Genomic DNA, 70,910 nt, shown 5'->3' on the forward strand with positions numbered 1-70,910 from the left:
TGTTTTTGCAGGTGCTCACTGATTCTTCCAGGTGGTAGATTTCCCGTGCTAGTTAATCTTCATTAATCTTTGTTTGTTAAATTCCCTGTTTCTGTAGCTTTCTTTCTTCTACGTCCTGTAATTTTCTCTATTTCCATGAATGAAGTTCTTGCACTTTCTAAGCAACAAAAAAAGGAATGAAAAAATAAAACCCACAGAAGCATCACTTTCGGCGAACTGCAGCCACATGGATTCTCAAAATCATCAATTTGTAAATCTTCAATTGACACACATCAAACTTCATAAATTCATAAGTATTTATGTCGTGCGAAATTGCCAGTAAACTGCAACCGTTATGTTGAAGCATACGAATTCCCCATGTGAGTAGTTCATGGTAGTTAGCATATGCTTTCGCAGTACTTAAGAACAGAATTGGACCTTCTGAATGCTAAGCTTTCGACAAGAAATACAGATAACTTGGGGAAACAGGGTTCTGAACTAATCACCTGTTTCCCCACTCCCTAACGATGGAAACTGAAAATGAAAATCATCATTTTTCCATTTCCACGAGACATACGTATGCTCAAAAAGCACGAGAAATAAACCAAGAAACTCAAATGTAGCATATGAATTCACCACATAGGTTTCATCTGCTTGAATAAAGAGGTTGCAACCAGAGTCTCCTCTCACATCAAATTAATCTGGACCGATAAATCATTGATACAAGGATCCACAAACTATAGCTAACAGAGACAACTGAATCACAACACAATAATTCCATCGAAGAAAAGTTCTCACAATGCTTTAAGAAAAAAAATTACATAAATGGAAGAAAAGCTACAATCTGGCAGGTATGAAGCCATGTGGGATATCGGCATTTACAACCGAAGACGGAAGGAAAGATAACCACTCTAGCCTCTGTGCAACAAGAAAATCACAAAGAATACCCGAAAGAAATTCAAAAAACAATTTTACAACAATACCATTGATTCTAAGAAATACAACTACACTACTAGAACTCCTTAGTAGGCTTCCAACAGGATGTAGCATAGATAATCCTCCCCTTCCAACCCTGCAGCATCCAGTTGCTATCCTCATCCACAACAAAATCCTTATTATGAGCCCTCCCTACATAACCCCTCACATCCTCCATAATCTCCCGGTCAAGCGGAAGCTGCCGAAACCCTGCCCTCACATTCCTAGCTTGCCACTGCTTGTATGTTTCGGGCCTATCAACCCTCTTGGTACCCTCACACGCTATCACGTTCATCGCATCCCTCCCAAGCAACTCCTTCTCATACATCATCCGATATTGATCATCGCGCGGCACAGTGGCGTCGAACATATCAAACAGTGCAGAGAAGTGGAAGAGCGCCTCCTTGAAACGCGTGACAAAAAAGGGAGCATTATGTGTCCCGTTTAGAACACCGTGCACAAATAAATCTGGATTAAGCCTCTTGATTAGGTTTAGAACCTTGTCTCGCGGACTGCTCACCACTACCGTGTCATCAGGAACATTTCTTAACCGGAACAAGCAATTCACAACAAGAACTTCATCTTTGTCAACCTTTAGATCCTCAAGTTGGATGGTTTCCAATTTCTTTGCTATGGCGTGGTACTCAAATGGGACTCCAAATCTCGTGCAATACTTTTCCAACCGACGACCTGTCTCCTCAACCCTTTCCGCCGGACGGAAACCCGGTTGGGGAAGTTCTATTCCGGTGATGCGAAGCTTAGGGGGCCCTCCAGGTCTGACAGATAGACGCTGGATAAGGCAGGGCCACTGGAAGCCGTATAGTATACCAAAATCGATTATATGAAGCCTCGTTGCTTTCTCCGATAATTTCCCAATAGATTTATTCGCAAAGTAATTTGAAAGCAACTTGAAAGGGCAAGCTTTAATATATACTTGGTAGCCTTTCAAGACATCAGCCGCAGATATTCCTGCAGAAGGAAAAGCTGTGTATAATGCGGTCCCAGCACCAGCCAAACGTGTCTCAAGAGCATTTGCAAAGAAATGGGCCAATCTTTCGACACCATCACCGTGAGGAGAAGAGTGTTGCCTAATCCGGTGAAGCAGTTCATTAGCAGTTCTGGAATTGTTGCTGGAAACAGCTTGTGCACATTGAGTTAGGAGAGTCCTCAAATCCACCATTTCCTTTTGGTCGCTTTGTTTCTTACCGCGTGGCCTTCCTCCATGCGATCTTTTCGACGTGCCATTTTTCAAGGCACCATCCTCAGGGCATAACGGGGAGTCATGATGCTTGAAGGGACATTCTGCAGAGTCGTGCAAATGAGGATTCAAAGCAGGACAAAGCAACACCTTATCAAACATTTCCAATTCCGCATCAGACTCGTCCGAATAACTTGCCAACTGCTTGTTACTACGCTCACCTTCCGCATCACCACTATCCTCTCGGTCATGATTCTTCTTTCCCCTCGATCCAGTTGGTGAATGGTCCCTCTCATTTAGCTCCGCATCAGCATTACTATCTTTATATTCCAAACTTCGGCTAAACTTCAGATCTCTGCTTCCGAATTGGGAGAAAATTTGGCTCTCAGTAACAAGAGAAACCCCAACATGAGGTGGACTAACAAGAGAATCCACTAATGGCCTAAATACAGCATCTGAAAAGTTGTTTGATGAGCCAAATGAGTGCAAAAATGAATCAAAGTCGTGATCAACATGAGAAGACGGGGTAAAAGAGGATTGGAATTTGTATTGATCACGAAACCAATTGGACTCAATGAAGTTGTTGGCAGCAGCCAAACTGTTACTACTGTAACTTCCGGAAGATCTAGTGAAGCTGTCAATTGGGCTATCGGCATTTCGATCAAAAGGGCGTTGATTTTCAAGAGAAGGGGGGTATTCTTGGCCGAGGACATCATAGAATGGTTTCTCAGCAGCTTGGAGAGCCAAGCAATCCTGTTTCATGCAAGGCTTATGCTCCAAATCCTCCTCTTCCATAAGCATCTGGCTTATGTACTTGAGGACGGCATCATCTGGAGTATCCAAACCCGCGCTCGGGCCCGAAGACTGATCCGTATCACTAGGGTTCCAACCGTTGGACAGGTTACCATACTCTTGGGGATCTGAAATCGGATAACTCGATTTGAATCCATTCGCAAGAGCTTGTTTTGGAAAGCATGGAATCAACTTGCGGTCCAATTTGCACCCGTTCATTGGACCCAAATATTCATGCCCTTGGACAAGGAAATCCATAAATTTTTAACTAAAATGAATTTTCAAGAAACAGAAGAGCTCCCCTTTGTTCCCAGGTAGATAAATGGTGGTGGGTCAAACTCAAAATCGATTAGCAACAAATGGGCAAAGAGTTAATTAGCGCTTAGGGTTTTGGCAAACCGGTTACTTGTGTTTCCACACAGTAATAATAAGAACCTAATTGACAAAATCAAAAACTGTAGACAAAATGGGTAACGGCAAAATCAGTACGATTAGCTTGCTAGAAAACTGGGAAAAAATCAAATACCAACAAATGAACAAAAGGGTTAAAAGCGTTTAGGGTTTACGCAAACTGGGTACTGTCGAATCCATGGGATAAGCTTCTAGGAACTAAAAAATTAAAACATAGAAAGTGAAAGACAAACTGGGTTCTGGTCAAATCACTAGAATAATCTCCTAGGAACTGGAAAATTAACCGATGAAGGAATTTAGAGGAACTGGGTAGTGGTGAAATGAGTGGAATTGTACAAAACTAGTAGGGATTGAACTGAGACAAGAAATTAACGAAGAGGGAGGAGGAACAAAGTGGCAGAGTACCTTGACAGAGAAGCCGAAATCATAAGGATAGGTATGAAATCCAGTGGACTTCCGGCTTTGTTATATAAGGTGTGAACAGGAGCCTTGTTTTCACATTTGTTTATATGGGTGTGAAACCCTTCCTGGAAGCTACCTCAGTTGAAGATTCTTCATCATCTATCCGTGGCCATCAGAAACCCACCGGCTACTGCAACGACCGGTCAGTTTCACCCACTCCTGCCGGTGGTCCGTCGCAGACAGGTCTTGAGCTAAAGCTCGTGTTACAAAAATGAGAACATCTTTTTAACGATGGAGCTATAAATAGTTGTTTATGGAGCCTATCGTAGCACTTTTGAACGGTTCATATGTTAATATTAAAACTTTTTAGGAACACTTTTGGACGATCATGATTAGTTGTTGCTGTAAAGAACTTGTTAAATAAATTTCTCTCTGCAAAAATATAGGAGTATGTTAATATTGAGATTTTAGAACTAATCAGAGTATTTAATTTTTGAATGCCTTTTTATGTGAGAAATATAAAAACTTATAAGGGACTGAACTTAAAAAACAAGCTCAGAAGGGATAAAATAAGCAAAAATATAGGTTATTTTTTTACTTTTTCAATTCACCTAGTCAAGATGGATGAATAATTTTAAAAAGTTGATTCTAAAATTAGCAAAAGTTCAAAAAATATAAATAATTCAAATTCATTTGGGTGTATATATGTTAGATTCGACGATTATGAGAATTCAAGATAGAAGATGAGTAGATTTCCGTCAAATTCTTAAATGTGTCAAATTAGACAGATAATTTTAACAATGTTCCTAAGTCCACAAAGTACTGGGTGTTAAGTGCAACAAATTGAACATGACACGGCAAAATAAAGAAATAAAATAAGTTCACCTAAGAGCAAATTATTATGGACTGGAAGTTTTATTTGATTACCTTAAAGTTTAATACTTTTTTTCTAAGGAAAAGGCCCACGTTCTAATCCTATGCCCATTAAAATACAGAAATAAATACTCCATCCCAGATTCAAAGAACCTGGTCCATGTTCTTGTGCAAGCGAAAATATTTTGGGGTGAGGGTTTGTAGTCTTTTTTTTTTTTGTTTGGGCGGGGTAATTGAATTTGGGTGATTTTACTGTTTCACCCTAAGATGAATCATGTTACGGTAAATTTGGATGTAAAATTTGGATTTTGATTAGGACATTGTTGGAAATTACTTTTGTGAGAGGGCTTAAAAAAAAAAAAGACACCAACTTTTGCACTCCGTTTATATATTACTAGAATATATTAGAATAGACGTATAATCCATTCAATTCCATTTCAACTGCTAGGCCTTGTGGGGCCTTTGCTCGTTGCTAGCACGTCTAACTATTATAACAGCGATAGCACACTGTACTTTTATTATTCATCAGTGTATTTTTATCGTGTTTAAAAAAAATAAAAAATAGTGGAGTAAGGTCATCCACAGTGGTATAATCAAAAAAGGAGAATTAAAAGTTGACACATCAGCTTTTAATTATTCACTTAAGAGGTTGCAATGTTAAGCTTCACTATAGTCATTTCTAGTCCATAATCAAAATATGGGGTCCACTACAATTTCATTCTCTCTCCCCCCTGTTTCCCGTCATTCACTTCCCTCAATTTACGTTTTTTATGAGTTAAAATATATCGATTCCCTCTCTTAATTTTGAAAAAAAAATCAGTGACTTTCTTCTCTCCTATTATGATTTTTTCCTTTTTTTTTTCGGGGGTGAGTGGTAGAAACAGGAAAGAAAAGTGAAACACCTTAATCCGGTGACGATGGATTGAATTGTAGATGATCGAGAGATATGAGTTTCACTTTTGGAGGAAAAGAAAGAGAAATAGTTTGTTGGCGAAGTGAAAAAGATATAGAGTAGCGAAAAAGCTTGGCTACATAAAATTTTTATTCTTTAATTTTATTTTTTTAACCAAAAAAAAAAAGAGTGAGTTAAGAAGGGAAGAAGAAAATACTAGTTAAAACACGTATGTATACAAATTTTGGAACTAGTTAACTTATGTGATGTAGGATCCACAAATTTTGATTTTTGAAAAACGTTAGTTTTGATTATCCAAAGCCCAAAATTTGATTATTTCTAAGGATGTTGCTAAGTTTGATTATACCATTGTGAGTAATTTTTTGCACCAACATTATTAACTTTAAAAACAATTGACATTTGATTATACCACTGTGGATGGCCTAATTATTACTCCAAGATTTCTTTACGAATTTAAGTATTACTCCAGGTATAGTCTGCACCTTTTTAAAGTTGTAAAGTACACAAGAAATTCAAATGCCTTTTGAAAAACAAAACAGAAGAAACTCAATAAAAAATGTGTATTCACACTTCTTTATCATACTTACATCACTATTCCACAGTGCTAGCTTGCTAGGTACTCCAGTTTTCCTTGGGCAAATTTCAATCATACTTGAGGGGTGTTTCACGTCATGAAAAATTTATAATTTTTTATTTACAGTTGAAAAATTATTAGGTGTTTTAGATAGTGAATAAATTATTGATAGGTTTGTGAGTAAAGTTACTGTAGTATCAACCGTTTTTGTTTGACAATTTTTTTATTAGTGAAAACGAGGTGATAAAATGCGAACACGAGCGTGAAGGTCAAAGGCAGGAGAAATGAGGTCCGGCCGCTGGTATGATGAAGGGTCGTTTTTGACCGGGCTAACCGGGAGCCACCGGTGGAGTTGAAAACCAAACCAAAACAAAACAAAAGGTCCACACCAAAAAGGCAAAAACGTAACGCCCAACTAGAAAAAAGAAAAAACCTTTATCTGCTTGACCGGTCACCTCTCTTTCATTGGTTTGAATTTTGACACTTTAAGTGGTAGATCTTTTTTTTAATGAAAATTATGGTGGCCGCAGAATTCTTGTTGCGGGGAATTATTTTAACAACAAAATACCGTCCTTATATACCAATAATACAATTTTAAGAGGATATTTTTTCATTAATTTGACAAACAAAACCTAAGAGCATCTCTAATGAGAGATGTCAAATCCTACGTGGACATGTTAACGGTAAAATTTGACACCAAAATTCAATCCAATCCAACAGCGTTCTTTGATGCCAATTCTTACGTGGATTTGAAGGCAAGCTTTCTCATGCCAACTTTGACAACCTCCTTCCTCCATGCCAAATTTCAAAAAAATGACTATTTGTATTTTGACATAAGGGTTGGAGAGGGATAATTTGTTGTCAAATAAATAGAATTTGACATAAGAGTTGGAAATGAGGTTTTGACGTCAAATTGAAAATGCCAAAATGCCACATCAGCCTTCAAAAAAAATTGACATCTCCAATTTGATGTCAAGGGTTGGAGATGCTCTAAGATGCAATAGAAATAAGGAGATAATTGGGAGGTGTGCGGAAACCGGGGACCGGCTTGCAGCCATTAGTCCGCCCCTTTAGACGATTGGTGTAGAATTTATTTATTTTGAAAGGACAACGTTGGACATTTTGGACATTTATTAAGGGAGTAGTAACTTGCAACAACAGCCAAAATTAAACAAATGGAAATCTACGCACAAAATACTCCTACCAACTAAGCTCGATGTTTTTTAGCATTTTTTCCTTGGCGTATAATTAAGATGTTGACAAGCTGTATAAGCAATGCACACGACAACTAATGACTTGGGGACACGAGGATTAATTTGGTTTGGTACTAGCACTATAAATTTTAAACTTCTTGTTTTATTTAATGTACTTACTGTATTTAATAGTATCGTTTTAGAACCTTAGAAACTTCATGGTGTCTCTCCGTTCGCTGTGAACGATGATCGAGATAGAATGGCGGCATGGCGCCAATGATCAGCTTTAGTTCTGCTGGGATAATTAAAAAAAATGAAGTTGATTTTAAAGGGTGAGTCTTGAACGGATGAAACAGACACGATGCATATTGTAGTAATTGAAAATACTAATAATGATTACATTAATTCCTCATTGGAAAAATGATGACACACAATTGCATAAAACAATAGGATAACCAAACTGAGAGGATTCTCTATCTCCAGATCACAACCTTATGGAGTATTTAGTGTTGTTCATGATGAGAGTCTTGATATGAATTTTACTCTGATGCAGGGGGCGGCTCTAGAAATGTACTCTCCCGTCTCAATTTATTTGTTCAATTTTAAAATGGTAAAATTCTCTTTTTGCTTTTACTTTTTTGAAAAAAAAAGTAACTTTTCATAAAAGTTGAAGGGCAAATATTGGAAAGTAGACTATTTTTAGGTGTAGTTATTATGCTCCCTAAATAAGTTGGATTCCCAATACTCCTTCCATTCCATATTGAGAGTCCAATATTACGAAAAGTAGTGCCATTTTTTAAATCAAAAAATCAACTACTTTCGTGTATAATTTTTTGAATTTTTTCGCACCAAATTAAAGTACTAATTGAGATCTTTAATACGGTGTGAAAAAATTCAACAAATTATACAAGGAAGATGATTTTTTGATTGATTTGAAAAATGGCAAGAGAGGAAGTGTTAGACAAACAAACTGGGACGGAGGGAGTAGTTCAGTGGTGACAAAAATAATATTAAAATAATTTTATATACGTACATATAAAGATAGAACTTAATTATGATTGAGGGCCCAGTTTTTTTGCTTTGTTTAGTGTCCCCAATGGCATAACCAAAATTAAAAGTCTAAAATTAGCAATGTTGGTCAAAAATATAACTCATAGTAAAACTTAGCAAACTCTGAACCAATAACCAAATTTTGATATTTGAATAACTAAAATTATCGACATTTTTTTCTTTGAAAGATCCAAATTTGACGAGGATCACACCCTTTCACGATGCAATAAAGTTATGGGTACATATGAAATGTACGCACTATGTACATATGAGTTTTGTGGGACCCACCTAAGATCCAAAAAAGATGATTTGAACTGTCCATTATTTCTAAAATATATTGTTTATGGAGCGTCTTGTAAAAAAATCAGCTCAACCCAATATCGATAAGAATTTTTTTTAAATTTGTGAGGACGAAAATACTCATATATACATGGTATGTACATTTCTATGTACACATAGCAGCACTCTTCGCGGTGTGTGGATTATAGGTAAGAAAAACAGGATTAAATTGACAATCATCGACAGCATGATTACAATCAAATTTGTCTCTGTAACTAGGTCCGGCCTCATGCAAAGCACGAGAATCATGCCCGTTGAAGAGGAGATTTGTCTCTGATAAAAGAGAAAAGCAATGCAATCACGATTCCTGTGGTCCTGTGGATGGAATAGAATATTCTTTGGTACTCTTCTTTTTTTTTTTTTTTGTCGATGATAGGCATATTCTTTGTACTTTGGATGAAGTTCACATTATCCTTTCCTTTTCAACAGTCTGCGAGTAAAGGTAACCTATCGAAGTCTCCCACGTCAAAATGCAGGTGGGGTTGAATTGCAATTATTTTGCACATTTCAATTTATGGAGTACTTGTCAACCGCACAAGTTCAACGTATTTCAAGGGTCATTTCAAGCGGTTCAACCACTAAAACAAACGTAAACAAGTTGAGAATAAATTCTCTCCGCCGGGGTTGAAAAACCCTAGTTTTCCTCCAAACCAATAATATGCTGCCACTTCATCAAATTGTGCCAGGAAATGGAAGAAGCACGGCTTGATGGTTTAGTCCTCCAACTTTAAACCTTTATCAGTACTACTCCTCCTACTAGTACTACTCTTGCAAGCTAAAACCAAAACCAAGGAAAAAGTTTTCTTTTCTTTTGTTTTTTAACAAGAACCGATCAAAAAGTTTAAGTATTTAACCTAGGAGATCTGTTAACCTACAACCTGATAACCCTTTTTTTTCAGTGAACAGAGGTGTTCGTGTTAGTTTACGTGCTCCTCTATTATTTCTCTCCCAAGTCAATCAAAAACAGGTCATCCACGTCAGAACTACAGGATTTAAAAAAAAATTATTCATGTTATATACTATATTGATACGATGTATATAAAGCAGATACTTGATTATGAAAATCCTAGAGACAACTATTAATTATGACCCTTAAGATAAAATGAGCAGAAAAATAAGATCTTCGTATCGGTTCAAATAGATTGAACATTGGAGCAATTAAAATTTTTAGACTATTTATATATTTAAAAATATAGTTAAAAATTAAGTATTCCAATTTTCAATCCGTTTGAACCGATGCAAAAATCTTATTTTTTGATCATTTTTTCCTAAAAGGTCATAATTGTTTTTTGTCTATAGGGCTCTCATAAGTCATAATAAAGTATCTGCTCTAGCTTAATTTATGAGTATTTTCGTTTGACCAAAATAAATAAATAAATAAATAGCAGATACTTTAGTTATGAGAGCCTAAAGATAAAAATTAATTATGACATTACAGAATAAAATGATTAAAAAAATAAGTATCTTCTCACCAACTCAAATTAATATATGCGGGGTGGTTCCGGGGACAACTAATTAGACATCTAAAAAAATTTCTCATAGTTTCCGATCAAATTTTAATGATCCGAACCGCTCAATGTGATCAGAACGTGATTTTAAGGGTATCAGCAAAAAAAAGACCGGAAATGACTTGATCTGAGCAATTTTTAGCTTAGATTTGATCAACGGTTCAATTCAAAATTGCTCAAAACAAGCAATTTTCGGTCATATTTTTTACTAATTTCTCGCGTGTACTCCTAAAATCACATTTTGCACACATTGAACAGTTTGGATCATAATTTTTTTTATTCTGAACTATTAGATTAAAATTTTGGGTGTTTTTTTATGTGTTTAATTAGTTGTCTCTAATTTCGGAATGGATGACCTGTCTTTGATCAGTCTAAAAAGAGAAATAGTCAAAGCAAGTATAAACTGACCCGAATATTTCTGACTGTTGGAAAAATAGGTTATGAGCCTATAGGTTATTACTCAAACTTTTTGATCGGTTCTTGTAAAAAATAAAAAATTAAACTTTTTGATTGATAAGTTTTTGGCTTGCAGGAGTAGTACTAGTAGGAGGGAGGAGTACTGTGACTGTAGGTTTTAACCCAAGTTAGAGGACCGAACCACCAAGCACATGAGTCTTCCATTTTCTGGTACAATTTGATGATGTGGCAGCATTTTATTGGTTTGGAGGAAAACTGGGGTTTTCCAACCCTGGCGGAGAGAATTTATTCTCAAACAAGTTTACCCTGTTTTCTTCTTCTTCTTCTTCTTTTTTTAATTCTTTTATGCAGGAAACGCAACTTATATTGATAAAATGAGGTATAAATTGCATGGTCCATAGGCTTAAAACACAACAGATAATACAAAAAAGGACCCGAAAAGTCCAAAGAAGAAAAGGAAGAAAAGGAAAAAGCAACAAAATAAAAAGCCATAAAATTTAACAGCTGCGCGCGATGTCGGAAACCCACCGATCCGCTCGTAGAGGTGAATGGAGGAAGCTGGAAGAATCACATCGTATGCATCCCGCTCTGTACAATATTGTCCGCTTTGAACACCAAATACCGTCAAACTTCCCGGTGAGGTCACCCATGACCCATCTATAGATTACTTCAAGGCAAGTTACGTTTAATGGTGAAGTTCTAATGGGCTCCTAAGCTCTCACGGCTTTAAAAGGCCTTGTACAAAGTAGGATTACAATCTACTCCCTCCGTCCCTTTTTAAGTGTCCTGCTTCGTAACTTTAACTTATTAAAAAGACATAATCATTACACCTTTCACATCAACTTTTTCCTCCACTTTTCTTACTTACCCATCATCATTACACTTTTACTCACTAACTTTTCAAAATAAAATCTACTTTTAGAGACAAAATAGACAATACACCAACTTTTACCCCCCGAACTTTACAAAATGGACACTTATTAAGGGACAGCCCAAAATGGTATACTGGACACAAAAAAGGGACGGAGGGAGTATTATTTATAGCACATAACTTATACTTCACCAAGCGTGGGACCAGCCCCGATTGACCTATCTAGTCACCAATCAGACAGCCTCGCAGATGGCCCAATCGCCCTCAGACCGGTCGACCACTACCTAGAACTCACAGTGCCGGGGTGTCACACTTCTCACTAAAAGTCCCCATGCAATATACTAATATATAGAAAGATTTGGCCGAGAAATCTTCTCTCCTCCACTACTTTCAGACCCGAACATGGGGTAGCAGTTGAAATGGAATTGAACAGATTAATCTATTTTTTACTACTAATGGGCAACAAAATGGACCAGGTTCGTTTAACCTGGGATGGACCCATTATTGTCTTTGGTCGCTGGTAGCTGGTAAGAGTATTTCTTTCTTTATTGGGCATAGGATTAGAATGTGGATCTTTTGTAGGCCTTTTTGGGTGAGCTCCTCTCCCGGCCATGAAATGATCTGGACCGTCCTTGCCCGTTTGTTGGGCTCACTTTGATTATCCAAACCGTTCACATTTCATAGCTCGTTGGGAACAAAAAGGATGCCAAAAATCAGGTTGCATGATCAGTACCGTTTGAAATGATTTCGGTACGTATTTGTCTTAGAACATAACAAGATTACAACACTGAATCGGGATTCATTTAACCCGTTCATCGGGAGACAAATGCATTCCGGAATCATATAAAATGGTATCCGATTAATCTGATTTTTGGTGTGACAAGTGTTCACGACGAGCTATAAAATATAAACGGTCTAGATCATCAAAGTGAGCCTGAGAAGAACCCACAAACAGAAAAACTCGACGGTCCAATTCATGTTCATGGACTGAGAGGATCCTCCTTCGATCAAAATAATTTACTTTTAAAATTATTCGAGAAAATAATAATGTAAAAAAAATCATTTTGATCAAATGTAAATACATATATAACAATAATTCTATAACCACACCCACTTTACACACCCAAATACACACCCTCACACTTGTGTGTATAGGTGTGTATTTGGGTGTGTGTTTGTGTGTGATTGTAGAAGGGCTCCATATATAATCGTAACATCATAGATATGGCCCCGTTCCGCTAAGGTTATTAGTATTTTTAAGTACTTATTTTCTGTTTTACGAGATATATTATTCTCTCATGCACAATACATCACCCAGTACTATACCAATCATTTTTTAAAAGATGAATATGTTCTGAAATCATATTATTCGAAAATCCCAATCAGTATAAATTTTTACGCGATGCCAAAAAATATAAAATTTCGATCATTGAAATGAGCTCGAAAAACTGGTCACGAAGAAATTAGTACATCGTTGGACCCATTCCCGCATTTACTTCCGTAGAGTACGTCCCAAGGATTTAGTTGAATATCTCGATGAATAAAATATGGAAATCTCTTGTCATTCCAAATTAACAAATGGTCTTTTATATTATATCTACCTAAAGCAGTACTAACGAGGTTGCATTTGGACACCACAAAAACTTGCTCTACAAGGAGCCATGTGAGACGCATCTTCGTGGAATCATCGTATCTGCATTATGTTTATTTGACGAGTCTTAAATTAAAGAAGCTAATGGCATCCTAAGGGAAAAAAAGAAACAAAAAGTCTGGTACAGTATCTCTCTGAATATATATATTAGCTTTACTGCCTTCGCTACGGAGTAGGGTTTTTTTATTTTTTTCCCAAGTGTAGGAGTATATGTATGTAAGGAGAGATTATTCGGTGCCCCCGTGTTCCTACTCCACCACACAATCACATACTTGGTCTTGGCCCTAGATAATTGTATGGTGGTGGAGGGCATGAGGCATCATGTGGTAGTGACCAGAGAATTGGATAAATTTTTCATACGTAAGTCTGTGGTGTAGCTTTTCCTTTATTATTGTACTTAGGTATCGTTCAAATTTTGTTGTGTTTGTTAGTCTTGCGTCAAAGTTTGGTGGATTATTAATTCGTCTCGTCGAATCGAAAAAGTAAAAAAAATATGATTTTTACCCAAATATTTTTGGAAATATCCAACTTTTCGGACTTCATCTTGGATATTTTCAAAAATATTTGGGGAGTGATTTTCACACTGCCCTTTTTGATATCCACATTCCTTTTTAGTGTTGAAAGTGTATTTTTTATTTTTTATTTGCTAAAAGACAAAAAAAATTTGTAGATATAAAAAGGGGAGTGAGAATATTATTTTCCAACTACTTGGGTAAAAGTAAAAAAAAATTACTTTTTCGATTCCTCTTATCGACAATCACAAAAGTTTGGCGTAAAACTAATAAATGCAAATTTTTTGAATAAGGACAAAACACCTGAAAAACTAAAAGAGAAACAAGAAGGAATTCTACATTTAGGGTTAGTTCCAGAACACATTCTTAAAAAATAAGTACTTATTTCACATTTTCAAACTAAAAAATAATGTAAATGAAAAATAATTTTTCGAATTTTTTTTTTGCATCGTTCAAAAGATCTTTCAAACAAGATTCATATTGCATATTTTTAGATTTCAGTAAGCCCATTATTTTTTAACTTAAAATTACCTTCTTAAAAAATAATTATTTAGTTTGCATTCTGGAATACACCTAATCCTAAAAACTTTTAGTTAGAGAAACTAATAAGTTGTCGATCTTGTACCAGCAATATATTCATACCGTTGTCCCTACTAAAATGCTACGCATCTGTTCCGTTGTGCATCTCAATAGCGTTTTGGGCCCAACCGATCACAAATCCAATCAAACTCCTCTTGCATACACATCCATCTACCACTTCCAGATCCGATCACACCCTTCTCACATACATACACGTGGGCCCCACCATGTAGGTCCATATGTGGGATCCACGTGTGTGTAAGAAGGATGTGATCAAATCTGTACACGTGGTCGGTGAATGTGTACGAAGCATTACTGTTCCCATAAATACTCACGGGAGTATATACTAAAAGGGTCATTTTCTCTTCGTTGTGAAGCTACTAGGATTGAAGTACAAAACAAAAAAGGACACCACATTTTGAACTGGTTTAAGTGAATTAACTAGAAGTAAAACAAATTAAAAACTTCAACACCCAAGAAATTGGTACGTAGAGAAAGTGAAATCGCCATCGTCGTCAGACATTTCTTTGTCTTACATCTGTTTATTTTTTGTATTTCAATTGGTCAAATCTTGATAAATAAATATAAGAATTGCTTTAATTCTCCTTCAATAGAATATTCCACTACTAATTTATTTCCCGTTTGAAAGTATCCATTTTTCCATCTTCCCTCAAATTTTTCTTCCCAGAAGAATAGAATACGGTAAGAAGAAAGCTCTTGATCTCTCATCATTCAACTGCCTTCACCCCTTGCTTTACAAATTACAATCACTCCTATACATAATACATGAAAGCATTTACATTCTCCAGTTTTCCTTTTTTAAGATGCTTAAACTAAGGATTTTGACCTGAGGGGATTTCGACCACCAAATGTGTTGAGACATAGCTCTACATCAGTGGCCTGAAGGATAAAAACATTCAGACAGAATCAGCAACAATGAAGTGCTAAGAATAAGTAACATTGAGTGCAAAACCTTACTGCCCTTTTTTTGTGAGGACGAACCTGCCTTCCATTGAATTGTGAAAGGTGAAAACACAGATCGGAAATGGAAAATATATAGGGCTTGTTCACTTGGACGAGTTTTAATTTATCCGAGTCTCAGTAGAGACCTAATCAACAACAGAAAAGGGGATACTCTAGCCATCAAATTCCTCCCCAATCCCGCCTTCTACTTAAAACTCGGAGACAAAAACTCTCTTCATCTCGAGTCTTGGCAGTAGTACTCAATCCATGAGGCGTGTCCCCATGGCGTGTCGGACACGTATCTAGCCGTGTCCCCGTGTCAAACACGGCGATACCTCGACCTCTAGAGGTGTCGGTGCAACATAGCAAGAAACTAACAATATTGAAGAGAACACGTACAAGTTGCCTGTCAGTAACTAATGGCCACAAAATAAAAAACAACTTAGAGACTAACTGGTGACAAGAACAAAACTTTAGGCTGATAGTAATATGTTCCCGAAAGATTGACAAGCAAGAAGAAACATAAAAAACCAGCTCTAACAAAATCAATCAAATATCAAATAAAGTTTCCCACTGTCCAACAGAAAAACATGTAAAATCTAAGAGCTCGCAGATTTATTTATTTTTGGGTAAATTGAGCAAGCAGATTTAAAAGTACAAAAGAAAATCGCTAAAAAAGGGCGTTCTTCCAAAAAGAAACCAGCTCCTCTTGAAGTTGTATTCAATCCGTCTGGGTTATTTCCAATGAAACAGTATACCAAACTAAACCTCAGTGCCTCAATTTCTACACAAACTAAGAATATAGCTCCACGTGCAGCAGGAAAAAAAACACGGAAGTCCTATATTTTCTTCACCTAATCATCTTAAGATAGAATGCTAGCAGACATAACTCTTTGCGCTAGCAACATCTGGAAATCCATCCATATGATAGTCAAAGTACAATGCTCAACCAAGCAACATTTGACAAACCATATACACAAAGCAGATGGACCAAAAGAGATGATTGAAGGTTTCCAGATAGATTGCCAAGTTAGAACCACCAAAAATTAGTGTACCTTGTACTATCACTTTCTTGGGAACCAATTAACCAAGTTAGCCTATCAACAAGAAAGATAAAACAAACACAAGACAATGCAATGCAATTATAGCAACAAAGTAGATCAAATGTCGAAATAATGGACAGAAAATCAGAGAGATAATTGATTGCAGAAGAAGTGGTACCACTGTCGAGGTCACAAATTCCTAAATTGCCAGAGAACAATATTTACCCATTCTAAGCAGTCAATAACGCTAAATTTCATTTATTGAGCAGGTTTCCAACAGGAGATGGCATTTAAGATTCGCCCCTTCCATCCCTGCAGCATCCAGTTGATGTCCTCGTCCACCAAAAAATCCTCATGGTAACCCAACTTGACTTTAGCCCTCACATCCTTAACTATCTCATGGTCCAGTGGGAGTTGCTTGAGCCCAGCCTTTGTATTCCGAATTGACCACTGCCTAAATGTCTCTGGCCTTATTATCCTTTCAGTACCCTCACAAGAGACAACACTCATTGCACCCCTCCCAATGACATCTCTTTCAAATAGCATCCTACCCTGATCATCACGCGGTAAAATAGCATCAAACATATCAAATGCTGAATATGATTGGAAAAGAACCTCTCGAAAACGTGTGACGAAAAAGGGGGCACTGTATGACCCATTAACAATGCCATGGATGAACAAAGCCGGATAAATCCTCTTGATTAATTTCAGAACTGCATCCCTTGGGCTGTCCCCATCTACTGTCTCATCAGACACGTACCTCAAGCGGTTCACACAATTGACAACAAGCACCTCATCTCTCTGAAGCTTGAGATCATCAAGTCTAATAGTATCCCATTTCTTTGCCACACCATTGAACTCAAATGGGACATTAAATCTCTCACAATAATAGGCCAAACGACGTCCAGTCTCCTCAACCCTTTCTGCAGGCCGAAAACCAGGCAGGGGAAAGTCTATTCCAGTAAGACGAACAGTAGGAGGCCCACCGGGTCTCAGAGAGAGATGCTGAAAAAGGCCCGGCCATTGAAAGCCATGTTCGATTCCAAAATCAATTATGTGAAGCCGTGTTGCTTTCTCAGTAAGTTTCCAAATCATCTTGTTTGCGAAGAAATTCAACATCTTTCCGAAAGGGCTTGCTTTAACAAATGCCACGTAAGCTGTTAGGGATTCAGCAGCTGTTGGCCTCTTGGTCAAAAGCGATGAATCCAATGCTCTCCCGGTGCCAGCGAGGCGCGCCTCAAGGGCATCTGCTAAGTAATGGGCTGTTCTTTCAGTACCATTGCCATTAGGAGAAGAGTGTTGGCGGATCTGCTTCAGCAGTTCATTAGCAGTTGTGCTATCAATTCTCGCCACAGCTTGTGCACATTGAGTTAAGAGAGTCATCAGATCAACCACTTCCCTTCTCTTGCCTTGTTTCTTACATCGTGCCTTTCCTCCTCTTGGTCCTTTTGACTGCACATTCTTCTGCAACTTCCCACCCAATCCATTGCGTGAGGCTTCATAAACGATACTGGCTGAAGACTCCTCCTTGTGCAGATGAGGATTCAATGCAGGACAAAGCAACACCTCATACATCCCGGATTGCTCATTGGAGTCTCTATCATAACTGGCCAACTGCTTGTTACTCCGGCCCACTTCCCAATAATCACCATCCTCATCGTAGTGGTTTTTCGTTCCCCTCAATCGAGACACTAAGTGTTCCCCAGAATTCTTCTCAGCCTCGGCCAGTGTCTTTTCATTTTGCTCTAAGATGTAAATCTCATGTTCTTCCTTTGAGAATATGAGTGTAAACTGGGAGTTGGCTTGGCTCACCTTAGACGGATCTAAAACCTGAAACGAACTAACAAGAGAGTCCACTGTCCCATGAAAAACACTAGAAGAACCAAACGATATCCAATCAGACTGAATAACGTAGTCCGAGTCGCGATCAACACGAGAAAATCCAAGCTTATTTCGATCACCAATCGAGTTGGAATCAACAATTTTGTCAACAGACACACAACTATCAAAACTTAGACTACTGCTGGGCCTAGTGAAATCATCATCCGGGCTCTCGGCGTCCTCACATATAATCTGTGGGTTATGAAGGACATCGTAAAAGGATTTCTCGGCAGCTTGGAGAGCCAAGCTGTCCTGAATCAAACCGGGCCGGTTTTCCCAGTCATCATCTTCATCTTCCATAAGCATCTCGGTTATGTAATTGAGTACAGCTTCGTTTACATTGTTCTCGTCCGACAGCTTGCCGGTAGATGGAGCTAAATTAGTCTGACGAGGAAGATTTGGAATTAGGTCACTGAATTCGAGTCCATTTAATAAGTTGTGATCAGATGGAGAAGGAACCAATATTTGGTCAAAGCCGAACAAATTAACTGACCTAGAATATTGGCATCCTTCCACAGGTTCATCCATTGACTCAAATTATACAAAAATTAGCAAAAGAAGAGAATAATGCAGGGTTCCAAAGTCAGAGATGCATCCCTTTCGATTGGCAACAACATCAGGAGAATCAGTAGACTCTTCTAGAGTAGACAAACACAGCTAAATCCAGACAAATAGGCATTGATTCGATATACACATATGCATCATAATATGGAAAAAGCTTTAGTAGAACCTGGATTTTCGGCTTCGGTTTGGTGGTAAGTAATTTCTGGAGGTGGGATTTTGTTCTCTGTGTTATCTTTCTGTTCTTGGGTCAACAAGGTACAAAGAGAAGGGGGACAGACGAGCCAAAGAGAGGGAAATCAAACGTATATAAATTAGGGTAAACTATAGTTAACCCCCTCTAACTAAGCCTCGCATGCACTTTTCCCCCTATAACTTTTTTTTTGGCACTCAACCCCCTCTAACTAACTGAAATTCAAACGGTTATAACTTCAAACAGTCATAACTTCTTTGTCCGAAATCGAAAACATGCAAATTATATATCGATTTCGAGGTCTTGAAGTCAGCTTTATAATGACACCAAAATCACATCACGATTCAAAGCACACAGAAAGTTATGATCAATACGGTCTTTCTGTCTACCAGCCCTTACTCTTTTGATTATAACTTTCTGTGTGCTTTGAATCGTGATGTGATTTTGGTGTCATTAGAAAGCTGACTTTAAGACCTCGAAATCGATATATAATTTGCATGTTTTCGATTTTGGACGAAGAAGTTATGACCATTTGAAATTATGACTGTTTGAATTTCAGTTAGTTAGAGGGGGTTGAGTGCCAAAAAAAAAAGTTAGAGGGAGCAAAGTGCACGCAAAGCTTAGCTAGAGGGGATTAACTATAGTTTACCCTATAAATTACGGAATTAATTTTGCAACCCTTTTTTTTTTTGTTAACGGCACTTTTTGCAAGTGTAATTTTATACCAAAATTAAAGATGGACTTCAACGAGCAATCATGTGCAAGTAAACTTTGATTAATATTTCATATCTCTGTCAATCCTTGTTTGAACATTTCAAGAAAGTTATGTACTACATATTTTAAGTTTCTAACCACTTCATGAAAAACAAAAAAACAAAATTTGTTTTGTCCTTCTTTTCTTTGCCTTAATAGTTTTTAGTACAATTAGTTTTACTTGAGAGTAGGGGCTACAAATTAACCGAGCTGTTTGCAAAGCTCAATTTGTTAGGGCTCGGTTAAACCCGTTTAGTAATAGAGCCGAGCTCGAGTTTTGGACTCATCTAGTAAAACGATGAGTTTAACACTTGAAAGGTTGGTTCGGCTAAAAAAAATAGGCTCAACTACTTTATAGATGCTCAATTAGCAAATGAATCAAACTTGGCTCATTTACACTCGAGCCGAGCTCGAACTCGAATTTTTTGCTCGTTTAGTAAATGAGTCGAGCTCGAATATAACCAAGTTTGGCTCGGCTTGACTCATTTGCAGCCTTACGTGAGATAGATGAAGGGGACGGAAGAGAACATGGAAAATATAGAAATTGATTTTGACACTTTACTCTTAGCCATTGACACTTTATTTTTTATCTTTTTCCTATTTAAAATTATCAAATTACCCTTTAAAATGGACAAAAATAAAAGGTAATTTGATAATTTTACATAAGATAAAGACAAAAAGTAAAGTGCTTTTGGCTAGATGTGGAGAGCCAAAATCACTTTTAAAAAAAATAGAAACATAGCAATTACTTCTAGAGTCGCTATACCTAAAAAGTTGGTGGATAGTGACTTTATTTTATTGTGGATATCCAAACAGTACCTAGTACATTGCACATTGCACATGCTCGAAAAGTAAGAGCAACATTCTGATTTTAAAAACAAATAACTTGAATTAAGAAACCCCCTTGTCCCTTTGAATCCGATGCCCCTACAAATGGAAATAGAATAAATTTGCAGTTAATTCTTTACCATAAATTAAATGTCTCAGAATTTCTATGATGATTTGGTGGTGGATTTTTTCTGGTGTTCTTGCGCATGATATCTGAAATTACAATCGGAAGATAAAATAAAAATATATATAAAATTTGGAAGATCTAAAATTGCTGGAAAATGGAATTGAAGACTAGCCAACATGGGAAGAAAATCAGAATGCAGTCAATTTTGCCTTGATGTTAATGTGAGAGAAGCGAGAAATGCTACGGTCCAATAAAGACATCCTTGAATTTGAAGCCATGGGAACAAGATAACCCTTCAATATTTTATACATCACTGAGTGCATGCAGGAGCAGATTTATCATTCACTGGAGTGCAAAGGCCATTTGTAATACTGTAAGCGATGTTTGACGTCCGTCTTGTGCATTCCTCCCTTAGAAGCACGGACACAGATGTGGGATACGGACACGACATGGCATGGCACGGCACAGACACATATCCACTAATACAATCCTTCTGGGTAAAAGCTTAAGGTCATGTGCAAGAAATTTACAGGGAACATGCTCATTTCGGTTTTTTCAAAAAAAAATGAGCTACTTCTCAGAAGCCAACAAAACAAAATATAATTGCTTCTAACATCTTGAAATTCCACCATCTTAGTATCTTGGACTTTTAAGTATCTTGGACTTTTATCAGTCCCCCTTGACCAAAACACGCAAAAAAATGTTTCTAGCATCTTGAATTTCAACAATCATTGGATCTTGAACTTTGTTGAACTTCATGTAGTCCTAAGGTATTTAAAATAGCATCTTGAACTTCCACCATACTTCTTGCATCAGCCCAAAATACATTCCGCAATCGACCCTTTTCATTCACATCCATGGCATAGTACAAGTTAGGAGTTAAAAGCTTGCATTTTGCCAAAGTAATTGTGCATGGCAGTTGCATCTCCTACCTTAAGCTTCAGCCGCCGAAATTTTGGAAGATGATTCCTACAATCCTGTTCTGAGAATCCCAACTTCTCATACTCCCCTCCCTCAACCAATAATGAAGTAAACTTCTTGTTGATCCTAATTCCAGCCATATCATTAATATCAAGCCTCCTGTTCACAAATGAATTCGATACCCTATTGGACTTGTAAAACCGGGATTTGCTCGGACTCATCTCGTGATTATGATCGAGTACCAAGGAATTCAACTTCCAACTTCCATTGGAGCAACAAACTGCATTAGGTCTTGCTTCGCATTCTGTCTTTGTTTGTGGTCACAGCCTCACAGGGTTACTAGTTTCTCTTTGGCTTTCCAGCATGACTACAAGCTAATGTTAGACACTTAAAATTTCCTGTTAGCACCTCTCTTTACATTCCTTTTGATCACTGAAAAACCAATTTTCCTGGCATATCTTGAGTAGTAACCATACATCTCATCAAGGGAAATAAATTCCATTCCCACTTTAGGAACCTCAACTTTGTTTTCTTCATTAGGGTCAACTTTGTTGGCTTCATTGGGGTCCTCAACCTTATCTTCTTCAATACCCGTTTTCTGTAATTCAACATCGATTTCATCTGAATCTAAATCCCCACTTGAATAATCAAATGACATCTCTTTCCATGCCCCTACACTAAAACATTCCAAATAGTTTAGTCTCAGCAATTATAATGGCTTTTTAGGGCCGGCTTTTTATACTACCTATAATTATAATGGATGTTGATGTTTACCCTCTTGGAGTAGTTCTTTGGTCTTTAAGCGTTATTCTTTTTTATCCCAGAGGGCCGAGGCATTCTGACTTCATTTGCATGTCTTGCTGTCTGTTAAGGGCTAGGAGGATTTTTTTAAGCACCAGTGTCGGGTTATGAAACCCTCATACAAAGTTGTTCTCTACTTGAGGAACTGATTTGCAATGCTTTGTTTTCTATCTTTCAGAACCAGCTTGAGGAAAACATTTGGGGAACTGTTTTTGAAAAGCGAAACACTCAGTTCGCATCAAATTCACTTCTTTGCGGAACTTGTTTTCGAGAATTTGATGACGCCTTTTTTATCACCTAAACAATGAGGTATAGTCTGAAACATTTCTAGCAAAGTAAGTTTCAAAAGATGTCAACCAACCAAGTTATTGAAAAGTAACAAGTGAGTCTGAAAAGTGCATCCAACATAGCCTTGCCCCCTGTATGGATTTCGTTGCCAGTGAGTCTGTCTGTTTTAACTTTTATATCCCAGGTATTAGTTTTTCTAGCAAGGGTCTCAGGTTCTGACGCACTCAGAAAATTTGCTCACTGTGGTTGTATTTTGAGAATCAGATTGCTGAACTTCTCGGATCCTTTTCTTGGAGATATATACACGTTCATTCGTTTTCATGCCCTACTTATTTTGAAGGGAATATTTTTTTTAGTGTTCTAAAAACTGATTTATTGTCAGAAGTCAATAGTTTTCGAAAATCATCAAAGGTGGTTCTTAAACTGCAGGCAAAGCATATCTGTTGTTCCAAAAGGAAAAGGAAAAACTGCATGCGAATAGAGTGTTTTGAGTCTTTTGACCCATCTGGGTTAGAGACTTAGAGTGCAACCTTTTGTTTTTCACAGTTCAACTCATTTTAGTAGACGTAACGAGGGGAAATGTTGGTTTTGAGCTTGATCTATGTTGATATATTACACTTGTGTTTTTGCTGTTGGTTTTTTCTTTCTAAGCGTGTCGTGCTGAAATCTCTGCAATGTTGTGTTTCTTTTGCTGTTTTTGAACGATTTTCTTTCTGTTTTGGGGGGTTTGAGCTTGATCTACGCTTATTAAACTTTCTCATACTAAGATAAGAAATTCCCTCCAGTATAACGTGAGATGCATATTTTATTTTATTTTTTTGATAATCAAAACAGTGCCCATCAGGGCTTACAAAGAAGAAAATCCCTAGCTAGAACAGAGGAAATAAAACCAGTACGTTGGGGAAGCCACCCACGAGGCCACGAGACTGGTAACAAACCTCTCATCGCTTTTGTTGCCACGACATGAGCCAGCTGATTTGCCTTCCGTCTTGCCCAGGCAAAAGTCACCCCCAACTCCTCTCTAAACTGTCTAATATCCCAAACGATGGTCGCAATATCCCACGGTGGAACTAATTCAGAGACACTGAATTTTATAGCAAGCTAGTTATCCGATTCAATCAGATGCATTTTCATATCCACAAAATTGTACCCAGAATTTTCTTATCGATTACATGGAGCACAGTTGTAAAAATAGAAACAACATGCATTTATCTTTTCCATTTCTAAAGATATAACAAAACACCTCGTATAAATGTAACCATGTAGCCATTGAATCTTCAGTACTTGAGTTTACGCATTCCTGCGAAGAATTTAGAGAAAAAGCCCGATTTCTTTTGCTTCTGCACGAGGAAGAATTTTCAAGTTTTAGTCACCTAGTGCCAAAAAATATACTGTAAATGAAATATATATACATTCAATATAATTAGTAGTAATAATCAAAAGTAGAAGAAAACTTATTTGTACTTAATTTGTCTCAATTCTTTCGCACCTGAAAGCTCTGCATAATCATTTTCATTTGAGCTGCTGTGGGTTCACTTGCTCCCTTCTTCTTCTTTGCCTTTAGTCCTTGCTTACATTGGGAAACTAGAGACCGGAGAAAGCTTGGAATCTCCGTTTTGCAGTTGCCCAAACAGGTTGGGGTCCTCTCCTGCTTTGAGTTGCCTTGTAGAGGAATGATCTATGAAACCATAATACAAATTTAAAACTAAACGATATATGCTTAATCTAAAGTGTCAAAATGTATTTACTTATTGTTGGATATTTTAATATTTTAAAATTAAATTTTTGTACGTCTTTTGTTGCTAGGCTCTTATCTTAACATTTAGTTGGATATCCACTTGTAAAATCATATCTAATCTTGAGATCACATCGTTTAATTGGGTGTTTGAATATCCAGAAGCAAATTTAGAAGAATCAAGGAGTGTATCTAGCAAATCCAAAAAAATCAGGAGCATATCTATCTTAGTGGATTTAGTCATTAATGGAAGAGATATAACTTGATTTCTTTCTTGGTGAAATTACACGAGCATCCCCTCATCTATTTGGTTTGGACACGGACACCCCCTAACTTTTAAAAACGCCCATACGTACCCCCTTATCTACTGAAAATGAAAAAAAACCCTCACCACCATTAACGGAATGAACGAAATGTCAAATATACCCTTGGTGAAATTACACGGACACCCCCTCATCTATCTGGTTTGGACACGGACACCCCCTAACCTTTAAAAACACCCATACACACCCCCTCATCTACTGAAAAGGAAAAAAAAACCTCAATGCCGTTAATGGAAGAACGAAATGTCAAATATTCCCTTTGTTATAAAATGGAGCAACAAGCATACGCCACACTTCACTCGATCATAAATTTTTCTCCACCCTACTCGATTATGGTGCCTCTGTCTCTCTTTCTCTCCCTCTTCAATTTGCATTGTAGATCATGGCTAACCCTAGATCGTGAAGAAAACCTAAGTTTCGAAGAACATCGGATCGTGTAAACTGTAGAAAAGCTGTAGATCGTGGCAAACCCTAGATCGTGGCAAACCCTACTTTGGAAGATATGTTTTATATGTAAAAAAATCCTAGATTTGCTTATTAAATGGCACAAATGTAGATGTATATTTTCATATTATATGATATATGAATACATTAGGGTTTTTGTTTGGGAATAGTAGGGTTTTTTGAAAGGTGTTGTACTGTGGTGACTTCGATAACCTTTAAAAATTGGAGCTTTTGTTGTTTTGCATTTGCTTGTCATTCATTTTGTCTTTGAAGTCCTCAAGGGGGCTTTTTCTCCACAACGGCAGTATGAATCAACCCAATTTTGGGTTGGTTGGAGTTATAGCTCTAACTGCAGCTATTAAATCTGTTGTTGGTGTGGCTATGGTAGCTACTATAGCTATTGTTGCCACTTGCCACCTTCCATGGCTGAGAGAGAGAGAGAGAGAGAGAGAGAGAGAGAGAGAGGGGGGGAGGGAGGGAGGGAATCTCTGATATAGAGTGAGAGAGGGAATCTCTGATGTAAAGTGAGAATGAGGAATGAGGTATGAAAAGCAACTGGGTATATGTTGTCGTTAAAGGGCATTTTTGTCTAAAATTTGGCAAAAGTATTGACATGTGCCTTGCAACAAACGATACTCAAACGGAAGGGTGCTCCTTGGGTAACGGTAGAAGATGAGGGGGTGTGTATGGGCGTTTTTAAAGGTTAAGGGATATCCGTGTTTAAACTGAATAGATGAGGGGGTATTCGTGTAATTTCACCTTCTTTCTTTTCTCATTTATGCCCTTATATGCATGTACTGATGCCTATATGCGGCATGCTTGAGTGGCTGTGTAAGAAAGAAGCATCCTAGCCAAAAAAGGTCTCGAGAGAGAACTCCTCTCTAACACTTGGTCTATTTCTCATACTCTTTTCTTTCATCTTTGTCCTCTAAATAAAACTACATACTCTGTGAGTTTTAATATGAACGTGAGAGTCTTGGGCAAAGTGTAAATGTGTTCTTTTATGGAGTTTCGGGTTCTCCTACTTGTGCAGAGTAGGTCCGAACCATACGATAAATTATCGGGCTATTTTATCTTGGAGGGACAAGTCAGAGATTTTCTACTGCATCGGTTTTGTAACCGTAGAGGGCTTGAATCTCCTTAAAGCAAGCAAGATTTACGTGACCGGTGACTCAGCCTGTTAACTTGCCCATTGTAATTTTATTTTTGGTGTAAATTGTTGTAATTTCGCCAACAATTATATTATTTATCACATTTATCAAACACGTACCATGCAAAATTAGAGTTTGATAAAATATCTTTGGAAACTATGCTGAAGCAACTTGGGAATGCAAAGATGATATTTTGTTGAAAGATAAATTTGTAATTTTCCAAGAGTATAAGTGATGGAAAAATCTGGAATTCTATCCTCTTGAAGGGTCGGTCAAATAGAGATAAGTCCAAGGTGATGTTTTTAGCTCGCAGAGGAGCTTTGGAAGATGAAAAGTCTCAGTGAAGAAATTTCTGGGGACATCTTACAGCAAGTAGTATAAATTGAGGTGTTGATGGTGCAACTAGATAAGCCACAAAAAAACCATTCCAAAATTCCCAATAAACAGTTTTATATATGCAGAAGCAGCAGCATCACTGCAAATCTAAAGAAATCATTGTAATCCCAAAGCTTGCTATTGAATAAAATCTTTGCAATTCCAAATTTTCTACTTAGCATCAAGGTCTATTCTCATTTATATTTTTCGTCATATTTTTTGCGGCTTTTTTTTAAGAATGGTCCCCAAAGTATTTTCGGATTTTCAATTTCGTCCCCAGTGTACAAAACGTGTCTATTGCATCCCCAACGTATTCAATCTGCGTTTGAATGGTCCACATAGCACACGCCGTTTAGACTTGCCGTCTAAACCAGGGGTATTATAGTCAAAACACCCATCCTCCCACGTTCCACCCACTTTCCCCTACTTTTTCCCTACTTTCCCATTTTCTCCACTCTCACTCGCCTCTCCACTCTCACTCCTGATGTACGAAAAACCCTAGAAAGGATGGGTCCTCAAAAATCAACTCTCTGATCTTAGAATATTGTTCATCTCGAAACAGTAAGAAGAAGAATCTTGTACGATCTTCAGTGCTGTGAAGATTCGGTGGTGGTAAAACCCTACAAGAACAGGCAATGTGCATTGAAGTCAAAAAAAATTCACTTTCGACACTTTTTTCTTCCTTTTGGTATATAATAATATGTATGGGTTGTTACTTTCTTGGACCCACTGAATTATATATTCTGTGTATGAGTTGTCCCTTTCTAGGGACCCATTATATTATATATTCTGTAAAGATATGCATTGTTGATTAGTTTTTTTGTTTTCTTTTGGTTGTATCTTTATGATTTTGATTAATTTTTTAACACATGGTTGGTAGATATTTATTGTTTTTCCTCCCTTTGACCTTTTGCATGCAGGCCCTATGTTGTCTTTTATGTTCTTAGAAATACACCATGGTGGGGTATTTACTGCTGGGCCAAATAGAGCATATGTTAGGGGTAAAATAGATGTCATAGATGGAATTGACTCTGACCTGCTGTCTCTCATTGAATTGGAAGGTATTTCCCAGCATTTAGGGTATGGACCACATGTTACTTTCCATTATAGGGTTCCTGGGCTTAACTTAGATATTGGGCTGGTACATATGAAAAGCGATGCTGATGTTGTTGCTTTAGTAACATCCTTGCCTCCTACTAGAATTGCAGAACTGTATGTGGAGCACATAGGTGGGGTGAAGTTTTTGGAGAGCCAAACAGGATCATGTAAAGCAGATGACTTGGTGATTAACATTGATGATTTGTTTGTTGATGAGGCAGTGATACTTGGTGAGGAAGTGGTACATGAAGAAGAATTATACTCTGATGAGTCAACAGAAGATGAGATGTATAGTGATGGGTCATATTCTATGTCTAATGATGAGACATTTGTGGATGATGAGGTAGAATTTAGGGGAATAGGTGAGAGTAGTCAGAAGAATGTACCAGAGGATAATGTAGAGGGTGAAGAGATTGTTCTTAGTGATGCTTACTATGACACAGAAGATGGAAGTGCATACAGCTCCTCAGATGATGACAATAACACTAAAAAAATAAAGGAGCATCAATTCAAGAAATTTAGAATTGAGCACGATAATGAAAACCTCAAATTTGAAGTGGGCATGAAATTTTCTTCAGCTGCAGATTTCAAAGTTGCCGTGAAACAACATGCTATTAAGAATCAACGAAATGTGAAGTTTGTGAAGAATGATAAGACGAGAGTGAGGGCAAGATGTCAAACAGGATGTCCATGGGAAATGTATGCACACAAGGTGCTAGCTGAAGAGTCTTTCCAACTTAGAACATACAGACCCAAGCATAAATGTCTTACAAGCTATACCAATAGGAATGTCAACTCTTCCATGATAGCGAAGAGGTATATGGATGACCTCAGAATCAACCCTTCAATGCCTATCAAAGCCTTCAAAGAGAGGGTGAGGAAGGAAATGAAAGTTGATGTATCCAAGTCCCAATTGTATAGAGCAAAGAGGAAAGCAGCCATGCTCATTTATGGGGATGACATTGAACAATATGGACGGCTATGGGACTACTGTGAAGAACTAAGGAGATCAAACTCAGGTTCAACTATAGTAATGGATGCCCCATTAGATGAAGAGACTGGCCAACCAAGATTCAACAGGTTGTACATTTGTTTTGCTGCATGCAAGAGTGGATTCATACATGGGTGCAGAAAACTAATTGGGGTTGATGGATGCCATTTGAAAGGCCTTTATGTTGGCCAATTGCTGACAGCTATTGGGGTTGACCCAAATGATGCTATGTACCCAATAGCATATGCTGTAGTTGAAAAGGAAAACAAAGACACATGGATGTGGTTTTTTGAACTCTTGAGGATTGATCTAGGAATTACACCCAGTAATGAGCCTGAGTTCACATTTATCAATGATAGGCAAAAGGTAATAAGATTTTTATGCTTTATATTTATTAACCATTCCACTAACAATTTTTTTTGTCACTTTTTTGTTTGTCTTTATTTAAATTTTTTTCGCGTCTGTTAGTTTTTTTTAGTTTTACCCAAACATTTTGGGAAATAATAACTTTTTAGCAAAAAAAAAGTCAACTTTTTGATTATTATTTTTACTTAAAAGTGGTTATTTGCCAAAAAGTGGTCATAACTTTTAGAAAAAGTTTAATGGAACAACATACTGCTTTACATGTATTTGTTGTACATGTATTATTAACGATTGCCTGACTTCACACTTACCAATGAATGGTAGGGGCTACTTCCTGCATTGGTTGAAACATTTCAAAGTGCAGAGCACAGGCATTGTTGCAAACATTTGCTCAATAACTTCATGAAGATTTTCAAAGGCCCGTCACTTGAAGAAAAATTCTGGAAGTGTGTCAAAGCAACTCATGTTGCTCAATTTCAATATGCAATGGAGGTCATGAATAAAGAGAATCCTGATACATGCAAGTGGTTGAAGGCTGAACCTGCAAGGTACTGGTCTAGATCTCACTTTAAGGATATTGTCAAATGTGATATGGTATGCAACAATATGTGTGAAGCTTTTAATAAAGCTATACTTGATGCACGAGACAAGTCAATCACTGAGATGTTGGAATGGATTAGGTCATATCTAGTTAATAGGAGGGTTATTAGAAGGGAATGGATTAGGAGACTAACAGACCCTATGTTAACTAATATTTACAACAAGTTGGAGAAATTTATGGATGAATCAAATGAAAGTATTGCTGACTGGTGTGGTGAGCTCAATTTTCAAGTAAGGTGTCCATATGGCCAATACACAGTAGACTTGGGAGCCATGACTTGTTCTTGTAGGAAGTGGGATCTGTGTGGGATCCCTTGTCCTCATGCTATTGCAGCCATTGAAAACAGGCAACAACAACCAGAGGAGTTTGTCAAAATGGAGTGGGTAGGGTTGGCAATGGATCAAACAATGGAGTGGGCAGGGGTTCAAGTAGTGGAGTGGGCAGGGGTGGTAGGGGTTCACACAATGGTAAGGGTAGGGCTTCAAAGATTGGAAAGGGCAGGGGTGGCAGGGGATCAACCACTGGAATAGGCAGGGCTTCAAACCTTGGAGTGGGCAGGGGTGGCAGGGGTTCAAGCATTGGAGTGGGCAGAGCTACAAACACTAGATTAGGCAGGCTAGCAAGCACCGGAGAAGGTCAAGGTGCTACCCAACCTCAATTTGAAGGCACAAGGGTTCACACAAGGGGAGGAGGCACTGCAATGTTAGGCATTGGTGGGAGGGTTCAATGGAGAGGAAATGAGGTAACACTATTATTTTTATGTGCATAACAGTTGAAAGTTGATAAGTAGTTATAGCAATAATAGTTACTCATACATAATTACATACCACCTCTAATGCAGGCTAATGTACCTTCAAACTATGCACAAGCTACACAGTCTTCACAAATTGCTGGTGGCTCAACCATTACTAAGTCTACGACAAGAGCTGTCTTCAAAGGCCAGAAATTTGGAAATCTTTCTTCTCTTTAGTATGATGGAAACTGTAATGAACTAAGTTAACTTGCACCTTCTATGTTTGCTATTGTTAGGAAACTTTAAATGTGTTGGCCATTGTTTTGGGACTATGTTGGCCAGTATTTCAGGTGGTAGTTGGCCATTATTTTGGATATGTCTGGCCCATTATTTTGGGATATGTGTTGGCCATTATTTTGGTATGTCTTGGCCATTGAACTGGGTATATGTATTGGCCATTGTTTTGGGACTGTGTTGGCAAGTATTTCAGGTGGTAGTTGGCCATTATTTTGGATATTTGTGGGCCATTATTTTGGATATTTGTGGGCCATTATTTTGATATGTATTGGCCGTTAAACTGGGTATATGTATTGGCCATTATTTTGGGTATGTGCTGGCCATTGTTTTCAATTGTCTTGGCTGAACCTTTATGCTATGATTGTGTATTTGTGCAATTTGTGTCTGGGCTGTGTTGGAAAGTTATGTCAACCTTTATTTGGATGCTTATTTTCATAGCCAAAGGCTCTGTTTTTTTTTTTTTTTAAAGTTGGCTAGTGCAATATAGTCACCCTAAAGTTAGTCCATTTCCATTCAAAAAGGTTAAAGTAAAATGGGTTTGTTCAGAACTTGCATCAGAGGTGCTCATCTTCTTTTTTTTGTTCTTTTCGTTGTTTGGTGAGCAATGCTCTGTTTTTGGTTGTGAATATACAGGAGAGAGGAGACAGATTTTCCCTCCAATTCTCTAGGTGCCTAAAATGGTGAGATGGGAGGGAGAAAGTGAGAGAATGGGTGTTTTGACTTTAATGCCCCTGGTTTAGACGGTAAGTCTTAACAGTGTGTGCCATGGGGACCATTTAAACACGGGTTGAATACTTTGGGGATGCAATAGACACGTTTTGTACAATGGGGACGAAATTGACAATCCGGAAATACTTTGGGGACCATTCTTAAAAAAAAGCCTATTTTTTGCTCTCTCTCATCCACTCACACTTCATATTTTTTGCTCTCTCTCATCCACTCGATCACACTTTTGCTGCTCCAACATATTTCTCTAACACTCGGCTGATATTAGAGTTTGCCAAATGGTAGATAATGTTATCACTCAAAAAATATCAATAAACTGCGTATTTTACCTAAGTATATATACGAAAGTATGCTTTGTTCTGTTTTTCCTTAATGCTGAGAAAACCAGTGCTATATATATGCATGTGCACGGACTGATAACAATCGCACAGACTGATAAGTGAGAACAATGAAATTTTTTTTGTTCGTTTTTGTTTTTGTAGAACCTTACGATGCGCGCAAAACCCTTAATAATATGAAATTCCTTACTAACATGACTATTTTTGCCATACTAACTAATATGCATGCAGTTCAAGATGGGGCATGCTCTCTTACATGTTACTTTGAGACCCTGTTTTCCCTTGTTTGTTTCGAATGTACTTTCTTTTCTTCAGTAACTAAATGGGGAAAAAGGATGTTAGTCTAGTGAAAAAATAATTGCTCACGAGGAATTTGATAAGATTTTCACGCGTGGGTTGCCAAGATACACATGCATAACTCTCTTTTCGTTCTATCTATCGGTTAGGCCAGCTAGGAACTAGTTATAAACTCATGGATGATAGCGGAATGACATGGTTTGGTGTTTGGTGTTTTGTGTGTATGTGCGCGTGCGCGCGTGCGGGATTCATGCGCATTTGAGAAAGTAAGAAACTAAAATGTTGTCGATGAAATTCAAGAAGCCCTACAAGGATGGAACACATACGTGTACAAATAACAGAATTTGGGAGCTCTTACAAGAATGTAAAAAAGAGTTTGGAAGCTCTTAATGAAATTATGTCGATGATTAGTCTTTCTTTTTTTCTTTTTTCTTTCTTTCAATTCTTAAGTTGATTAATTAGTTTATGAATTCAACATTTTTTGGTGAAATGATGTCGATGGTTATATCCACTTTGGGACGGTGGGAGTATTATATTTTTAGTGAGATTATTTTTATGGGCTTTTTAATGGGTTTAATGATCATATAAAGGTAAAATTGGGTTTTGAGTTTGAGTTTTTGCTACAGTAATTCCGACCAAGGAGATCCAATTTCCACAGGGCTTTGGTGGATCAACCATATCAAAAGCAAAAAGTCTACGCCCACATCTCTCTTTTACCGCTTGCTCCACCACACTCAATCTCACTGTCCAAAAATTGGACGGTCCGGATTTAAACGAACTCTTCCGGGGAAGAGAAAATTCGGACCATTGATTGCCGAGACGAATGGTAAGACTGAGAGAGCGGTGAAACCGTATGGTTGGCGTAGCACCACTATATGAAAAGCCCTAGTAGACATTGCATGCTTGCTTAATTTACTTACAAACGACATCAAGACCAACTCCAAACAGACAAAAGCAGAACAGAATTACAAAAGAAAACAAAAATTACCAGTAATTTACTACTTGACAGCAAAATGCTGTTGGAAAAAGAATCAAAAAAATATTGTGGGAAAATATGATGAAGAAAAGGAGCAGAAAATATCATCTTGCCACAAACTAGCCAACTTGGGTAATTTGTTCTCAAACTTCCCTAAAAAAATTAACATGAGTTTCTAAAGAGTACAGATAATATGCAAATCCGATAGCATGTCAACCTATTAAAAGGAAGGAAAAAACACCAATGCACACCCCATAACACTGAAAAATATAGGGCCTATGTTGGAAGAATGTTGAAAATGTTATGCCGCTCAGCGGTATATGTAATGCCTCTTAGTCGTAAATATTGTTACGCCTCTCAATCGTTAAGGGTGGATACGGTATGCATTGTTACGCCTATTGGTAAAATGTTATGCTAATATTACGCCTCTCACCGGATAAATGTTATGGGTGCTTATCATACGCAAATATGGGTATCATATATAATTAGGAACTAGTACAAGGACTATGAAACCAAAATAATAACCATTTACTCAATGACGGACGCTAGATTTCAATGTTAGGTGGACAAACATTAATAGTTTTTTTGGAAATATAGTAAAGGTGATATTAATTTTTGACGTTACATATAAAAAAAAATAGTATCAAAATATTTATCATAGATATTTTTGAAAACCCAAAAAACTGATAAAGATAGTTCTATATATTTGAAGTTATTGGTAAATTCTTTATGGATGGATACAACCTTAGAGGACATTTATTGAAGTATCCAAAAAGATCTTAGATGTGTGGATGTTAATTTTTTTTTTCAAAACGATGAACTTATATTATAACTTTGATTAATGATTTTAAAAACTTTTTAAAACTTGTGTAGGGCGGTCCCGCTCTTGTCTCATCCATCCCTCGGTCTATCTCTTTTTCTTTTTTTTTGAAAGGCTAAAACATTAAAAGTACCTCGGTCTATCATTGAACATACCTAGAATAAATTAGCCTTAGCTTGAGTATGACTCAAATTGCACGAAGTTTATTACTTCACCATATATACCCTCCCTGACTTGGTAAAATTTTGAATAAAATTCTTACAACTACTGTGATGACAAATCTTAGTATTCGATTGATGGTTGCTTCAGCTTTTACAAATATACATCTCATATAGTTTTTCTTTCATTTTGATTAAATCAACAGAAGGACTACAAAGGGTACGTACCTGCTTCAAAGGGTGTTGGTTATTGGACGGACTTGATTTTGGCTTGGGATGTAATAATAAGGGTTTGGATGACCCTGATCGACCGGACTCCCGAAGGCGCCTCGAATAATCAAGAAGGTCAGCTCTCCTATTAGTACCGTTGGGGTGGCGATGGTTGCTTGATGAAAACCTTCTCCTCTTCGGCGTCTCCACATACACAGCCACTAACACTACCCTCTCTCTGAATATTGTTACCTGGAGGAATTCAGGTGAAAATAAATTAACATTCGTGTAAGTTCAAATCAATCAATTGGAGATCAAACAGATTGGGACATAATTAGGAAATGTAACTTGCCATTTTGGGTGGCATTTTGAGAGAGAGAGAGAGAGAGAGAGAGAGAGAGAGAGAGTGGGTTAATTAGTTTATAGTAAGGGTTATGCAGGCCAACATAGGAATGCCGTACCCATATGGGTAACGTAAGTTTCAATACTATATAGGCCAAGGGAAGCCTACTATGAAATAAAAAACGAATAGCAGGTATACAAAAGGAAAAGGGACATAAATATGGTCATTTTTACGTCCTTGTATTGACCAATTTGTACGTTGCTGCTGTTAATCAATGTGCGCCATATTCCACCAGCTGTTTTTTTCATTTATTATTCCGTTTATTGGCTTAATCAAAGCCGAGGCTTTGTCCTGTATGGACCGGCCAATCTATTTAATATCTATCCATCCATTCTAATATATAAATGGAGAACACAAACTACAAGTTTGTTATCACCCCAAAATTGAAGCTGTATGGACTTTTGCTAATACCAAAAAGGCCCTATTCAAAAACATTTTTTTACACTGCGTTCTTCTACTTTGAGCAAAAACTGTCGGGGGTGGAAGAGTAAAATCCCAAACATAACCGCTGCAACTGTTCCTTTTCTTCATCTTCACCGGTATTTTTTTTTTTTAAAATTTTTTTTGGTAGTTAATTACTTTCACAAAGAAACAAAGTTTGAGAGAGGCCTGAATTCTGCAAACCTACCAGGCTGGAGAGAAAGAAATAGGCGAATTCTCTGTATGCTCTCACGACCCCAACTTCCTGTGAGTGCAGTTTTTATTTTATTTTTTGAATTGGGTTTCTGTAAGTGCATGTTAATTAATTATAGAAATCTTTTGCTTTCCCTCTCATTTGAAGCTGATGCAACCGCATGCCTCTTTCGTGCACTTTTCTATGCCACATTTGGTTGTTCAAACAAAAGTTCAGGTGCATGTTTATAATTTTTGTACTAGAGGTCGGGCATACGCGATGTGTGTTTAGGTCGAATTTTGATGGTGTTTTAATAAAGACAGGAAAAAGTAAAATAAAGAAGGCAAAATCTAAATTCCACATCAATTGTAGAGAAACACCGTCGATTTGACTTGCACACAAGAATTGGATTTGCACACGCATCGCGTGTCCAACTCTAATCCAGCATTAAAGTCGAAGCATGCAAGTGGGAGACTAAGGGTACAATAGTTATGTGTCTTTTTTTTTTTAATGAACGATAAACTCAGATATATAACAAGCATATTCGAACATTGGCATTCAAGAAATGGCCATGGCTCAAAATTCACTTTTTAGCAAGTTCTAATCGTCTGTATTTCAAGGCATGATGCAATATAATCAAGATCAATTTAAAATCAATCATCCATTGTTACTATTGATTGGTAACGTCTAAAGGATAGGAGAGGCAGTGGATGAGTCTGATAAGAGGGTGAAAGAATAATGCAGAGACAACCAAAGAGAGATCTAGAGAGAGAGAGAGATTTGATCTAATAGTTGAGCACATCCCCTCTCTTTAATATGTTGTTGGCATGAAAAAGAATCATGTTCAACTTGGCATGTGAGCAACTTGGTTAGCATTGCAATTGGATTTGTTTATTTCCTTGTAGACAAAGTCCGACAGAGGAAAACATGCCCGGTCCAAGGTGAAATTCAATCATACAAGTAGCTCAAGATCGTTTATATCACAAGCTTCTATGATTGTATGTGTTGGCTTAAAATTGTAAACTTACTACCTTTTTTCCTTACTTTTTATTATTGAATTCATACTAACTGGAAAATTTGATGGACTTACATATAAAAGAGAAGGGTAAAAAACAGAACATTGCGGAGAAGTTAGAGATGACCCATAAACGTCATCGACATGGGGGACATGAGTTGTGCTATCCACACAGACAAAGGTTGCACAGATCCTACACAGATCTCGTTGTGAAACCCTTTACGGGTCCCACACAAACAATCCAAACTGTTCATTAAATTTAAAACATGTTTTCGAATGACATCTTTTAAACGGTGCAAAAAAAATTGAAAAATCATTTTTCATTTTCATTATATTTGAGTTTGAAATTAGTACTTTTTAAAAAAAAAAAAAAAAAGATTTTGAGAGAAAGCGGAACGGGGTCTTAGACACTTAAATTTCCTGTTAGCTCCTCTCTTTACATTCCTTTTGATCACTGACAAACCAATTTTCCTGGCATATCTTGAGTAGTAACCATACATCTCATCAAGGGAAATAAATTCCATTCCCACTTTAGGAACCTCAACTTTGTTTTCTTCATTAGGGTCAACTTTGTTGGCTTCATTGGGGTCCTCAACCTTATCTTCTTCAATACCCGTTTTCTGTAACTCAACATCGATTTCATCTGAATCCAAATCCCCACTTGAATAATCAAAGGACATCTCTTTCCACGCCCCTACACTAAAACATTCCAAATGGTTTTCTCAGCAATTATAATGGTTTTTTAGGGCCAGCTTTTTATACTACCTATAATTGATATGCTTAGACCTTGTTTGTTTGGGGGACTCAAATTCCCTGGGCACGGTCTCTAATAAACTCTCTATCTATCCCTCTCAACTCATTACTCTTAAAAACCTCCCTCAAAACTCCCAAACGAACAAGGCCTTAATAGAATCTCACATCAGCATTCAAAAATTAGAGTTATCGGAATTGTAAAATGACCACTTATGTATTTATAGAGCACACAACCCATATCTCAGCTTTGTATAAGAAGTTGTCCATGGATCTATTACGTTGGTCCACAATTATCAGCTAATCACACCACAGACTTAGTTGTGTGCCATCCGAAAATGTAAGTGCAAAGAAGATAATCAACTAATTATTGAGCCAACCTAGACTGATTCCGCATTCATCTGTCAAAATCTAACTGCTTTGGTTTTTGACTCTAATGAACCATGTTATCGTGGGTTAAGCCACTAGAGAAGATTGTGAAAAATGGGCAAAGATAGAATCAGTTGCAAGAGAAAGACCACATAAAACTGATCGTTGAAGTATAAACCAAGGACACTCCAACCTTTAAAAAAAATCTTCATGTTCCTACAACAGTTTTCCGAAAAGTGGAAGCATAAAAATACACATCCAAAGACCCAATTGAAGAAACCATCGATTTTTTTCTTTCAAAATTTCAAATGTACCTGCACAGAAATGGCTCGATCCGGAAAAATAGAGCGATCTGGTGATGAAGGTGTTTCCTTGTGCAAAATGAGAAGACTGGCCGGTGCAAACCGGCAACAGTGAGAAATGGGCGGAGAGTGATGAAATGTCTAGATGTTGGTTTAATTTTTTCAGCCAAAAAGCAAAACGGAAAACAGTGTTTGGCAAGAGAAAAAGGAGAAAAAATTAGGAGAATCAAAGAAAAGGTAAAAGAAATGGAAAAGGAGAAATTAGAAAGTGCCCACACTAATAAGAGAGTTGGATGCCACGTACGCTTCATGGACAAATTCATAGTTTCGGCTTTCCGTACCGTGTTACCCCTCCAGAAAAGTAGTCGATAGTGCTAAACTTCATTTATTGAGCAGGTTTCCAACAGGAGATAGCAGTTATGATTCGGCCCTTCCATCCCTGCAGCATCCAGTTGATGTCCTCATCCACCACAAAATCCTCGTGGTAACCCAACTTGACTTTAGCACTCACATCCTTGACTATCTCATGGTCCAGTGGGAGTTGCTTGAGCCCAGCCTTTGTATTCCGAATTGACCACTGCCTATATGTCTCTGGCCTTACAATCCTTTCAGTACCCTCACAAGAGACTACACTCATTGCATTCCTCCCAATGACATCTCTTTCATATAGCATCCTCCCCTGATCTTCACGCGGTAAAATAGCATCGAACATATCAAACCCTGAATATGTTTGGAAGAGCAACTCCCGGAAACGCGTGACAAAAAATGGGCCATTGTATGACCCATTAATAATGCCATGGATGAACAAAGCTGGATAAATCCCCTTGATTAATTTCAGAACGGCATCCCTTGGACTGTCCCCAACTACTGTCTCATCAGACACGTACCTCAAGCGGTTCACACAATTGACAACAAGCACCTCATCTCTCTGAATCTTGAGATCACCAAGTCTAATAGTATCCCATTTCTTTGCCACACCATTGAACTCAAATGGGACATTAAATCTCTCACAATAATAGGCCAAACGACGTCCGGTCTCCTCAACCCTCTCTGCAGGCCGAAAACCAGGTAGGGGAAAGTCTATTCCAGTAAGACGAACACTAGGAGGCCCACCGGGTCTCAGGGAGAGATGCTGAAAAAGGCCGGGCCATTGAAAGCCATGTTTGATTCCAAAATCAATTATGTGTAGCCGCGTTGCTTTCTCCGTAAGTTTCCAAATCATCTTGTTTGCGAAGAAATCCATCATCTTTCTGAAAGGGATTGCTTTAACAAATGCCACGTAAGCTGCTAGGGATTCAGCAGCTGTTAGCCTCTTGCTCAAATGCGATGCATCCAATGCTCTCCCGGTGCCAGCGAGGCGCGCCTCAAGGGCATCTGCTAAGTAATGGGCCGTTCTTTCAGTACCATTTCCATTAGGAGAAGAGTGTTGGCGGATCTGCGTCAGCAATTCATTAGCAGTTGTGCTATCGATTCTCGCCACAGCTTGTGCACACCGAGTTAAGAGAGTCATCAGATCAACCACTTCCCTTCTCTTGCCTTGTTTCTTACATCGTGCCTTTCCTCCACTTGGTCCTTTTGACTGCACATTCTTCTGCAATTTCCCACCCAATCCATTGCGTGAGGCTTCATAAACAATACTGGCTGAAGACTCCTCCTTGTGCAGATGAGGATTCATTGCAGGACAAAGCAACACCTCATACATCCCGGATTGCTCGTCGGAGTCTCTATCATAACTGGCCAACTGCTTGTTACTCCGGCCCACTTCCCAATAACTACCATCCTCATCGTAGTGGTTTTTCGTTCCACTCAATCGACACATTAAGTGTTCCCCAAAATTCTTCTCAACCTCAGCCAGTGCCTTTTCATTTTGCTCTAAGATGTAATTCTCATGTTCTTCCTTTGGGTATATGAGTGTAAACTGGGAGTTGGCTTGGCTCACCATGGACGGATCTAAAACCTGAAACGAACTAACAAGAGAGTCCACTGTCCCATGAAAAACACTCGAAGAACCAAACGATATCGTATCAGACTGAATAACGTAGTCCAAGTCGCGACCAACACGAGAAAATCCAAGCTTATTTCGATCACCAATCGAGTTGGAATCAATAATCTTGTCAGCAGACACACAACTATCAAAAGTAAGACTACTCCTAGTCCAAGTGAAATCATCAACCGGGCTCTTGGCATCCTCACATATACTCGGTGGGTTATGAAGGACATCGTACAAGGATTTCTCGGTAGCTTGGAGAGCCAAGCTGTCCTGAATCAAACCGGGCTGGTTTTCCCAGTCATCATCGTCATCTTCCATAAGCATCTCGGTTATGTAATTGAGTACAGCTTCGCTTACATTGTTCTCGTCCGACCCCTTGCAGGGAGATGGAGCTAAATTAGTCTGATGGGGAAGATTTGGAATTAGGTATTCGAGTCCATTTACTAGGTTGTGATCAGATGAAGAAGGAACCAATATTTGGTCAAAGCCGAACAAATTAACTGACCTAGAATATGGGCATCCTTCCACAAGTTCATCCATTTAACTCCAGTTACACAAAAATTAGCAAAAGAACAGGAATTATGCAGGGTTCCAAAGTAAGAGATTCATCCCTTTCAATTGGCAAGAACAACAGGAGAATCAGTAGACTCTTCTAGAGTACACAAAACACAGCTAAATTCAGACAAATACGCATGATTCGATATATACGTATGCATCAAAACGGAACAAGCTTAGTAGAACCTGGATGTTTTGTATGTAGGATTATCGGACAAATTTGTTCTTTGTGCTTTCTTTCTCTTCTTGGGTCAGCAAGGTAAAAAAGAGAAGGGAAAAAACAGACGAGCCAAAGAGGAGTATATATTCAGGAGATTTTAAATTCTCGGTCTTGGCGTGTGGTGCCCAACGAGTTATTCAGTGCATGACTGACCAGGATATGCAGTGGATAACACACACCAGGATGCCCAAGGGGCAAGAGTGAGTGCCAGATTGAGGAAGTAATCTCCTTGGTTTGATGCGGATCAAAAAAAAAAAAAAAACCTCCTCGGTTTGATATTTAAGTGGAGTCGTGGGGGATTGCGATTGATGTGCTGTAGCTAATTTTTCTTGAGATTTGAAAAGATTTGGATTGTGTAATCGAGTTCACTATTCTTCGGTTACCAAATAAAACCGGAGTGGATAAAAAGTTAGGGTACCATGCTGCAATACCCCATAACCATCTATAATTTTCGCTAAACAGGAAAAGAAAGCACTAGCCATGTGTCCCACTTGGAGAACCATAAAAAGGAGAGAAAAAATATTTATTTATTTTATCAAGGAGAGAAAAGTAATTTGAATTAAAAAGTCCTCCACTAACGAAGATAGAGGTAGACAAGCAAAAGCTTAAAATCATGTGCAAGTAAACTTTAAATGGTTAATATTTCATAATTTAGTCATTCCTTATTTGAACATTTCAAGAATGTTATGTACTTAGACTACCATTTCATAAAAAAATTAATTCTTTTGTCCTTTCTTTTGCCTTTGTGTTTTTTAGTACAAAAATAATTAAAAAGGGTATCCCAAAACCATTTTTTAATGCAATTACTTTTAAAGTTGCTCTACTAAATTGGTGGGTGGTGATTGTTAGGGATGTAGACAATCTTCAGCAGTGTTTTAGCCCAGCGGTATGGGGGCAGAGCCCTCACGGCACAAAGTGACGTAGTTAACTGCAACGAAAACAATATTTCAAGGATTTAGGGTGTAATTTTCACATAGAACCTGACCTATTCTACTATGCAGTTTATATGTAATTAGGTTAACGTGTTGCAAAAAGACTTACTCTTGATTTGATTTCATAGCGGACTGGTGTGGCTCCCGTGGTTTTTTTCTCGCGTTGAAGTTTTTCACGTATATCTTGTGTTTTTTTCTTTTCTTATTCGTTACACACTATTTCTGTTTGCTTGCGATTTTCTGTGATCCTAGTTTCCAATATTCATAGGGCGTTGTGAGTTGAACAAGGAGTTCAATTCCTAACAAATTGGTGGTCCCTTTTATTGGAATCCGATCTCTTTTGTCCCCGAAACCCATATGCCTCTGTACCGGAAAGTTTTTCGGCTGTTGAATTTGTGTGATTTTTTATATTTTAAATCCAATGGCCGAAAACCCCCTTGACACATAGAGGTTTTCAGTATAAAGGATCCTCCATCCTTTTTATTTTGGATATCTAATGAGTACCTAATGCGTTGCAAACATAAAAGAAAAATTCTGATTTTAAAAACAAATACTAGTAACTTGAATTAAGAAACCACTTGACCCTTTTTATCCAATGCCCATTCAAAGGGGACCAGAATAAATTTGCAGTTAAGTTTTGACCTTATGTCTCAGAATTTCTATTGATGATTTGGTGGTGGGAAAGAAGTGCATATCACTTGCTAAAATAAAAGAGCAGAAGTTAATAATTGTTGAAGCCATGGGAACAAGATAGAATTCACAGAAGAAATTGCCTGACTTTGCAGAAAAAAATCACCAGACATTCCAACTTATGACTCACCAGACTCACAGCCTACTTTATTTATCCAAAGAGCAAAACCAAAGAAACATCTTCTCCTCTTTCTGTTTCCCTTTTTCTTTCAATCCTACTATTCTCATACGGTTGCCAACCCTTCAATATTTCGTAGGGTAATTATTCAGTACTCTAGGTGGATACTCCCTTCCCCCACATAAGATGTGGCGCTTGGGACCCCACATATTATGTGAGGGGAGGGAGTGTACACTGGAAATATTCCGTATTGAATAATTTTCCTATTTCATACATCACCGAGTGTATACAGGAGCAGATTTGCCATTCACGGTAGTGCAAAGGCCATTTGGAATTCTGGAAGCGATGTCGACGTTCGTCTTGTGCATTCCTCTCTTAGAAGCACAGATACGGAACATGGACATTGGGACATGTATCCACAAATACAATCCTTCTGGGAAAATTAAATATAATAAAATATTGGACAAGTATTTAGGCAAACACGTGTTCAGAGAGTATTGTGTCGTGTCCGTCACCAAAACGTGTCGGACACGGATACATGAGGCCACTAGCACGTCCGTGCTTCTTAGATTCCTCCCGCTACAATTATTGGAGAAACAAGCTGAAACTCAATACATTTACCGGAGAAAGAAAAAAAAAAGTTGAAACTCAGTAAAACATGTCAAACTCATTTATTGTGTGGATTCCAAAAAATATGTAGTGGATAAGGACGTTGGGACACCATGCGCCGCGACGGTGCCCCAAATCATATACTTTTCACCAAAGAGGAAAAGAAAACTCTAGCCACCTGTCCCACTTAGAGAACAATCAAAAGGAGAGAAAAATAATTATTCTTGATCATGGAGAGAAAAATAATTTGAAAATTAAAAAGTAGGAGTATTAAAGATGGAGAGAGACAAGCAAAAGCTTAAGGTCATGTGCAAGAAATCTACAGGGAACATATTCATTTCAGTTTTTCAAAAAAATTAGCTACTTAGAAGCCAACAAAACAAAAAATAATGGCTTCTAACATCTTGAACTACCACCATCTTAGTATCTTGGACTTTTATCTGTCCCCCAAGAGGAATGGTATCCACCTTAACCCAAACACACAAAAAAGATTTCTAGCATCTTGAACTTTAACAATCATTGCATCTTGGACTTTGTTGAACTTCACGTAGTCCCACAGTTTTTATAATAGCATCTTGAAGTTCCACCATACTTCTTGCATCGGCCCAAAATACATTTTGCAATCAACCCTTTTCATTCACATCCATGGCATAGTAAAAGCTAAGAGTTATAAGCTGCATTTTGCCAAAGTAATTGTGCACGGCAGTTGCATCTCCTTCCTTACGCTTCAACCGCCGAAATTCAGGAAGATGATACCTACAATCCTGTTCTGAGAATCCCAACTTCTCATACCCCTCCTCAACCAATAATGAAGTAAACTTTTTGTTGATCCTAATTCCAGCCACATCATTAATTTCAAGACTCCTTTTCACAAATGTATTCAATACCCTATTGGAGTTGTAAAACCGGCATTTGCTCGGATTCATCTCGTGATTATGGTTGAGTACCAAGGAATTCAACTTCCAACTTCTATTGGAGCAACAAACTGCATTAGGTCCTGCTTTGCATTCTGACTTTGTTTGTGGTCACAGCTTCACGGGGTTGCTAGTTTCTCTTCGGCTTTCCAGCATGACTACAAGCTAATGTTAGACACGTAAATTTCCTGTTAGCTCCCCTCTTTACATTCCTTTTGATCACTGAAAAACCATTTTTCCTGGCATATCTTGAGTAGTAACCATGCATCTCATCAAGGGAAAAAAATTCCATTCCCATTTTAGAAACCTCAACTTTGTCTTCTTCATTAGGGGCAACTTTGTCGGCTTCGTTGGGGTCCTCAACCTTATCCTCTTCAATACCCGTTTTCTGTAATTCGACATCGATTTTATCTGAATCCAAATCCCCACTTGAATATTCAAATGACATCTCTCTTCCACACCCCTACACAAACATTCCACATAGTTTAGTCTCGCAATTATAATGGCCTTCTACTACCTATAATTGATACGCTTAATAGAATCTCACATCAGCATTCAAAAATTAGAGTTCTTGGAATTGTGAAACAACCACTTATGTATTATAGTACATATCCCATATCTCAGCTTTGTATTACGTTGGTCTATAATTATCAGCTAATCACACCACAGACTCAGTTGTGTGGCATCCGAAAATGTAAGTACAAAGATAATCCACTAATTATCTTCGTTCCCCTTGATCGACACATTAAGTGTTCCCCCAAATTCTTCTCAGCCTCGGCCAGTACCCATGGAGTCTTTTCATTTCGCTCTAAGATGTAATTCTCATGTTTTTCCGATGGGAAGACGATTGTAAACCGCGAGCTGGCTTGCTCCACCTTTGATGGATCTAAAACCTGAAACGAACTAACAAGAGAGTCCACTGTACCATGAAAAACACTCGAAGAACCAAACGCTGTCGTATCAGACTGAACTAGACCTGGGTAACAGGTCGTGTCGGGTCGTGTTCGTATCGTGTCAGTCGGGTTCGTGTCACAAATCATCCAACCCTAACCCAACCCATTTAGATTTCGTGTTTCTCGAGTCGTGTCATTTTCGTGTTTCGTGTCAGAAATGCTCAACCCTAACCCGTTAACTTCGTGTCCGGTTCGTGTCGTGTTATCGTGTCTGTTGCCTAACTCTATATAGAATTGCAGATATACCATATATTATGTATATATATTCGTGAAAATGGGTGACACAGATTCGTAACCGTGTTGGTCGTGTCAATTTCATGTCTCGCGTGTTCAACCCGAACCCGACCCATTTAGAATTCGTGTTCTCGAGTCGTGTCATTTTCGTGTTTCGTGTCAGAAATGTTCAACCCTAACCCGCTAACTTCGTGTTTGGTTCGTGTCGTGTTATCGTGTCTCGTGTCTGTTGCCCAGCTCTAGACTGAACAACGTAGTCCGAGTTACGATGGACACGACAATATCCAAGCGTATACTGATAGCCAATCAAGTTGGAATCTTTAATATTGTCAACACATGCAGAACTATCAAAACCAAGGCTACTGCTGGTCCTAGTGAAATCATCATCCGGGCTCTCGGCATTCTCATGTACACTTGGTGGGTTATGAAGGACATCATACAAGGATTTCTCAGCTGCTCGGAGAGCCAAGCTGTCCTGAATCAAACCGGACCGATTTTGCCAGTCATCATCATCATCATCATCTTCCATAAGCATCTGTCTTATGTAATTGAGTACATCTTGGCTTACATTGTTCTCCTCCGCTAAATTAGTCTGACTCGGATGATTTGGAATTGGGTCACTGAATTCGAGTCCGTTTACTACTAGGGTGTGATCAGATGACGAAGGAACCAATATTTGGTCAAACCCGAACAAATTTACTGACCTAGGATATTGGAATCCTTTCAAAAGTTCATCCATCAACTCCAAAGTGCACAAAATTTCACTAAAAAAGAACAGAGTCATGCAGGGTTCTAAACTCAGAGAGGCTCAATTTCAATGGGCAAGAACAAGAAGAAAATCAGTCGACTCCAGAGTACACGAACACAGCTAAATTCAGACAAACTGAAAAAATACCCATGATTCGATATATATACGTATGAATAAAATCGGAGAAAGCTTAAGTAGAACCTGGATGGCACAGACTGGTTTTTGGATTTTCTTCTTTTTGTTTTGTTTCTCTTCTTATTGGGTCAGCGAGCAAGGCACAAAGAGAACGGAAAAACGAGCCAAAGAAAGACAAAAAGAAAACACTAGCTACGTGTCCCACTTGTGATTGTATTTTTGACGTGCCTCGGAGCTGTTCAATCTCGCACGTCTATTTTGATTTTGGACAGTTCAAATTTTAATAAAATTTTATCGGATAAAAGTTAATCACAATCAATTATAATCGATCATAATTAGTTTTCAATCCGAATTATCTAAAAATATTTTGTACAATCGCAATTGAACTCCTTAACTTCTTCTTTACAAAACAGCCCTAAAGAATATTTTCTAGACCCACTAAGCGGAAAATCAAAAAGAGAGAGAGAGAGAGAGAGAGAGAGAATTTGAGAGATCAAAAAGTAGTAATAAGTGGCGTGTGCAAATAAACTAATTGGTTATTTCATATTTTAGTCAATGGTTGTTTGAACATTTCAAGGATTTTAAATGTATTTTAATACTCTCTCCGTCCCTTTTTAAATGTCCTGCTTCGTAACTCCAACTTATTAAAAAGACATCATCATTATACCTTTCACATCAATTTTTTCCTTTACTTTCCCTACTTACCCATCATCATTACACTTTTACTCACTAACTTTTCAAAATGGAATCTACTTTTAGGGACAAAATAGACAATATACTAACTTTTACCCACTAACTTTATAAAATGGATACTTATTAAGGGACAACCCAAAATGAAATACTAGACTCTAAAAAAGGGACGGAGGGATTAGTAACTACCACTTCATAAAAATAAAAATAAAAATTGCGTTGTCTTTCTATCTTTTGCCTTTATAGTTTTAGTACGATTAGTTTTACGAGAGAGTAAGAGTTGCAAACAAATTAAGCTGCTCGTAAGGCTCAATTTGGTAGGGCTTAGTTCGACTGGTTTAGTAATTAAGCCAAATTTAAGTTTTGGACTCGTCTAGTAAAACGAGCTGAGTTTAACATTGAAAAGCTTCGGTGGACTAAAAAAAAATAGGCTCAGCTGTTGTATAAATGCTCATTTAGCAAATGAATCAAACTCGGCTCATTTACAATCAAGCTGAGCTTGAACTCGAAATTTTCGCTATTTAATAAATGAGCTGAGCTCAAATACAACAAAGTTTGGAGCGGGCTCATTTGCAGCCCTATGGGAGAGAGAAGAGGGGGAGGAAAGAGAACATGAAAAAAAAAAAAAATTAGAAAAAATAGTATCCCTTATGCTTTTCACTACGCTATACCTAAAAAGTTGGTGGATTGGGACTTTATTTTATTGTGGATATCCAAACAGTACCTAGTGCATTTTTTTATTTTTTGGTCAAACGGAATAGATACCTAGTACAAGATATGTCAAAAAATTGCCCTGATGTTAATGCTTTTGCCAGCAACCAGCATGATAATGGAGTAATAGTGAAGGAAGATACATAAAATAAAATAAAAACCCATCCTCGAATTTTGTCAATGTTGCCAAACTCTCATTTTTCGCACAACCTAATAATCGATAGCCTGTAGAACTGATCAAATACTTGCTGTTCAAAAGATAAAAGAGAGAACTGATCAAATACATTTGGAAGCAAAGAAGACGGGGCTGCCCACCAGAAATCTACCATTTGATTACAGTAAGTTTGTTCATTGTAGCGCAGTTGCTACTACTGTGATCACTGTAAGTTCCATAAACAAACGGGCAGTGTTGCTTGGGCGGGAAACCGAGATGGAGCCAAGTTACTCAGGTTTCGGCAATTCAATGAGACAGACAGATAAAACCATGACTTGAAATGGAAGTGCTCAAGGGTCTGGCTCCACTAGCAGAATTCTGTACGGAATTGCAGAAATCATTGCATTTGACTTTGAAGGCCTTTCACAGTACTGGAATACTCATTGGCAAAACATGTGTTCATGACCTCCAGTTGATCAATACCATAGGACACAGACAGAAAATAAAAACGACAATTCCGTGATAGTAACGAGAATGGTGCTGGTAAAACAAAACCCAAAAAAAAAGAATGAAAAGCTACTAAACCATCAGATAAACAACTCAAACAATGACCACTGCCTCTGGTAATATCGTACTGTCAGTTGCAAGCGAAAACAGCAGCCTGTTAAGAATTTGAACACTCACCATTCCGTTAAGCCATCATTCCATGAATGCAGTATTAGAAACAAGACTGCAGATGAAAAGCGGCTAAAACCAACGGCGCAACAACTCAAGCAAAATAACAAAGACCACCATATCTGCTATAATACCCCAAATCAAAACAGATGGAGTATATAATTATTGAACAGCAGCCTGCTAAGAATATGAACATATGCAGGCTGCATCTGTATCTTATTTATTAACCTGCATACAGGTAAACTCAGAGAGATGAAGAGCAGTCCAAAGAAAGGATAAGAATTACATTGTCCAGCATCCCCTGCTATCAAACAGCTCTTCTTGTTGGACTATTTTCCCATGAAAGGTACTGACCAGAATCATATAATCTGTTGCTACCTACAATTGGACAGAGTATACCAGAAAATCTACTGATAAGACCTTCTAATCACACATTCATCACCTTAATATTTCAAATTTTCTGACATATTCAGAAGAAAATAAGAATTTGCCCATTTCAGAGATGGTGCAATTCGATCATCGCATTTCGAACAAAAACAAGGAAAGAACCGAACATGCTATTCTGTAATTTCTATCCTTGTATTAAGGTAAAGCTAAAAATGTGTACTACATTATAGACAAGGCTAAAAGCCCAACTATCTCTAAGAACCGCCGCCGCGAAATCACAGGGCATACATCTAAACAAGAAGGGAAACATGTATAAAAAAAAAATGGACAGCTTAAACTCCTAGGCTGCTTTCCAGCAGGAGAGAGCAAAGATGACTCGCCCTTTCCACCCCTGCAACATCCAATCGCTAGCCTCATCCACAAGAAAGTTCTTGTTATAACTTGATTTCACCTTAGCTTTTATTTTCTTCGTAATCTCCTGGTTCAGTGGAAGTTGCCGAAATCCAGCCCTCAGTGTTCTAACATGCCACTGCTTGTAAGTCTCTGGCCTTTCAACCCTTTCTAACCCTTCACAAGCAATCACATTCATAATCTCCTTCCCATATATATCCGTCTCAAACTTCATCCTTTCGGGATTTTCACGTGGCACACAGGCCTCAAACATCTCAAACAGTGCAGAGAAATAGAAGAGAGCCTCACGAAACCGCGAGTCAAAAAATGGGGAATTGAAGCCCCCATTACCTACTCCATGGATGAAAACATCTGGCCTAATTCTCTTAATCAAGTCCAAGACCGCGTCCCTGGGACTATTCTCCAAAATTGTGTCGTCAAGTAGGCTGTGGAACTTGTAAAAAGAGTTAACAACCACCACCTCATCCTTCTGGAGTTTGAGTTCCTCAAGACGAATAGTTTCCCATTTTCGCACAATGAAATTGTACTCAAACGGAACGTTAAGCCTCTTGCAATAGTTTTCTAGGCGATGTCCCGTCTCCTCAGCCACTGCAGCCGGGCGGAAACCCGGCTGGGGGAAGTCTATTGCAGTGACACGAAGCTTAGGGGGCCCTCCTGGCCTTCTCGAGAGGCTTTGAATAAGAGGAGGGAGTTGAATGCCGTGCATTATTTCGAAATGAATATAGTGAAGGGTGGTTGCTTTCTCTGCTATTTTTAAACTAGTTTGGGTTACAAAGTAATTCGATGTCTTCAAGAAAGGGAACGTTGACATATACATTTTGTAAGCCCTCAAAGCATCAGAAGTTATCACGTTTTTGGCAGCAAGTTCTTTGTATATCATGTTACCCGTACCTGCCAAGCGTGCTTCAAGGGCATTGGCAAAGCAATGCGCCAACCTTTGAGATGAATTGCCCGAAGGAGAAGAACGCTTCCCTATCTGCTTCAGTAGCTCATCTGCTCTCTTGTGATCACTACTCGCAATCGAATTCATGCATTCAATTAGGAGGCTCCTCATATCTACAGCTTCCTTTTTGCTAACCCTTTTCTTAGTACCTCCACCATATCCATCAATTGAGTTCAATGAAGACTCATCCTCCTCAGCATCAAAGAACAGTACCCTATCAAACAACTCATGTAAAACCGACTCTTCAGCAGAAACCGCCAACTGCTTGTTACTTCTCCCTTCTAAATCATCCTCATCGTCATGATGATGACTCTTTCTTCCTCTCATCAAATCACCTAACTCTTTCTTCCCCTCCAAAACCTTTTTCTTTCCCTCGTGATCCGCTAACTGATTGTTGTCAAAATCGACAATCTCATAATCAGAACCTAGTATTACCCTCTTAGTTTCCTCTACCCCTCCCCCAGATAGCAAACTAAAATTACTAGTACTAAATGAAACACTAGCATCGTGATGTGGATAAAGAGGTTGACTTGGTGAGGGGTGATTTTCATTTCTATTGACAAGAACATTGTATAAGGACTTCTCAGCGACATGAAGAGTGGACTTATCTTCCACATCGTCATCGTCATCATCTTCCATTAACACCTGGTTTATGTATTTGAGAACGGCATCAGAGAAGTCATTTTCCTCCTCCTCATCGAAGCCATTCAAAAACGGTATATCACCAATTCCATGGTCAGAAACAGGATAGGGAAGATCGAATTCGTGGTGATCTGAATAGGATGAACCCAAATTGGGATTGAATTCGTATTCGTCATTCAAATAAGTAAAACCCTCCATAAATGAAATCGAAGATCGAAACCCTAACAAAACAACAGCTCCAAATAGCAACGAAAATTAAAACAACAACAAAAACCCAGATTAGTGGTGATCTGAATAGGATGAACCCAAATTGGGATTGAACTCGTATGCCGTGTTCAAATAAGGAAAACCATCCATAAATCGGATGAAAAACGAAACCCCAGTAAAACAACAGCTCCAACTAGCAACGAAAGGTACAACAACAAAAACCCAGATTACGATGGTTCACTAAGGAAAAGAAACTACGAATTCTATGATATGTTCAACTAACAGAATCAGCTGCGGACAAGGAAATGTAAACGCAAGGGTTGAAGTAAAATGGAAGCAAGAAACAGGTTACGAGGACGTCAAACCGGAGAGAAAAACGAGCCCAAAGAAAGATCGAGGTGCAGCTTCTGTCGGTATTGATAGATGTGTATATATATGTATATATAAATACACAAAACTTCTTGTAATGGCGCACTTATCGTATTAAAGTGAGGACGCCCCTTTGCCGACCAATTTGCAATAATTTGAGCCGCTTAATATGTTTAAAACGTGATTTTAAGGGTACTTGCAAGAAATTAGCAAAAAAAAAGGACCAGAAATGGCTTCATCCAAGCAATTTTTGTTTATTTTTTATCGAACGGTTCAGATAAAAATTGCTTGGAAGAAGCCCTTCCTATTTTTTTTTTTTTTTGATTTCTTGCTAGTACCCTTCAAATTACTTTCTGAACATATTGAGCGGCTCAGATCATCAAAATTTGGTGGGAAAAGAGGAGAAAATGAAACGTTTGCATTATAATACGGTAAGAACACCCTTTAAAAAGCTAATTTTATATATATATATATATATATATATATATATATATCGGTCAATGAGAAGTTCCAGAGTGTTGGGTCACATTTGCTGGCGCTTCTCATCTTTGACTTGACTTAATTCCAACTGGGTTTTCTGGGTTATGAGTGGAGAGGAAAATAGAATAATAATTAGAAGTATGAGTAATAAGTGGAGAGAGACAAAAAGGGAAATAAGAATAATGATTGGAGATAAAAATAATGAGTGAAAAATAATGATTAAAAGTATGAATAATGAGTATTTTTTGAATTGAAATTTTTTTCCAAAAATCACCCGAACAAGGCATCAATCTTCTCAAAAAGAAAAAAAGAAAGGGATTTGATAAGTACCTCTCATATGGAACCAACGGATCTAGCTCAGTTGACTAAAACTCTTACATCTCAATAAGAGGGTAGTAGTTTAGGGAGAGAAAGAAAGAAAAAAAGGGATTTGATAAGTCCTCATATAGAACCAATGAATCCAGCTCAGTTGGCTAAGACTCTTACATCTCCCTAGAAGGATAGGAGTTCGAATCTTTCCACCTGCAGAGTATTCTTTCCTTAGATGACTTTTTTTTTTCTTTTTTTTTTCTACCCTATAATAGGCTTATTAGTTATCTCATAGACTCTCATAATTTATGTATTGTCAAAAAAAGAAAAAAAAAAAAAAAAAAGTAGATCGTATGGTATGATGGCGATTGGTGAGGGAATGTGAACACGTGAGTACCTGTTTGAAACTTTGTGTAGGAGTAGTAGTACAGGGCCTACAGGCTATGGTTTTAAAGTTCAAATATCTTTTGAAACAGAAACCTTAATTACTACCAAAAAAAAACTGATGAAATATCAAAATTACGACAAACACGATCCAAAAAACTATGCTGACAAAAAATAAAAAATTTACCTCAAAAGCGTCATCCATCCAACCAAAAGGCAAATGCACTCTGACTTAAAAAATGATGAACCGAATTATTTTTTTTAAAGAAAGAAAAATAATCCAAAAAGTCTTTTGGAATATTTTTATCTTTAATGAATTTTTTTAAGATTATGATAATAGTCTTTACTTTTTACATTCCTCTTGTATAGACGAACCAATAATCTATAAAAAAAATTAAAAAAAATTGACTCAAAACTAACAAATGTGAAAATAATTTGATTAGAGACAAAAAATAATCTGGCTTATTTTTAGGCCAACCCAGTCCTTAAATCCACATGCATTTTTTATTTTTTATATAGAAACAATCCACATGTATTTGATTGATTAAAATAGAGCAAGATCCAAATGGCAAGCCAACCTAGGTGTTGAAGCTTCGAGATTAATCACCAAAGCAATTCCTTAAATCCACATGCATTTTTTATTTTTTATATAGAAACAATCCACATGTATTTGATTGATTAAAATAAAGCAAGATCCAAATGGCAAGCCAACCTAGGTGTTGAAGCTTCGAGATTAATCACCAAAGCAATTGAAAACCTCAAAACAATGATAAAATTGTCCCAAAGAGCTTTAAGGGGTAGTTTTGTTAAAAAAAGATGATGTTGCACAGTTAGTGATGTCAAATAATTCTACAAGGAGCTACAATTAATGTTTTGAAAGTAATACTTTTGGTTTTGGCAGGAACAATATTGGTTTTGGCATTATCAATTGCCAAAAAAAAAAATACTCCATCCGTCTCATATTCTGGGTCCTATTTCACGTTTTGTATCACTCAAACAATTGTCTATATATCACAATCTACAAAAAAAGAATTTATGATTTTGAAAACTTTGTTTAATAGGATTAATTTAGATCTATCAAATAAGATCTATATTTGATATAAAAAATATTATAAATTAAAAGACATAGCCAATTTTTTGAGAAGTCCCAAATAGTAAAGAGGACCAATAATTTGGGATAGAGGGAGTATATAATATACATATATTTATAAGGTACAAAATGTTAAGGAAATAGAGTCTCACATTGTTTGGGAGTGGAATGAGTGATCACTTAATAACATTTGGGACTTCTCCACTCATTGCCAATTGATTTTGAGATGGATATAAAGTTTTCACACAAAATACATAATATACGCTAAAAAAAGGACTAATATACGCTAAAAAATAAGTAAAACTTTTACAGCATACCTACGTGTACTGTAGCTTTCTCTATAAAATTTTACTCTATCCGTCTCATTTTTTGGTCCTAGCTATCATTTCTCGTCATCCCAAAAATATTGTCCCATTTCGAAACCAAATCGACTATAGTTGATGAATTCCTACTTTTACCATTTCCTTTTTGTATTATTACTTAGGAAATTGATTTCTACACTCTTGTCACGACCCCGACTCTAGGAACTTGTGTCGAGTCATCGTGACCGGCCGATGAGTCCTAACGCTCATCCAGGCCTCTTTTTTTTTTTTCTATAAATCAATTTGGAGACAATAGCTTGAGAAAAACATAACTATTTTATTTTAAAAACACTTATTAAGTTTTATTACAAAACCCAAGTCTTCTGAAAAAGAACATCTTTACAATATCTACACAAAAGTACAGCATACATGTCCCAGGGCAGCAGCAACTCCATCTCTATTCTTCATTATCTGTGAAAAATATTAATTTTCATAAGCCAAATGCTTGTGTGAGATATAAATACCGAAATTGCACGTTTTATATCATGGAAATAATTCTTAACATCAATGCTTGCATAATCTGAAACAAATAATCTTATGATGTTCATCCAACAGCCTAATCTTTCTGTAGGGGAGCGACCCCTCTTGCTGTGTGAAATGATTAAGTCACTGGCCACTAGGACCCTGTTCTTTCCGTCCGTATAACTCCCTTCTGTGTTATGGTATCTTTTTAAGCGTCCCACAAACTCGGGACAACTGTCTGGATGCATCAATAGGTCATCTCCTTTGTTTGACCGCTTCCATTTTCTAGCTTAAATTTTAAAGCGTCATCACCTTTGTCTGACGTGCTTCTAATCTTTAACATGAAAATTTTGTCATTCTTTTTCCATGGCATATCTAAAAAAATTGTAATCTTTTCTCAACATAAAATAATGCTACTTTTATAAAAAAAAAAATTCGTATAACTAGAGTACAAGTATCTCACCTTGAAATTTGAGAATGTAGTGCAGCCTCAACTTGTACCCTTGCTGTCTGTTGAACTAAAGTAGTACACGGCTCGACTACTTCTTTTCTTTGCTCTCAATAGCACTAACTGTAGACTACTGTTCTAATACTACCAGTAGCATATATTCTTTTTTTGCCGTACCAAAAGTAGTTTGTCTACTTCCTTTTTCTGTGAAATGCACATTGAGTATTACCCCTATTTATAGGCTTCCTTAGTTAGCCTAATTCTGACACTTAACCTGTCCAAGTGTCACGTAAGCTTGAGGCGGTAAAATTTTAAGCATGACGTGTAAAAATTATTCCTATGATGTGTTGACTAGAAGAATGTGGTAGCCTCCCTTTTATCCTCCGGATTGGTAGAATTTCCAAGTTTCATACATATTTTATATATGTGTGTGTGTTCTAGTTATGGTATTTTGTCATGTTTCAAGTAAATTATTTATTATGTGCACGTATATTATATAAAAGAAATGTTTTCAATTTTTGTTCCCAAACTAAAACTAAATAATTTTATGTGCCATTCACAATATGGTCTTCACTTTTAGTTGAATCACGCATGTATTTTGGGTCGGAGTGTTACAACTCTCTTTTTAGCTACTCACACTCTTTTTTTTGTTTTTATATACTTGAATTTACTATTTTTCCTGTTATTCAATACACTTATTTACATATGCAGGGGCAATATAATAAATTCATGTGGATAAAAAAATGTAGACGGCTAAAAAGGAAGTGTGGAAATTATTTTCCTATTACTTAAAAAAATAGATATTTGAAGTACTAGGTAATAATAGAAGGGTAAAATAAGAACATAATGAATGATTATGTTCTCTTAAGGAGTTGATATCCCCAAAAGGAACTAAAAATTGGAAGCAAAAGGAGTACTACTTTTTGTTTCGTGCAAAATCTTTGGGTTCGTACAAAGCCTCACCAAACAATAATTTTGGTAGCTATGACAGTCTTTATCCACTTATTACTTAAATCTACCTAATAAAACAAAAGGGTGTGGGCCTCCACACAAACACAAGTTAATCCAATGGCTGAGATTCATTTAATCTAATGGTGGAGAGGCATTCTTCTCATTTAATTAAAGCTCACATTTATTACAATACTGCCATCAGGGAAAATGAAATTCCCCCACAATCCATCTCACTTACACATCCCTACAGTGCGTTCTTTTGTTTTTTTAAAAAAAATTACCGTGCGTTAAAAAATCAAAACTATTTTAAGCAGATTCTGCTAAGGAATTTTTGGACTTTTGGGTTTTGTTTTTTTTGTTTTGAATTATTAATTTGTCTCGACGAAAGGAATCAAAAATCTACCTAATAAAACAAAAAGGTGCGGGCCTCCACACAAACACAAGTTAATCCAATGGCTGAGATTCATTTAATCTAATGGTGGAGAGGCATTCTTCTCATTTAATTAAAGCTCACATTTATTACAATACTGCCATCAGGGAAAATGAAATTCCCCCACAATCCATCTCACTTACACATCCCTACAGTGCGTTCTTTTGTTTTTTTTAAAAAAATTACCGTGCGTTAAAAAATCAAAACTATTTTAAGCAGATTCTGCTAAGGAATTTTTGGACTTTTGGATTTTGTTTTTTTTGTTTTGAATTATTAATTTGTCTCGACGAGAGGAATCAAAAAAATATTACAAAATAAAGCCCCAAGTTGGCTTTAACTTGGATATTTAAAAAAAAAATTTGAGTACAAGTCATAATTTTATACTTTTTTGATTCCACAAAAGTTAGGCTCAAAAATACTTTTTTGGGTATTTTGGAAATCTTTTTGAAAGAGTTTCTGATGCAGCAATGATTTTCACTCGGATTTTTTTGCACATATATTTTTGTGGGGCCCATATCGAGGTCCCACAAAATAATCCGAACTGCTCATCTTTTTGAAAATATTTTTTAGAGGGTTTCTATAAAAAATAAGTTCTAACAGATATCGGTAAGGACTTTCTCAAAAATCATAGGGCAAAAGCGCCTCACTCCCTTTCTCTCTCTCTGATGTGTGTTCATGTGTGATGCTATTTCTTCTATTTGATTTATGCGTATTTTTTTTGGGTATTTCAGAAATCTTTTTGAAAGAGTTTTTGATACAGCAATGATTCTCACATAGATATTTTTGCACATATTTTGCAATACATTTTTTTGGAATCCATATCAAGGTCCCACAAAATGATTCGAACTGCTCATCTTTTTGGAAAATATTTTTTAGAGGGTTCCTGTAAAAAATCAGCTCCAACGGATATCGGTAAAGGTTTTCTTAGAAATCGTAGGGCAAAACAGAATGATTCACCCTACGATTTCTGAGAAAGCCCCTACCGATATCCGTTGGAGCTGATTTTTTACAGGAACCCTCCAAAAAATATTTTAAAAAAGATGAGCAGTTCGGATCATTTTGTGGGACCCTGATATGGACCCCACAAAAATGTATGTGCATGATATGTGCAAAAACATCTGTGCAAGTAGCACGGTTGTTTTTGATGCACATGCAAGGGGTCTATGAATTAGTGGAGAAGTTGGCTTAGTTCTGGCTATGATTGATCAAATTATCTCTCTCAAGTAATTTATTTCGTGAATCGATTTAGTGTTTGAGCTACTATGAAGATTCAAAAGGTAATTTCAATCGAATGGGTAGTGCCGTAGGCACGAGCAATTCTCTAGTCCAATTAAAAGGAAGAGCTGTGCTTAGTGCACAGCAGCTGTGCACAGATCCCATTTTCTCCCGGCTCGGGTCGCACAAAGATGATCGGAGCCGCTCATGTTGTTCTAAATATGTCGTTTAAGGTCTCTGTAAAAAATGAGCTTCGTTCGATATCGTTAAAGGCGTTAACAAAACACCCAAAATCACTTCGTTTAAGGTCTCTGTAAAAAATGAGCTTCGTTCAATATCGTTAGAGGCGTTAACAAAACACCCAAAATCACTTCAGAATTTAGGCCATATTTAGAACAACATGAGCGGCTCCGATCATCTTTGTGCGACCCGAGCCGGGAGAAAATGAGATCTGTGCACAGCTACTGTGCACGTAGCTTTTCTGTATAGCTTTTCTATAAAAGGAAGTACTCTTTTGACTACCATTCGCTGAGTCCTGCTACATACATAGCAGATCTGTGCACAGATTTCGTTGTGGGGCCCACCACGGGTCCCACACAAATCATTCGAGCCGTTCATTAAATGTAAAACATTTTTTCAAGGGTCCCCGTAAAAAATAAGCTCAATCCGATACCAATAGGTGCTTCATCCAACCATTTAACTTTTCATTCAGATTTTCGGATAATGAAAAGTTATATGGTTGGATCGAGCACCTATAGGTATTGGATTGAGCTTATTTTTTACGGAGACATTTGAAAAAATGTTTTACATTTAATGAACGGCTTAGATGATTTGTGTGGGACCCGTGGTGGGCCCCACAATAAAATCTGTGCACAATCTGTGCACAGATCTGCTGTGTGTGTAGACTTTCTGCCATTCGCTTGAGTAAAAGTTTGTTCACGTAGACAATGAACACAGATTTTGCACAGATTTTAATGTGAGGTTTACTGTGAGTTCCACACAACTGATTTCAGTTATTCATTAATGTAAATATTTTTTCAAAGGCTTTCGTAAAAAATAAGCTCAATCCGATAGTTGAAGATGCTCGATACTAAAAAGTTAGATAATTGGATTGAGCACCTATAGGTATCGGATTGAGCTGATTTTTAACGGGAGCCTTTGAAAAAATGTTTTACATTTATAAACTGCTCGGATCATTTTGTGTGGAACCTTTAGTGGGTTCCGCATTAAAATCCGTGCATAATGTGTGTGTGCATTGTCTGTGTCAATAGCACAGTTGTACTTAAATCCATTTTTTTTAATCGGCACTTGCTTTACACCAGGGCACAGTTTTGTCCCATCTTCTTTTGGATCTGTATCCATATATCCTCCTCCTCTTGAGTTTCGGAGTTTCGGCCAATTTTTCGCTAGCCATAATTTGCTCAATTTGGACCAATTTGACCCTCAATTGAAAGGCATGCAATGTTAATCAATTGGGTTGTTTTTGTAATTCTGCGTTTCCTTTGTTTGGCGTACGTGGCTTTACCGTGGTGTACGTGGCTTTACCGTGGTGTACGTGGCTTTATTGTGGTGTTACCAGGACCAGGAGAATTGAGAGAGAAATCCCCTTCTCTCTCTCCCACCGAATTACACGCCATTGCTCTCTCTCTCTCTCTGGAATGAAATCCTCAACGCCAGTGCTCCTTGAATCAGAGCCAGCGGAGTTTCAGGCGGTGTTGGAGGTAGCCGACGAAAATCCGATCAGAGGTAGTGTTGCTGGTACAGACTCTTTCGAATCGTCGGCCGAGCCATTTGTCATTATCGTCTTTCACTCCTCCAACCGGTGGCAACTTCGCTTTGGTTCTAAAATAATTCCCTAAGCTGGTAAATCATTGTTATTTCCCAATAATTAGGGCTTTTTGTTGAGTTTTTGATTGGATCTTTGAATCTGATTCTTATGTTTTCAATCGATTATTGGTCAATCGAGTGGTCGAAGTCATTATTTCAGACTTGCATTGGCACTTTATATGCATGCTAACATTCTTCTGCTTATGGCCTTTGAATCATGATATGTTCATCAGTAGGCATGTTTGTCATGTTAAGCGCATCTCTCCAGTGTAACCGATTTCTGCCAAATTTCTGCAGGCTCCTGTACTTTTTCAAGGAAGGAGTCATTCATTGAATCTTACCAATAGCTTGGTAAACTCTCCTTCGTATCCGACTTAGTGCATGTTGACTCTACATTGAAAGAAATTAAAATTGTTCAAGGCTTAATTGATTAGTGGTGAAATAAAAATGTATATTTTTAGATTTAACTGCTTTCTTTTGGGTGTTATTTTGCGGTTGTGGTTCGATTTTTGATTATTTTCAGCTGTTGGTTGTTTTAATAGGTCTGCAATTGCAGAGGTAGGGAGGACGAAAGGGAGAAAATATCCCTGCCAGAAATGGGAAGCGATGGGATGATGGGTACAGTTTTGGAATTTTACTCGAAGGTCCAGATTCACGTCATACGTCTCTCCTCACGTAGAGAAGGTTTCTTTATTATAAGACCAGAGGTGCGACCAATTTCAGAGTTCTTGGCTTTTTGTAGATCGTTATGTTGTGATCGGCGGCCATCGACAGCCAGGTGATCCACTCAAATAAATTGGGGCTTCTCAAGTTTAAAGTTTATTTTTTGTGAAGGCGTTGTTTTAATTTTGGTGTTTGTGGTTTTTAGTAGCTTCTGCATGTCTTCGCTTGGTTTCTCTTTTTGATATGTGTTTATGGTGTTTGAGTTCTTTCTTTGTAGTATTTCTGTTCTGGTATTAGGTTAAACTGATATTCCTTCTACAAAAAGGTGCAATTTCAAGCAGATCAACGAAAATTAGAGTTAGGTTTCCCAATTCTCATCAGTTTACTACTTTCCCACTTCCTAACTCTACTACATAACCGATGGTGGATTATTGGGCAATAGAGTTCTCTAGCATTTCATTTCCTTCAAGTACTACTTGGTTTTTAGGAGGGCCTGATAAATATGAGGTTCAGCCGGCTGATAAGTATGCAATTCAACAGAGGTCTACCTGCGGGCCATTAGGCGGGAACAAAAGTTATGAATTTCAATGTGCTAAGCAAATTTAGAACATCTCCCTCCCTCTCAAACCTCTTCTTTGCAAGGCGTCTCAACCCAGTGCAATTACAGGAGAGAGTACTTGTTATAGTGGGTGTTTTCCTGTTTTGCGAAATTGTTAGTGGTTTTTGCTCTTCATTTGTGTGAATCACCTATTTGGGTAATTCTCACTTCACCTTAGCTACCATGGAGACACTTCGCTTAGTTGACTTATATGGGAAACAAAGTAATAATAGTCACTACAACCAGCCGCTACCCGACAAACAAACTCAACGATCGACTGCTAGAATAGACTATTCTTTTTGGTTATTTATTTGCAGTTCGTTTGGTTTAATTTGTTGACATATCGACTGCTATAATAGTTTGGTTACAAATTTGAGATATCTCTAAGCAAGAATATTTTTTTGTTTACAGCTCATCCCTTTTCATTAAGCCATGCTGAGTTCATCCCTTCGAGGCTCTATCGGTGTTTGGTCCTCTTCGCATCTCCAGCCAGGTTATTCCAGACAACTTTCTTTATCTTTTTTTGTTTTTTGGTTTAAAATTTTCATATTTATGGGAAAGTGTTATGGTAGAATCTTTGAAATGGATTATTGAGAAAAATCAACATTTGGTAGATTGAATTCTGACTCCCCCAACTATCAAACAACAAATGTGACCTGGGTAAAACTATAATGAATATATGGGATAATCTTCCGAAGAATTGGTAATTCCATTCTGAATGTGTACTAATGGAAATGCCCCTTGCATGCCTAAAATGCAACACGCATGTTGACATTTCATAATTCTATTGCTTTTATTTAGAGGTCTGAATGTCATATTGGGGCTTTCAAATGACAAAAAACACTCTGACTATGGTGCTTCCAGAGTCCTGTGATCTTGGTTAATAATTATTAAATAAGATCCGACTTCGCACTAGGAGTGTGTGGCTTAATTTGATTAGTTTGTCATCGTCTAAATGTTTTGGGTTGTTTGGTTAAAAACCTTTTTGAAGGATGGGTGATGCTAATCTTTCTGATTACAATTGGCAAAGGGCTTCGTTGCTAGGCTGATCGGTCAGTATCTTAGCTTGATAGGTATATGGGAGGTGTATGCAATTGAAACAAAGCATTGAATAGGGCCTTTTTTTTGTTCCTGTGATTTTTGAAGTTTTAGGTGGAGGGGTTTCTAATTAGAATCTTACTATGAGGCAAAATGAAAGGCTTGTGGGGCTGTTCTCCCCTGTCCTTGCAACGCTATACATCAAGAATGGGCGCAAGGGTGAAATTACCAATATTCTAAGTAGTAAGGCTTCTATGATTGACATTGTGAACTCACTTACTCACTTAATTACTTTAGGATTCGTGACTGACTTAGTCTATGTAAATTGTGTTCTGAGTTTATTTAACTCAGTGTTGCTTCTGTCTGCCCTTGGTCGAAGCTGAAACATTAGGACCTCCGAAGACCAGTCTAGGGACCTTTGAAGACTGGTCCATGCATATCTTTATTTTTAGTTTGAATTTGGAGCCCATGGCTCACCTCATCGATTCATTTCAGCTCCTAAAACCAACATTCTACCAAGTTCAATTTAGTATTCTTCTGCTTGGTGGTACCTAAACTATCTTAGCAAAATTCTATTATCAAAGTTTGGTCGGCACTTTGATGTAAATCCCAAGGGCTGGAGATTATTTGCAGATTTATTGGAAAATGCTACATTTAGAATGGAGATTTTAACTCCAGCATTTCCCCATCTCTTCGTTCCAATTGGTGCTGCTGCTGGCGCTGGATGTTCAGCCGCTGCACTAATCCAGGTGAGTAAGAAAATTTTGATCCTATTGGTCAATTGTGGTACGAGAATCATGTCGTTTTGTTTTCGTCTCATCTTCTAATGCCTGTAAGTACCATCACTAGGAAACAAAAAATGAAAAAAGGTCGTTTAGAAGACTTTTCATAAAGTGGCTTATTGTATTGTTTCTCTTGTCATGCATGCCCTACACAAATGTTGGGTTTTGTTACATACTTTGACTCTCTTCTTGCATGTATGAATTCCTTGAGTTTTTTGTGATGGAATGTTCCTCTTGACTTGGCAGCTATGTATTGTTGAACACTTATTCCTTGACTATCACGGGAATACGATTCAAGATTCAAAATTTCATGCATATATGCCTATATGCACGGTAGTGTTTTAGTATGTTGGATAGAGGGGGTGTTAGGTTGGCCATCAATTTTTCCCAAGTACTCTACATTGTGTGGGATCTAACTCTTCTGTCAACAGGCAGCTACTAGGAGTTGTTTCTTTGTGGGCTTTGCAGCTCAGAGGAATTTTGCGGAGGTAATATTAGTTTCCACTTGGTACTTATAACATGGATTACATATATTACAAAGTATCAATGTTGCAAAAGCTTGAAAGCCTCTTATCCCGATAGACATCATGTATTTCGTTTTGATGGTCAGGAAGTATGTCCCTTGCTACTGCTTACTTTGTCAATAATGCTTTTGTGTATCTCCTTATCAAATCACCTTGCATTTATCTTCTGAAAAGAGACTGTAATTGGCAGGTAATTGCAAAAGGTGAAGCTCAGGGAATGGTGAGCAAATTCATTGGTATCGGGCTCGGTATAGCATTAGCTAACTGCATTCAGGGATCTACACCTCTTGCTCTTGCTTCTTTTGGTGTGGTAACTTGGATACACATGTTCAGAAGCAGCAAACCGTTCAGAAGAACTTCTCGCTCTACCTCCAGATAAGAAGAGCAAAAAGGGAGAGCACAAACCAAGCAGCTCAACCTCCACCCTAGCAATCAACACCCTAGCAAACAGCAGCCCAACAAAACACACTCCAGCAACTGAAGAAACTTCCAACAGCCCCAACAAGAACAAGTAGTCAGCTTCCATAATCTCCTGAACGCCACCAAAGACAGGAACATATCTAAACTATGACTTCTACATGTAACTTTTCTATGATAAAACACTTGGTCAAACTAATGCATGTAACTTCTGCTCTGATCAAGTACATGCATAATATTAGGAAGAACCAGAAAGAGATCTCCACAACGGGCATGACAGACGTGCTTGGCACGTCACCATGCATCTAGTATAATCATACAAAAATGATAGGATGTGAATCTTATCTGTCCAATTTTCTTTTCTGGACTGTTTTATGGATCATTTTTATGTACTGTACCAGATTTCTAATTAAATTTAAATTTGGGATGCTTCAATCTGTAATCATATCGACTGAGGAAAGTCAGGTAACCTATCTCCCTTGAATGGAGGGTGGCGTAGAAGACTCGCCCCTCCCAAGATTTTTAAGTGATCCTACTATCCTATGGATACTTATTTAATTAATTATCTACCGAATTGCGAATTATGGCATGACAACTCATACTCGGATGACAATATATCGTCTAATTCTCATTCGATGCAAAATGAAATTCACCACGATAACATTTAATGATCCAATTCATTCATTTTATAAGTATTCATACGCAAGTCATCCATGCAAACAATTATATGGATCGGACATTAGTGTTCATTTAAGCTTAATCGTTGTCCAATCAAGTTGATTTGTTTTCATGGATAATTTATGCCTTTAGGTTTTGAAATGAGTAGTTTGGATAGTTCAATAGGAGATTGTAATGAGTCTCATTCTACGTTATATGAAAATCACATAAAAGATCATTGCACGAGATCCTTCCTCATGATAGCATGCTCTACCCATCCACCATGATTTTTTTAAGAAATATTCACATTTCTTTTCTTTTTTTTTCCCTATTGTTTACTAGAATTCTTCTTTGATGATTATATACTCAAACTATCAATCAAAAGCGATGAAAGTGAAAATACTACTAATAGAGTATTGTCTGGGAACCAAAGTTGAGCAGTTGACAACAGAGGGTACGTACCCTTTTTCTTTTCTTTTCATTTTGAAGAGAAAAGGATTTCACACTGAGCTACCAGTTCAATGGAGATAATTTTCAGCGTGGAATAGTAGTTGAAATTTCACACTGCACATCAACCTGCGGCACCCCCGTTCTTAAAATATACAACAATACCAGTAGACTCCGTCACACTTTGCCACCCCCGACCTTAAACCAGGGCTTCTTCACTGAACCTACGGTACCTACCTACCCAAAATATACTACTCCCTCCGTCTCTAAATAAGTATCCGGTGCGCAAAGCTAAGCCTTAAAAAAGAAGCATTTGTTTCGTTAAAAAAATTAATTTTTTTTCACAAATCAATAGATAGCAATGAGTTCTATTAAAATGTGAAAAAAAAATTAAATTTTTTAATAAAAAATATGCATGTTTTGTGAAGCCTAGTTTTGCGCGCCGGACACTTATTTAAAGACGGAGGAAGTATCAAAAAGAGAGGAAGACAAGTTCAAACTAAAAATTAGAAAAGCAACTCTCTTTTTTTTATCATGTTACGAAGATCAGGTTATTTTTCCATAAATTACAGACAAAAAGCCAATCACAAAAACATAATTACTGGTTGAGAACATAAAATGTACATACAAAAACCAATCATCCCCTTTCTACTAAGAAATGTCAAGCAAAATTGAAGAACTCCTAGGTAGGTTTCCAACAGGAGAGAGCATATAAGACTCTCCCCCTCCATCCCTCTAACAACCAATTACTAGCCTCATCAACAAAAAAATCCTTATGGTAGCAGTTTTTCACCTTAGCTTTCACTGTCTTCATGATACCTTGGCTCAGGGGAAGTTGCCTGAACCCGGCCCGCTGAGTCCGAATTTGCCACCGTTTGTATGTCTCTGGCCTTCGAACTCTCTCCAATCCTTCGCAGGCGATGATACACAGAATCTCATTCCCCCAAATTTCCCTCTCAAACAACATCCTCTCCTCATTTTCGCGCGGCACATTGGCCTCAAACATGTCAAACAATGCAGAGTAGTGGAATAAAGCCTCGCGGAACCGGGAGATGAAAAATGGGGAATTATAAGCCGCATTGACTATCGAATGGATGAACATATCCGGATTAATCCTCCTGAATAAGCTCAGAACAGCATCGCGTGGACTGTGCTCCATAAGCGTGTCGTCAAGTAGGTACATCAGCTGAAACGCACAGTTGACAATAAGCACCTCACCTTTCTCAATTCCCAAATCCTCAACACTAACAGTTTCCCAATTTTGTTCAAACCCATTGAACTGGAAAGGAACACTAAACCTCTTGCAATAATTTGCTAACCGCCGTCCTGTTTCCTTCATCCTAGAACCGGGCCAGAAACCCACTACAGGAAGGTCGATTCCTGTGATCCGAAGCTTAGGGGGGCCACCAGGCCTTGTCGAGAGTTGCTGAATAAGTGGAGGCCATTGAAGCCCATAAACAATACCAAAATGAATAATGTGAATAGCATCTGCGTTCTGAGCTAGGTCCATGATCGATTGGGCTGAAAAGAAATATGATGTTTCCATGAAGGGGAATGACGAAAGGCCGAGCTTATGAGCTTTCAACACATCAGCATTCGACAAACTGATGGCGGAAAGGACTTTGGTCAGGCTTCCAGTGCCCAACAAGCGTGCCTTGAGGCTGTTGAAAAAGTAATATGCCAACCTTTGGGATCCATCGCCCGAAGGAGAAGAACGAGATCTTATCTGCTTCAATAGACTATTTGCTCTTCTGTGATCATTATTTGCCACAGATTCCATACATTGTATCAGGAGACTCCTCATATCTACTGCTTCCCTTTTGGTAGCCCCTTTTCTAGTGTAGGCGAACTTGACATTAGACCCTTTTGCACTCTCATTTTGCTGTGATTCCATATTCTCCCCGTTTGCCTCGTTACCATCGTACGACATTGATACCTTGGCAAACATCTCACTCAAAACAGATTCGTGAGGACAGTCCGCGAAATGCTTGTTGCTTCTCATTTCATCTTCTAAATCACTCTCCTCTCGGTGAAGACTTTCCCTTCCCCTAACCAAACTCTCTTGGAAATCCCCTTCATCCTTTTCCACCACCTCCAAATTCCTTTCCTTAGATTTACGAAGCTGAAGGGTCAATCTGTTTTTCTCAACATCAAGAATTCCACCATCTCCAATTACTAAATCAGGCACAGTATCACAAAAGGTAGGAGGGAAGAATGATTTTGGATTGGTTTGGAAGTTACCGTTAAAAGGATTATACTTGTGGAGATTGCTAATTCGGGCAGATTCGGCTGAGTTGTAAGCATTGATAAGGCTGTTAGTGCAATTACTGAAACTGTTAGTGATGCTATCATCTGAGCTACTGCTTGTATCCTCATGGGGAAGATGTTGATTTGGAAAGGAAGGGCATTTCTGATTGAGTATTTCAGATAAAGATTTCGCAGCAGCATCAACAGTGGAGTCCTGGATCATGAAGTGCTTGTTTTCCGAATCATCGTCTTCCATTAAAACCTGGTTTATGTACCTTAGAACAGAACTGCATAGCTCATTTTCTTGTGCAGAATCTGTGTCCGTGCTCTCGGACAAATCCTTGACATTAGAACTAAAGGGAAAGTCCATGGTATGATAACCTAAAGAGTAAAGAGGTATCGTTGAGTTGAAACTCTTTGGAAACAGTATGAACCAAATAAGCTAAAACGAACTTCTGCAAGCACCTTTGGAAGACAAACTTTGGATTAAAATCCAAATTCAAGATATCAACCTGTAATAGAATAATTTGCAGGTTAATAACTGAATTTTGAAACTCCAGAATACAAAGCTTGACTAGATGAACGAACTACAAAAGAGGCTATAATATTCACCAAAAATTAGAGGAAGATTGGGCCTTATTAGTATAGTGAGTTAAGCAGCCCTAATCAACAGCAGACAAACCAATAAAACCAAGGTAAGGATTGACAAAATTTCTCATTATCTAAGCACAGTCTGGGCCCAGAATATTTAAACAAAACTAACAAGATGTTCAAGATGAAAGGAGGAATCCAATTTGAAACACCTCGAATACCAAGAACCTTGACGTGGAACTGGTTTCCGAATTTCACCAAAAATCCAAGACAGGAGCAAGTAAAGAACAAATCATACCTCAGATACCACCAAAATCAAAATGCATCGTCCATCAAGGCCTCTGCAGCTTAAAGAAACCTGCCATTTCAGCTTTGATCTTCGGCTTCAAATATCCTTTCACATTCTGGTGAATGTGGTTTCGTGAGCTTGAAATTTCAGAGGCACGTGATTATGAGAGCGACCCACATATTGACTTTGCTGTCAAATGTGTATCAATCAATGACTACCACCGAATCTTTTCAACTTTTTCTAACTTTTTGATCAGAACCCAACAAGAAGCTTCTCTAGAAATTAAGGGCACTGTCAAGATGGCTGCTCTGTAGCATCAACAGGGCTAAACGTTTTTTCAATTTCCGAAAGTTGGTGCACTTAAGACACCAAGACCTTGTTCGTTTTGGGGTCTTAGAACCCCTGGGCACGGTCTTCAACAAATTTTCTTTATCGATCTCTCTCCACTCAAACTCTTGAAAACCTCCCTCGAAAGTCAAACTGAACAGGGAACCTGTCAAACACAGAAAAGGACATCCGAAAAAGAAAACGGGGTTCTGATTAATATTCCCTGTGTATCCTTAATGGGTGCAACATTATATTAACATTAAGAGAATTTTCTGGGTTGTTCCAGATCAGGTCATACACCTCCTCTTTTTGTCATGGGTCCTCGGTCACTCTCAAAGTCTAATCATCTATTGCTTTTTTCATTTTCCTTCCTTTTGCAAGCCGGCTTATTTGACTTTGTTCATTCAAAGAAGTTTGCTGCAGATGCTGTGGGTTTTGGCATACCCCGTCCGTAGCTTCTATGAGTATTTGCTTACGGCTCTAAAATTGTCTCAAATAGTTTGAAATTAAAAAATATTCATTATCATCCTGTTGTATTTATTTTTTAGCAGAAATGTTTTGAGAGATAGGATACACAGGCAAAATATTCCCGAAAATATAATTTCAAAAACTATATTGCAACCAGAAGGTTCTTGTTTAGAAAACTATACCAGAAAAAGAAAGAGATCATTTTTAGTCTCACCTTCTAGCATTTTATGAACCACGTAAAAAGGCAAATAGTATTACTCTCGTTATTTTTGCCTCTTTTCTTTTGCTTCCCTAAAAGAACTACACAGCGATTTGAACATCCAAACCTAACTAGAATAGCTATGGCAACAACAAAATGCTTGAAAACTATGAGAATGGCAATGGCGAGGAGCAGATATACAACAAGCTTCATCACAATCTGAAATCAGTTCCCATCCACTAGAGTGCATGAGAAGATTCAAATAAGAAACTAGTGCTAGCTGAGAATAAAGTTAATGACAACCATGCCATATAGCGGCACATAGCAACAAAAGTAATGCAATGGGCACAAACACATCAGTTTTATACTTGTAACCTAGCTCCAACAGTCTAAACCATACAATTGATCCGAAGAATAAAAAATGCGGTTAACATATTTCCCAAAAATCATGGTAGTTTAACCATGGAACTCTGATCATGAAAAAACTTGTTTGATGGCATCAAAAACCTGACATAATTAGAACACAAAATCATGAAATTTTATGAAAACCGGCATCAATCTCACTGAAACATGCCATCCACCCGATTACCACACTCAATCAGAAAAAGTGGATTAAATTTCATGATTGTTCATGAACGTTTCATGACCACACACCAATGAAAAATTGAGTAATCATGGAATAATTTGAAACAAAAATGGTATTGGCTAATTTTCCATGGTCAAGTGGACAATATTTCTGCAGATCAAAAAAAAAAAGTGGACAATATTTTGCAAGAATTGATCAAGTTTGCCAACCAGACATGATAAAGTAACCATGTTTAATGAAATACTTACCATTAAATTTTGGCCAATCAAATATTTGGCCACTTTCAAGAGAATTGGTCGTGGGCAATTTAGTATGAAAAATTTACCAGCAACATGCATCACTTGACAAGGAATTCTGGTTCGCAAGTTAATTTCATGCAACACGGATTAGTTAGCATCAAAACTGTCATTGGTGAATTTAACATAATAAGTTGACCACATTTCTGCAATTTTTTAAATTTGCCAAGTCGGCTAACCAGACAACAAAAAACACTTTCATTATTGATCTTTGTATTTCCCAGAACATGGCTAAATTACCATCACAAAAGGTACTATCATGATCAGCGTTGCATGATTAATTTACCAGGACAATTCCAACGTTTCGTGACCGTTGCTAATCTAGCTTCAAAGCGATATAAAAACCATGACATAATCAAACAATAACAGCATTGAAATCATGGAATGTAACCCTCACAATTGAGGAATCTATTTTTTTAGGAAAACAACTTCATGACGCGCAACCAACCAAAACACATGAACATTTTTTCCAAAAATCAAGACATAACGAAATCATGAATTGATGAATATCAGCATCAATCTCACTTAATCATGCAAACCAGCCGATTACCCCCACTGAAACACGCCTTATTGCGACACACAGCAACAAACTTAGCACAATGGGAACACAGATAACTTTTTTACGAGTAACCTAGGTCCAACCGGGAAACCGAAAAACAAAATATCCGAAGAATAAAAGGGGGTTTCAGACTTACGAATTCTGGCCATGTCGGTTTCGTCCCCTTCTTCTCCGGCAGTGGCTTCAATCATGAAGGACTCGATTGATTTGTGGCGTCTCGAAGTTTTCCGAAAAAATCCCCATCCAGAAAGGACGGGGGAATGCATTCGCCGTTGTTATCCGCCGGAATTCTCTACAATGGACGACGGACTGGATTGTGTTCTCCGACTGGAATGGGTTTCTACCGTTTAGGGTTTTAGGAAAATCCTGGAGCCCCAAATTCGAAAGAGGGGTGCCGTTACAGATGGATATGGTCGATTAATATCAACGACGCCAATCTCGGGATGTACACGCGAGATTTTCGCAGGTCTGGTAGCCGGAGGTGTCGACATTCTCGCGAGGACGGAGTGGTTAGGGTTTCGTCCCAAAATTCACCGCTGTGTGTGTATATATATATATGTATATATATATATATATTGATAGATAGATATAATGGATATAACAACAACAAAAGGGCATTACCGGTATAAAAAGTAGTACACGGAGTCACGGACGGAAACACAAGTAGCGGAGGAGGGCAGTATGAAATCATAAGTTTGTAGGGCTTCTAGGACGATTTTTTTCCTTTAATTAATTATCTACTCAATCACGAATTATGGCACGACAACTCATACTCGGATGACAATATATCGTCTAATTCTCATGCGATGCAAAATGAAATTCACCACGATAAAGTTTAATGATCCAATTCATTCATGTTGTAGGTATTCATTCGTAAGTCATCCATGTAAACAATTAGATGGATCAGACATTAGTGTTCATTTGAAAGAAGATTTATCTTAAGAGCAACGTTTGGTCAAATTCTAACCATTCATTGCTCTAAACATAAACCTGATTCGCTTAAGCTTAATCATTGTCCGATTAAGTTGATTTATTTTCATGGATAATTTATGCCTTTAGATTGTGGAATGGGTAGCTTGGATATTTTATTTATTTTTTGATTTGGTTCAAATAGTTTAATAGGGAACTGTAATAAGTCCTATTTTACATTACATGAAAATCACATAAAAGATCATTGCACGAGATCCTTCTCCATGATAGCATGCTATCCATCATGATTTTTTAAGAAATATTCATAGTTCTTTTATCCCTTTTGTTTACTAGAATTCTTCTTTGATGATAATATACTCAAAC

The 70,910-nt window shown here is 37.7% G+C and overlaps 6 protein-coding genes and 1 long non-coding RNA gene across 16 annotated transcripts; 2 read left to right on the top strand and 5 right to left on the bottom strand.

The window, feature by feature from the left end:
- Window positions 1-736: 736 nt before the first annotated feature.
- Window positions 737-18,961, bottom strand: LOC131313847 (uncharacterized). The gene is made up of 8 exons (XM_058342348.1): window positions 16,511-18,961; window positions 15,536-15,616; window positions 15,085-15,137; window positions 14,367-14,552; window positions 13,097-13,188; window positions 8,814-8,972; window positions 3,942-4,008; window positions 737-3,197 (listed from the first exon to the last, which is right to left on the bottom strand). Exons 1-8 carry the CDS (start codon window positions 18,650-18,652, stop codon window positions 992-994), a joined length of 4,986 nt encoding a protein of 1,661 aa, XP_058198331.1. The 5' UTR covers window positions 18,653-18,961; the 3' UTR covers window positions 737-991.
- Window positions 18,962-21,264: 2,303 nt separating this feature from the next.
- On the bottom strand, window positions 21,265-40,551 carry LOC131314698 (scarecrow-like protein 30). Of its 6 annotated transcripts, none has more exons than XR_009196474.1 (4): window positions 38,026-40,551; window positions 37,697-37,772; window positions 36,661-36,962; window positions 21,265-21,881 (listed from the first exon to the last, which is right to left on the bottom strand). XR_009196474.1 is itself a non-coding variant. In XM_058343523.1 (2 exons), the coding sequence occupies exon 1, from the start codon at window positions 40,212-40,214 to the stop codon at window positions 38,070-38,072; it is 2,145 nt and encodes a 714-aa protein (XP_058199506.1). In that variant the 5' UTR covers window positions 40,215-40,551; the 3' UTR covers window positions 37,555-37,772; window positions 38,026-38,069. The 6 variants fall into 6 exon arrangements, 1 of the variants encoding a protein (XP_058199506.1); XR_009196473.1 differs by having other exon boundaries at window positions 37,989-40,551; XR_009196475.1 differs by lacking the exon at window positions 37,697-37,772.
- On the top strand, window positions 24,736-30,885 carry LOC131313848 (uncharacterized). The gene is made up of 4 exons (XM_058342349.1): window positions 24,736-24,762; window positions 25,372-25,482; window positions 27,505-29,079; window positions 29,401-30,885. Exons 1-4 carry the CDS (start codon window positions 24,736-24,738, stop codon window positions 30,205-30,207), a joined length of 2,520 nt encoding a protein of 839 aa, XP_058198332.1. The 3' UTR covers window positions 30,208-30,885.
- A 7,154-nt stretch (window positions 40,552-47,705) lies between the features above and the next one.
- On the bottom strand, window positions 47,706-51,024 carry LOC131314700 (uncharacterized). The gene is made up of 2 exons (XR_009196476.1): window positions 50,968-51,024; window positions 47,706-48,390 (listed from the first exon to the last, which is right to left on the bottom strand). It is a non-coding gene; the product is annotated as an uncharacterized LOC131314700 (long non-coding RNA).
- On the bottom strand, window positions 48,568-51,017 carry LOC131314699 (scarecrow-like protein 14). The gene has a single exon (XM_058343525.1). It carries the CDS (start codon window positions 50,591-50,593, stop codon window positions 48,740-48,742), a length of 1,854 nt encoding a protein of 617 aa, XP_058199508.1. The 5' UTR covers window positions 50,594-51,017; the 3' UTR covers window positions 48,568-48,739.
- Window positions 51,025-58,624: 7,600 nt separating the features above from the next.
- Window positions 58,625-63,258, top strand: LOC131314701 (protein root UVB sensitive 1, chloroplastic-like). Of its 4 annotated transcripts, XM_058343528.1 has the most exons (6): window positions 58,625-58,965; window positions 59,227-60,683; window positions 61,862-61,977; window positions 62,442-62,498; window positions 62,725-62,754; window positions 62,868-63,258. In XM_058343528.1, exons 2-6 carry the CDS (start codon window positions 60,623-60,625, stop codon window positions 62,961-62,963), a joined length of 360 nt encoding a protein of 119 aa, XP_058199511.1. In that variant the 5' UTR covers window positions 58,625-58,965; window positions 59,227-60,622; the 3' UTR covers window positions 62,964-63,258. The 4 variants fall into 4 exon arrangements, with proteins under 4 accessions (XP_058199511.1, XP_058199509.1, XP_058199510.1 ...); XM_058343526.1 differs by having other exon boundaries at window positions 62,725-63,258; XM_058343527.1 differs by having other exon boundaries at window positions 59,472-60,683; window positions 62,725-63,258.
- Window positions 63,259-64,639: 1,381 nt separating this feature from the next.
- LOC131314702 (scarecrow-like protein 14) lies at window positions 64,640-70,155 on the bottom strand. Of its 2 annotated transcripts, XM_058343530.1 has the most exons (4): window positions 69,754-70,155; window positions 67,192-67,675; window positions 66,768-66,814; window positions 64,640-66,683 (listed from the first exon to the last, which is right to left on the bottom strand). In XM_058343530.1, exon 4 carries the CDS (start codon window positions 66,670-66,672, stop codon window positions 64,738-64,740), a length of 1,935 nt encoding a protein of 644 aa, XP_058199513.1. In that variant the 5' UTR covers window positions 66,673-66,683; window positions 66,768-66,814; window positions 67,192-67,675; window positions 69,754-70,155; the 3' UTR covers window positions 64,640-64,737. The 2 variants fall into 2 exon arrangements, with proteins under 2 accessions (XP_058199513.1, XP_058199514.1); XM_058343531.1 differs by lacking the exon at window positions 66,768-66,814.
- Between the last annotated feature and the right edge of the window lie 755 nt (window positions 70,156-70,910).

The sequence above is a fragment of the Rhododendron vialii genome, chromosome 13a (genome assembly GCF_030253575.1).
Source record: "Rhododendron vialii isolate Sample 1 chromosome 13a, ASM3025357v1".
In the NCBI taxonomy this organism is placed as follows: domain Eukaryota; kingdom Viridiplantae; phylum Streptophyta; class Magnoliopsida; order Ericales; family Ericaceae; genus Rhododendron; species Rhododendron vialii.

Excerpts from the sequence above, each read along its gene's own strand:
- LOC131314701 (XM_058343526.1), top strand. The coding sequence starts at position 60,623 with ATGCTGAGTTCATCCCTTCGAGGCTCTATCGGTGTTTGGTCCTCTTCG. Across the intron at positions 60,684-61,861 it reads CTCTTCGCATCTCCAGCCAG|ATTTATTGGAAAATGCTACA; the intron begins GTTATTCCAGAC and ends GATTATTTGCAG. Across the intron at positions 61,978-62,441 it reads CAGCCGCTGCACTAATCCAG|GCAGCTACTAGGAGTTGTTT; the intron begins GTGAGTAAGAAA and ends TTCTGTCAACAG.
- LOC131314698 (XM_058343523.1), bottom strand. The coding sequence starts at position 40,214 with ATGGATGAACTTGTGGAAGGATGCCCATATTCTAGGTCAGTTAATTTG.
- LOC131313847 (XM_058342348.1), bottom strand. The coding sequence starts at position 18,652 with ATGGATGAACCTGTGGAAGGATGCCAATATTCTAGGTCAGTTAATTTG. Across the intron at positions 15,617-16,510 it reads CCATCTCCTGTTGGAAACCT|TTACTGACAGGCAACTTGTA; the intron begins GCTCAATAAATG and ends TGTGGCCATTAG. Across the intron at positions 13,189-14,366 it reads TTTGATTGGATTTGTGATCG|ATACGATGATTCCACGAAGA; the intron begins GTTGGGCCCAAA and ends AACATAATGCAG.
- LOC131314699 (XM_058343525.1), bottom strand. The coding sequence starts at position 50,593 with ATGGAGGGTTTTACTTATTTGAATGACGAATACGAATTCAATCCCAAT.
- LOC131314702 (XM_058343531.1), bottom strand. The coding sequence starts at position 66,672 with ATGGACTTTCCCTTTAGTTCTAATGTCAAGGATTTGTCCGAGAGCACG.
- LOC131313848 (XM_058342349.1), top strand. The coding sequence starts at position 24,736 with ATGAACGAAATGTCAAATATACCCTTG. Across the intron at positions 24,763-25,371 it reads AAATGTCAAATATACCCTTG|TCCTCAAGGGGGCTTTTTCT; the intron begins GTGAAATTACAC and ends TTGTCTTTGAAG. Across the intron at positions 29,080-29,400 it reads TTATCAATGATAGGCAAAAG|GGGCTACTTCCTGCATTGGT; the intron begins GTAATAAGATTT and ends AATGAATGGTAG.